The 51,297-nt window shown below is 38.5% G+C and overlaps 3 protein-coding genes across 3 annotated transcripts; 1 reads left to right on the forward strand and 2 right to left on the reverse strand.

The window, feature by feature from the left end:
• Positions 1 to 845: 845 nt before the first annotated feature.
• On the reverse strand, positions 846 to 28,335 carry DUS2 (dihydrouridine synthase 2). Its single transcript, XM_032998564.2, has 16 exons — positions 28,227 to 28,335; positions 27,674 to 27,813; positions 24,591 to 24,636; positions 22,985 to 23,076; positions 21,992 to 22,035; positions 21,131 to 21,191; positions 18,059 to 18,106; positions 14,685 to 14,750; positions 11,277 to 11,347; positions 10,753 to 10,839; positions 8,262 to 8,430; positions 7,194 to 7,315; positions 4,560 to 4,703; positions 3,285 to 3,372; positions 2,582 to 2,655; positions 846 to 1,348 (listed from the first exon to the last, which is right to left on the reverse strand). The coding sequence occupies exons 1-16, from the start codon at positions 28,333 to 28,335 to the stop codon at positions 1,111 to 1,113; spliced, it is 1,599 nt and encodes a 532-aa protein (XP_032854455.1). The 3' UTR covers positions 846 to 1,110.
• DDX28 (DEAD-box helicase 28) lies at positions 28,334 to 30,651 on the forward strand. The gene has a single exon (XM_042797540.1). The coding sequence runs from the start codon at positions 28,334 to 28,336 to the stop codon at positions 29,966 to 29,968; it is 1,635 nt and encodes a 544-aa protein (XP_042653474.1). The 3' UTR covers positions 29,969 to 30,651.
• A 2,944-nt stretch (positions 30,652 to 33,595) lies between these two features.
• On the reverse strand, positions 33,596 to 50,961 carry LOC104362521 (galanin receptor type 1). Its single transcript, XM_009968835.3, has 3 exons — positions 50,242 to 50,961; positions 48,562 to 48,627; positions 33,596 to 33,968 (listed from the first exon to the last, which is right to left on the reverse strand). Exons 1-3 carry the CDS (start codon positions 50,947 to 50,949, stop codon positions 33,651 to 33,653), a joined length of 1,092 nt encoding a protein of 363 aa, XP_009967137.3. The 5' UTR covers positions 50,950 to 50,961; the 3' UTR covers positions 33,596 to 33,650.
• Positions 50,962 to 51,297: the final 336 nt, after the last annotated feature.

Consider the following 51,297-nt stretch of genomic DNA (forward strand, 5'->3'; position numbering starts at 1 on the left):
AGATCCCTCACCTTGTTGAGGGAAACTAAATCACTGTTTCAACAAACTGTTAATAACTGAAGTCTTTGAATTCTCTTAATCCATTAAGACATTCTTCTGGGGATTCATAACGCTAACTTAAATCAATCTCAGCTGGACTGCCATGAAATCAGACTGTGCATGTATCCTCTCTTGGCATATAGCATGTACTTATAGTTTACTTTAACAGGAAGTTAGGATTATGGCAAAGTATGAAGAGAACATACGTGTTTGATTAAGACCGGTACCAGTATCACCAACAGCTAAATACTGAGGCAAACTAGGTCACATTTCAAGAACACACACATAAGGTCATATTTGGATGCTCATTTTTGCAAGTAATACACATGTAGACGTTTACTAGAACTTCCAAGTTCAAAAGAGCAAAACAGTTCTAAGGGCCTTCATTCAGCAAATTCATGGCTACCAGGCTTGGCTCCAGTTCCTTACTGTAAAGGCACAACTGTAATACCTAAGACTAGGAAACAATGGTTAATTCTACGGTCATATTTCCAGAGGGTAAAATGTAGTAGAAATTATAAAAGAAGAATGTTATTTTCATGCTTAGTGTTATAAATTCTGTGTCCTTCTATCTGCAAAAAAATTTTTCTTGATATGGGTATAAATAAAGCTTGCAAGACATGCATGAAACATTTGACAAAACCATGTCCATTTAGGTAATAATATTTTCCTATGTTAATTTTTTAATTACCTACATAGTTCCATAATGAATCCATTGGCTTATGGATGATGTATGCATACATCTCTTACCAGTACACCATAGACTGCTTAAAAATAAAAAACAAGTAATAAAACCAATGACAAAATTGCTTTCAAAAAATCTGATATTTTTAAAAAATTTATTATTTGGGATAATCTTTTCAATGTTCTTTTAAATTCAAGTTGCTAATTCATCCTGTCTGAAAGGCACCATAGGGACAGTGAGTGGTGAACAGTAAACATCTCATTGGCACTTTTCACAACTGGGGAATAGATCTGTCTGCAAGAGAATCCAAATGCAATGTGAACAGCAAGATATACAAATAGGAGATAATTTGTAGCTGCATAGGTGTGAAACCTCTAATTTCCATACTATCGTGGCATCTTCGGCACATTTATGTCAGAACTTTCTTCAATAAAATTAGCTTTTTTATGGGAAGGCTCAGCAAAATCTTCTCCATGGTCTCTGTTATTCAAGCGCTGCTGGTCCTCTCTCTTGCGTTTGTTAATCAGGTGATTTTCTCCCTCACACAGCTTTCCCTCTGGGACACCCAATGTTCTCAGACAGACAATAGCTGCAGCCTGTTCTGCTAGTTTCTTTGACTTGTCCCTGAAGAGCAAGCAGACAGAGCACAGGTAAAAGGGGAAAGTGAAGTCTCTACACTGCCAAGAGACAATCAATTTCCTGTCTCTGATGCAACATCATGAAGTAAACAGCGTTTGTAGTCATTTCACAGCCGACAACAATAGGTCAGTTCCAGAAATTATTTTAATCTTGCTAGGCGTCAACACTGATGCGTCACTCTTGATGTAATATTCCTAGAAAAACTGTTTCTGTCAGGTCTTGTGTCCCTGCCTTCATTTCAAAGGTCTGAAGTCAACGTGTTTGGCCCAAGCGGTTGCAACCCTCAGAAAGTTAACTTTTACAAATATGATCACTAAACAAAACTAAGTTTTGAAGGCTCACTTTTCTTGAAAGACACTCAGGCCTAAACATAATCTTTGGTACGCGTACAAGTTCGTTGACACTGACAAAAGCAGGAACTGTGCCTTAATAATAAAAATCCTGTCATTGCTGAGAGGGACTGCAGATTATGCATTTGTAAAATTCAGTATTTGAAAACATTTTCTTCTCAAAGTTTCTTATCAGCTGATCTTAGCTTCCTAAAGTCGCTTAACAGGAATGCTGCAAACACCAGTAACTGTCGTGCATTTGTCCTTTTTAAAGTGTTTAATGCTGAGCTCTAGCTTTGCAGTTAAATCAAGATCAACTTAGGTGCAAATGCCTGAAGTCAACTCCAGTATTAATAGATGATTGTATAAAATACTGTCATGAAACTTTAGAGCAGCCCTGGATGTAACTGTTGATTAACTGTGATCTCTGAGAAGCCACTAAACTGTCCTCTGCTTCACTGTATATAGACACTTAATCCTGACTGGTTATTGAGAACGGATCTGCTGTAGTGGCTGAAGACATGACCAACATGACCTCCTCCAATGTTCCCCTCTGCCTCCCTTACTCGGTTTCTGAACTATTCACAGATACAGTTGAACAGGGTCACCTATTTGCTCCCCTTCAAATACAATTTATGGACTAACGCACTAAGTGAATTAAAATCTGTAACTGTTTACTTGATTATGCTAAAGCTTACTTCCTCGTCACATTCAAATCCCAGAAATTATTAATCCCTTCCCCTCACAGAGGTAGATTTAGAAAGTAGCTTTTAGTTGACTTTGACCGAAGTCAACTGGAATGAACTGAAGTACCCTTTCATGGCAAGTTTTAAGCAACATGTCAGAAACAAATACAATAGAGCTGCAAAAAATATTAACGACAGCTTACCACAGAGTTGATCTGTATTTTTGCTCAGCTACTGTCACTACTGAACAGAATAATCTATCCAGTGGTCTTTGAACCTGGAGAAAAAAAAATTAAAAGGGAGGAGGATGTCAAAAAACAGTCATAGCATTTATGGAACAAATAACAAGGTCAAGGTTCCTTGTTTTTCTTTTCTTTACAACAAAATCAACCACTTCAGAATTACTGTAATTCACACCAGAAATTTAACCTTGCATATTCAAGGTTAAAAAAATAAGAAGAAATTGTCCAAACCGCAAATATTTTTGCCTTACAAGAAAATTAATCAAATAATGTCCCCATCTAATCAAGCAGATGCTCCTGTCCAGTATTGCTCCTACCTATAACAGTGTTCAACAACAAAGAAAATATTCTCAATCCAAATTGTTTACCTCACCGAAGAAGTAAAAGGAAGTCAGTCATGGACTCCTATGTAATGAACTGTAGTTACAGTAACTTCTTTCACACATGAATCAAAAGAAGACTGAAGGTCTAACTTCAAATTTTTTATTTTCTAATAAAATAACCTGTTAATTTCATACATGTGTATTACCATTTCCAAAGCTGCTTACTCAAGAGTTTTGCCAGACTGGGAAGCAGAATTTCTCACTACCTTGAATCCTAAAATACTTAATTTCATAGGTAAAGACAGAGGAAGAAGTTTGAAAGGGTTTCTTAACTGACTCACAGTTTCATAAACAGGCTGAGGGTGCTTTTCTTTCCTACACCATTCCAGAAGATACATTTTTGGAGTAATCTGTGGTGGATATTCTCGCCTAGACAGAAAAATTTGTGGTCAACAACTGTGCACAGAGTTTTATTTTAGAACAGAGAGTGCTGCTTATTATATTACTTCTACCAGTTACTCTTTGTGTTTTCATTTCACAGCTCTAATTATGAGAAAAATGTTGCTTTCTTAATGGATAATTCAAGCAGTAAGTCTGACATAACATTTAAAATTAAATCTAAACTTTTCTATTAATTCTTCCCAAACAGTCACATCCTGTAGTAATATAACTAGAGAAAAAATACATACCACAACGGAGATTCTAACTAAATATATGATACAGAATAGAATTAGAGTTTGGCACTGCTTACTATAAGATTAAACACTAGAAGAAAGAAAAGAAGATGCTTCTATTATAAAACAGTAGAGTTATCAAAAGAGGGTAGGAAAGGTAGGCATTGATTCAGTTACTGACACAGAATTACAGCCCCCTGTACTTGGCAGAAAAAAGAAATACTGTAAAAGCACTGTATTCAATCCTCATGGCATCTGCTAATATATCCTGTAAGTACTAAAACATTATGACTGGATTTGAGAAGCATTTTATATCACATTCTTCTTGAACTGTTTGTTTAACTTAACAGCAAATATAACAAAAACAGCAAAAACATGGAAAGTAACAGCAATTCTACAGGTTTCACAGATGATAATCAAAGGTTACTTACTCAAAGTAATATCGTACATAACTGCATTAATAAGTTTTTCAAGGAAATGCTTTGTGAGTGGAACACATTTTAAAAACTGCAGATGAGCATATATTAACTGCTTAGAAAATAATATTATGAAATTTGTGCAGGACTTTTTTATATAAAACTACTGTGTTTTACTTGTTCTTCACTAAAGAACTGAACTCTGTATCTTTGTATACTCACATTCTTCTAGATACCAATATTTGAATAAAAAAAAACCCCACATCACTCAGCACTTGTAATAAGTTAACAGAGAGAATCAAGCAGTCTCAAGAAGCCTGGAAGTAAAGAACATCTTACAACATCCAAATAGCACAGGAAGACTGGTGATGCTAGTGATTATGTAAAGATGTACACAAATTGCTTCATAAAAATTCACTCAGTAAGTGCTGTTATGCAAATTATTATTTTCAAAAAAACTGTAAGGCACTATCAAATTCAGTTTTTTATTTACAGATGCAAGATAGTGAAAAACTTGCATGCTTACTTGTCAAATCTAACAGCCATTTTTATTACATCTGGATCTTCCATTTGGTCATCTTCATCTTGTGTCTCAGTTTCTAAAGATGTTTTCTTTGCTTCAAAAACAGCTGTTGTTTCTTCATAGAAGTCAGCCATTTCAAAGACTTCACTATTCAAACAGAATTCCGCTGTATTAGAGATCAGCTTATAACTTCTTGTATCACATTATGATAAAGTGAATATAAAAATCAGTTGTGTTAAAATAGACTATATATGTTCAGAGAATCACATGAAAGCTCAATTAATAACTTGCAGGTAGATGAATCAGCAAAGAATACCTCAGAGTGATTCCTGGTGCATCAGCTCTACAAGGGCAATGAGAGAAAAGCAGGAAATAGATTCTTCTTCTAATTTTAGTATTTTATAGTTTATTGCTTAAAATATTTTAACATCCAAATACCTCAAAATCTCAGATTTTCTGAATTCAGAGTATTACTCACAAGCCCAAAAACAAGGCAGGAAACAACTAGGATTTGACTCAAAGGCAAGAGCCTCAATCCTTTTTAATTACAGATCCACAGCAGGCTGCATCTACTTTGAAAAACTGAGACTATTCATTTTCTGCAGATGTTAACAATAATAAAACCTGCAGCATAAGAAAACTTTTACCTTCTAACTGTTATGAGAATGCTCGCTGGTATGAGGCTGTTCAATGACAGAATGAATTCTAGCCACAAAGCCATCTCCAATTCTCTAAGTGGAAAAGCAATATAGCTAAATAATGCTAACAGATGTTTCTAAAAAGACAACATACTATATCTTGTTATGTAAATTTTTTAGTCTGAAATGCAGCAGCCTGCTCTATTGCATTCAGTACTGAGGTTAAAACCTTGACTGGCTGTAACATGCCATCACCACCAGGAGACAGCAGTATCAAGTAACATGTTTGTCTAAAGATGCATAGGTGCATTTTAAATAACTGGATGTTCTTCAGTTACCTGGACATTAAACCACCTGTTTAGAACAGTGGTTAAAAGACTGAGTCTGCTGATAGAAAGGAGTTTTATGAATTTTCAGGTGGCTCTCTATCCTTCTCTCATGCTTGAGTACAAGCCAATTTTGAAATCGGTATTCCATCACATACAAAAACTGATTATGTTCAATTCTGGAAGCCCCTCAAGAATTGTTAGGCATAGCACATACACCCAAAACTTTTGCACCAGATGCCTATCCAGTGTTTATGGGTATAAACTGTGACTCCTCTAGTTACCTGTTTAAAGGCTTAACTCTTACTTTACAATTTCTTTACTTTACACGCCATGCATTACTAGTTATTCAGTAGAGAACACCACCACCCTTTCAGCTGCAATTTACTTGAGGTTCTAAAAGATTGATTCAGTTTCAATCTATCTCTCTCCCAACCAAATTGGAAAACTGTAAGTAAATAGGTAGTAATTTACTATCTTAAAAATTGTTCAACTATTTGCATTGAAAAATTGAAAAGTAACTTGCAAAGTTGAAATATTGTTCACTGATTCCACTGCTTCTTCACAGATAATGAAAGCTCGTTCCTTTCATATATAAAATACAAACTCCCTTCACTGTATTGTAATGTTATAATCATGGACAGCAGTGTTTACAAAGAGTCAAAATTGGTAAATTGCAACAAACTGGCAAAAGGATTGCAGGCATTTCCATTCATTTTGAACATGAACAGGGTTTGCTAGAAAACAGTAACTCCAGTTGCAAAATAATTCAAGCTTTCATCATTTCTATGCTTTTTCATACACATTAAGAAAACAGTTTCGGACTGTTTATTTTATTAAGGAAAAAAAAAAAAATTCTCTTCCCCTCCATTCCATCAGAAGGATAATTACAGCACCCAACATGGACATGACACATGCAAGCTCAGACCTTTATTTTGTTCAGTTTGGGATGGGTCCAAACCTGATTTCCCCTCCATTCTGTGTGAATTCTTTAATTACATGTCTATTTTATGGTTTCTCTAAAACATTTAATTCTTCCTTTTCTGTCTCCCACTTAGAGACATTTCGTCCAGACTGTTTCAGATGTCCAGGATGAAGAGATTCATTAAAGCTACCGTATTTCCTCAAAAAAGTTGTCATTGTTCATTAGGATAGTTCGGGTATGAAAAGCAGCACAGAAGACATACATTTAAGTATCATATAGGCAACCTTTGTATATTGTTTTGAGTTTCTCTCTAAGTGTTCATTTGAAACAAACACATCAAATACTCTATTAACATTAAAAACCCCCTGTGCAAAAGGGAAGCTAAAATAAATATCTGTCTCTGGAAAAAGACAAGCTCTACACTACTAACCTCCAGATTAACAGTAGAGAACACTGAAAGTTTTCTTAATTAGTTAATGCAAACATTGGATAAATGCCTGTCACTCAGTGAAGCACCACTCAAATTAGTATGTTGAATATATAGACAGTTTTAGGGGTAAAGCTTTAACACCTGACCATGGGGGAAACCTGGAAAAGTTTACTGTATCTCACATCTCATTAACTTTTTCTTTTTTTTTCCCCCCTGCAACTTCTTCTGAAGGTATGAAATGCCAGGCAGTGCTACAGACAGAAGTGGTTTGCAAGTCCGACAGAGAGTACAATTCCTATTTCTGAAGTACATGCTTACCAGATCTCCTGTGTGGACTGTGCGGCATGCAGCTTCTTACCCTGAGTGGTTTCCAACTGTTCTCTTAACATCTGACACAAACAGTATTTTGTGTTGGTGTAGTGATTATCATATCTTACTGCCTGAAGGAGAGAGACAAAGTATATAAAAAACACACCAAATTTATCTTTAATGCTCATGTCTCTTGATGAATTTCAAAACCGGTTTTGAAATGCAAACCAAAATGCACAATTTCCTCAATAACATGTCCAAGACTACTCATGACTGAGTATAATCTGATTATTTTGTCATGCTTTCATGAACAGAAGTTCAACTTATTCATATACTTTGGAAAAAAGAGTTGACTAGTTTACATAACCAACTAGCAATGGAGCTACATTTTAGTAACTAGTTAACGGCAGCTCAAACTTTAAAAAAAAAAATTTTTTTTGAATTGATTACATGATCAAAGACACAAATTTCTGATTACTTTCCTATTACGTCATTAAAATTGTGTATTTTGAATAATAGATAAAACTTTATATAATAGATGACTCAGCTAATGCAGCTATGGTACTATAATACAGCATTACTTCATCGGCAAATCATTCCCTTTGCTTCCCTGCTGTTAAAAATTCTTGACAGTATTTGCGACAAGCAATTAATATCTACAAAGGAATCTAGCAGCAACTGAGTACTTAACAGTCCTTTATTTTTCTGTTCCATATTATTTGCACAACTGTAACATCAAGAGAGTTGGCCTACATATCATCGGCTTTACAAATTCTTAGACATTTTTAAATAGCCTTGTAAGCCTCATAGATGTTCCCAAAAAACTAGGGCTAAAAAGTACACTACATCATAAAAGAAAGATCAGGAAGAACTGTCTTCTGAATACAGATTTCTGAACATTTTAGTCTAAACAAAATAAAACAGAGGAAGCAGTGGTTGACTTGCAAGACTCATGTCATACTCGGTATGTTAAGATGAGCCTAAATCTTTGAAATTAAGGGGAGTTAAGATACCATAGTAAGATTTGGATTAACAATTCTAAACATTGTTAACTACAAATAAGATCTTCCAACATACATATTTGATGTAATTTTGCATGACGTCCTTTAAGGGGAAAAAACCCTCTTTTCTGAATATAGATGGGTTCCACATGGCAGCACGAGCTATCATTACTGATGAGGCAGCTGTTGCTTTCTGAAAGGTCTCAATGTCCACGTAGTCTTTGATGAAGTCATGAGATCCTCCACTAAAAATTAACATCACTGTTATAATCATGGAAGTTTTATTTGCTATTACTTGTACTTTAACACAGCCTTGTATTTTCAATGTGATATTACATTACTAATGGTGGAAGAGTCTATTTAGGATATTATCTCAAATCTAAGACAACAAATGAGTGTGAGAGTTTTATTAGCAACGGCTCATTAAAACACAGATTATATACAGTATTTTTCATTATCTGCGTACTTCTCCTAACAATAGAAGACTGCTTTTATGAAGAAAGAATATAGTCTATTTTTTACACAAACTATGTGCTTTCACTTAAGGGATAAGGCTCACAAAGAATCGCTTCCATGGTGTTTGAAAAATTATACTCCGTAATTGCCACTTCTGTAACCTTTGACTGCATACTAATTGTGCTGGCACAACTGATACTGGAAACAAGTATGGACAGCATCATTCCATTTGCACTCTGGAACTAACATATGGAGAGTAACCACAAGCAGCACTTTTGGATCAGTCACGGAGCACTTTAAAGTTCAAAGAAGGTTGCACTACTTCTATTGTACTGCCTCTGCTTTCAAGTCAGCAAGTCAGATGTGTTAGTAAGCAAAAAGAATATTTAAAACACCTTTTCTTTCTCTTAAAGTTTCCCTTCACAACATCTTTTATATGTAAAATAAAAGCTGGACTTTGGACTATAAAGACTAAAATCTTTATCCCTTAAAAAGTAGAAACATTGTCTAATTCAAAACAAAAACTAGAGAATGATAAATTACTTCAAAAGCAGACATTTATACTGTAAAGACAGAACAAGCAAACTTTCTGCACTAATGAAAAATTATTCCATGAACACAGTACCATTCTAGAAATCAGAATATCAATTCAAATTTTCTTGCCCTTTTTTTAGCACCAGTCTATTTACATTCATTCATTCCTCTATATTTCCTGACCAAGCTTGAGGTACAAGTGGTTAAAATTCTCAAAATACTAGCCAAATAAGTTACAGCAGGGATCAAGTATCATGGATCAAACATATTAAATAAGCAGGATTCTAAGTTGCACTTTTACATTTCTTTATGAGGGAAAAGTTTCACTAAGTGGATTTAAAACAACGATCATATCCTTTTTAGAGAAACCATAAAAAAAAAAAAAATAGAATTAAGGTTAGTTCAGCATGTTGGGAAGAACTAAATTGATATAGAGATTAACTAGAAGCAATTTATCAACAATAAACCTCTGATATCTTTATATCTTAATTGTACACTACATCATAGAAATTATTCATACAGAGCTGACATTTCTGTGACATTAATAAAATCTAAGAAAAAATGTTAGCCTCACCTTTTACCTGGGCAAACAAAGGATTCATGGCAATGCACAATGTGAATTTTACTTGTGTTTTTATTTCTATATTGTTTAAAAAATTATTCTGAAAACTGGAAAGGGGGTGAACCACTGATAATTGGATCAACAAAGATTATCAGCGTGGAATATTTCCTTTGTTGAGTACAGAAACATGCCTTCTAATAACAAAAACTGTGACTTTCCATGTATTTTCTACATATAAACATGAACAGGGAAACAGTTCTCATGTTCCTGATCCAAGTATATGGTTTGCAGACACACAGCTTTTCCATGAAAGCTCAAGATCAGTGATGAGAGAACTTCATCTAAGGACACTGCTTCTCTGGCCAAGGATATTCCACTGCCAATTATGATGAGGTAAAACAAGATTTTGGTCACAAAGATTAGATACAATTCAGGACAGTTTGATAATTTTCATTACCTCTGCTTCCAAAATTGCTCTTAAAATTTACCTGTTTGTAGCTAAACTTTTCCAAGTTCCTTATTTTACCATCACAGAGTTACTGAAGGATCTGTCAATGCAAGCAGACAGATTCAGTGGCATCATGTCCATACGGTTACTAAGGAAGTCTTATGGAAGATGAGAGGCCACAGACCATAACACTGTTTTTGAGCAGTGGGAGAGGAGATCTCTAATGTGCAAGTGTCCAAGATACACAGTGGTTGGGTTCTAACCAGTCACTGCACAGGGCTTAAAAGCACAGAGAATTTGGATGCACTCAAAAACAACTTGAATAGGAAAAAATTGTGACACACAGAAGCAATGTTTTTTGAAAAACACACTGAATTTTTAAACTAAAACCTGAGGTATGGTAATATTCCATAAGGCCAACTTTTGTCACTGCTACCTCTATCAGATTTGAACTTTGGTAACAGGTAACACTCTGTTCCCCCTACTTGAAGGATCTTTTTCCTGCACTTCCAAATCTTAAATTAGGTACAGGGATCTGGCAATAACGAGCTAATTGGTACAACTTACTTAGCTATTACTGGAATAGAGACTGCTTCAGATATGGCTTTGATCACATCACAGTGGACAGGGTGCTGAGGCCTCTCCTCCTTCTTCCTTTCCAACAAACAAGAAAAGAGACAAGACCAAGGATTTCCTATGAGATTTGCAGATATCTAAATCACAGCAGACATGACTCAAGGATTATTGGGACATACTTATTTCTGCTTATTTACTGTCTATATTCAATGTAATGTGTCCCCCCCCCTTTTTTTTTTTTTTCTTAATCACAGAGAACTTTCTTATCAAATACATTTTAAAACACAAAAGTTTAGACAAAGACAAAAATTTTAGAAAAACAGCAGCAAGCAGTTCAATTCCCTAATTATCAGCCTGATCTTCTACAACGCGGATTTAGTTAACAGTTGAAATAAGAACCACATATACACATATCACATACAGAGTATACTCTAGTCATATCTTACTGTGCTATATTCATCAGCAAACTTAAAAAAAAAAAAAAAAAATCTAAGTCTGTCTTGCCTGAAATTTACCTTCCATGGACTGCAATGGCAGCAATACCAGTTTTTTCTATTCTCTTTACCAGATTCACAGTATCCTCTACCTGAGCAATAAGAGAGAACGACATTATTTTAGTTCAAAGGAAAAGGAACAACTACCATGTGACCATTGTACAAACTATGTACAATGTACAAATTTTGGAAATCTTCTCTTTTATTAGGCAGGATTTGATTCCTGTATTTCAACAGTAACTCTGAAAAGGCATAACCATTTAACATATACTTCCATTAAAGAACTACATATAACGGCAAAAATAAGAATCCATTTTCAATACTTCATTGAAACTATAGATTACAAACTTTCTCCAACCAATACTCTGCAGTACAAGAATATTTTCCAACAGGTTTTCAGACTGTCATTTGAAAATGACACAAAACACTTGATTAACAAGTCCTCTCTAACAACTACTCTATACATTGTAATTAAAATTCATCTTAGTAAGAGGATGCTGTCTGAAATCAACATAACATGCAATCACATCTATAAATATTCCATTCAGCTGTGTCTTAAAAAAGTTAACTAGTATCTAAAAAGTTCTAATGATATTCATATATGACCAGTGAATCAAAAGATACAGGAAATAAAGGGGAAGCTCCCAGTATATCTTCAAAGAGGTAAGATGATTTTAAAAGACAGAAAGAAATTTGGCAGACTGCTGGATTAGCCTGTATTAGGCAGCTTTGGGGAAAGGGAAAAAGAAAAAGATAAGGCCAATTTTATTTTCAAAAGCTGGAGAATGATCTGTGGCTCATCACAAAAATAGCACGTTCAGTCTTTGAAAAATGCAACATCTACCAGCTGGCATGGACAGAGACAGAAGCTCACCTGACATTCTGATGGATGACATGTTATGCAAAAGCAAATTGAAACAAAAAGGAAGAGGCTCTAGGATAGATGTAGAAAATAAAAAGGAGAGGTGCCAATTCTTTGATTTAATACTTCAGAAACAAATGATCTTTGAGTTACTGATTCTTTTCACACAGACTTCATTTGATCATTTAATCATTTTAAGTGCATGTGTAAATGACTTCTCAACAATAACTAGCTCAGTCACAGTTCATCCATCTATAGAAATATCTATTCAGGTCATACACAATCACGGTATCTAGGCAGGTAATTATACACACAATTGCAAAATAATCAGTCATTAAAAGAGAAAGCACATCACCTCTCCTGGAGGTTTAAAAATATGTAGAGAATTCAACTGATTAAAAAAAAAAAAAAAATCCAGTAAAGAAGCTGCATCAGGTGTAAAAGAAGAATCTATGTATTTTCACTATGCTCTTAATAGTTAATTTCTGGAAAAATACTGAGAAAGCAAAATATAACAGTTTTAGCAATGTAACAGTCTTACCAGAGTTTCTTTGAAAGGAATGATTGTACCTGAGAATGTATCCAGAAAAAAAGCCAATTCTAATTGAAATGAAGATGTTGCTTCTGAGAAGGAAGATTATGAACCTCTTTGTATAAGCTAAAAATTTCAGTACTTTAATCTATCAAAGAGTTTCCAAAAATGCTGCAGAAGTTGTTTTTATTTTGGGTATCACTGGTAGTATTTACTGCTGTCACTGCACGTACACTAAATCACAAGTCAAGTAACGCAAAACATCCCTGCAGTGTAGAATACGAGTAGTTTATAGAGCACAGGCAGCTTCTTTTGTAAACACAATTTCATTTCATTAATTAGTGGAATATTCATTGTTAACATGACTGTTGAAAGCTGGAAAAGTAGCATTAGGGCTTGGTCTTCCCCTCTTGAAGTTTTAACTTCAAGTAGACTGTCAAGAAATTCACAGTTCATCGCACTGTGCTTATGTACACATGATATTACTTTCAGTCAATTCCACATTCAGCAGTCTTCTAAAGTAAGCGTGCAATTTTTATTTTCATTTAGTGCTTACCCACCAGCAAAAGCTTTGGGAGTAACTCAGCGGGTTACAATAACAGGACTAAAACACTTTTTCAATAGAAGTATCCACATTTGGAGTTCAAAAGAATAAAAGCATGTGCAGACATCTAATGTTTAGTTCTTGACTTTTTAAATTAGAGAGGAGAATAAGTTTGGCGTCTGGTGTGAGCAGCCAAGAAGGCAATCTAGTTGGAAAGGAAAATTACTGAACGGAAGAAAGTATTTCTGAAAACTAGAGAGAAAATGCTTGCCAGCCTGAAAACCGTTTAGCACAAGAACTAGGTCTGTAAACCAGAAGGATCCCTGATAAGAGCAGCTGGGTACTTAGAAACCAGAGACATCCTGAGATACCATCAATAACTGCAAAACCAAGGAACCGTATCAGCAACCTATCATCTGAAAAGGTAAAAAAATGTCTGAAAAAAGGGGAAAACATCCTGAGAAAGATAGAGTCTGTAACTGCCACTGGCTGCTCTAACTACAAGAACAGGAGAACAGTCTGGGAAAAACAAAAATTGGTCTGAAAGAATAGAAAACAATCATCTATCAGCTGCCTGGGTAAAAAATAGGAATTAACAGCATGTACTGACTGCTCAGGGGGTGGTGTCCTACACCCTCTTGTGTCTCTATAACATAAAAATGACTTTATTTTTATCCAAAATGGAGCTTCTCTCTCTCCAAGAAGTTCCCGTGTTGCACATACTTTTCCTACACAGGTTGAACACTCCACATTAACTTTCTATGACATCTTGGACTCTTGTGAGATATGCCTGGCTGACTCCAAACTCCATGACACTAAATCTCCCTCTGGGACTACTTTTGGGGTTGGTTCAATTTATCTTCCTACTTCTGGGATGGTTTGGCACCCTTCTGAGATTTGTCTAGTGCACCTGATACCAGCTTTGGAACTATACATACATATACACGTGCATGTAAGTAATCTATCATAAGTATATCTGCTATTACATTATTGGTAAGTTTGCTTCACTACTGATAAATCTGTAATAACTTGTAATAGTGTATATTTAGTTGGTTGTTGGTGGGTGTTATTGATTGTTGCTATAGTTGATTGCTGCCATACTAGTCGTTGCTGTTATACTACTGATTGTTGCTACTAATAATTAGTAATAGCTTGAAATAAATATCTATATCTTGCTTTATTTATCATAGGTATATTTGCTATGCTGATTTTTGTAGTATTTGTGGTAATCTGTAATACAGTTGAGAAATTTAGCTTCTGTGTCCTTGTGTATCATGGAATACAACAAATCTGCAATCACGATCTCTACATACGTACAGGTCAGATAACCCCTTAGGTTGTGACAGCATCCCAAACAGAAATTATAATTCCAAGTGCTGTTTCATGATAACAGCTCTAAAATGCCAATGTATTACAACACCACATTTTAACTGATTTTAAATCACAGAAACAAACAACTCCAGACTTCAGCATAACCATTTATGTTCTTACCGAAGGCAGAATGCGGATTTTGCATGTCACTGGTTTACAAATTCCTTTAACAAGGGTAGTCAATATCTGAAAAAAAGGAAAAAAAAAAAGACAAAAACATGATTACAACAGTGACATTAATAAAGCTCTCCTCCTTTCACTCTTGAGGATACAAGGAAATTAGAGCAACGTAACACCAGTTACTGTTCCTCCATAAAGAATCTTACATGCTAGGCAGACCGCGGCTGCCCCCTCCCTGGAAGGGTTCAAGGCCAGGTTGGACGGGGCTGGGAGCACCCTGGGCTGGGGGAAGGGGGCCCTGCCCGGGGCAAGGGGGTGGGTCTGGATGGTCTTTAAGGTCCTTCCAACCCAAACCATTCTATGATTCTGTGATACTTTTTTGATTTTAACTGGATTTTTACCCAGCAATTAACTGCTGCTGGAGTTTAAACACAGATTTTAATATGAGGTGACCAGAAAACTCTCATAATTTTAAAATAAAGTGCCAAACTTTTTCATTTTCATGCAACTGTTTTCACAGTCTTCTTATATTTGAGTTACAAGCCCCTTATGAAAACTAAACGTAAGTATTCCCTAAAAAGTGTGTGTGGGGGGGGGTTAAAGAGAAGAAAGCCTTCAAAATGGAAAAAATATCAGAGGGAAACAGTAAACAACATCATTGAATCTTCTAAAAGAAAACAAAAATTGTAAACTGAATTCCACACTTAATACAAAGCACATTTCAGTCATCAAAACCAACTCACAGTAAGCAGACAAACAAGCAGTTGTTAGTTTAAACATTTAAGAACTAAGCTATGGAAATAACCTCCTTTCCACAGGCTGAATTTAAGTCCAACAGACCATACTTAAAAGTGTCACGGAATGGCCTACACATGTTTAAATTTCTGTATGACTACACAGTAAGTGGTACCAGAAATCCAATAGCTCTTAATAAGGGAGTGGATCTCTGATCCTGACTGACCAGCTGATCCTGACTGTTATTAGAGAAATACCCATTTTTAAACGTTTTCTGAGATATTATCATGCATGTTACTGAGTATACTCTCCTTGTATAAAATGGATGGAACTGCAGGTAAATTTATTTCAGAGTTGTATGCACTATGAAACTTGAATTTTGTTTAATGTTCCTGCACTTACTAAGTTCCCAATACAGAAAAGAGCCGTTATACCTAGCACTCAAGTTCTTACACTTAGAACAGCTGGCAAGTAAATGTGTCACCTTGCACTGTCTACTCAAATCTTTCCTTGGTAGTGTTCTCTCAAATAAAACCATAAAATCCAAGAAAATGATCCATAAAACTCCTCTTTCCAGTATTTTTAATTTGTATTATTTTTTGCACACAAATCAAACTAAAATGACATCATTTCCCAAACATCATCGCTACCATATTTTTCCTACAATACCATCAGCAGCAAATCTTGTAAATTTCCAGTGAGAGCCTCATTAAGGATTCCAATGTGAGAACCAAATCCTACACTGCTTAATCACATGGAAAGTTTAATTTGGAGCTGTAATTTCAGATGTCTTTTGCAGATTATGAGTTTAATTATTCTTTTGCAGTTGGGTAAGAGTAATATTCATGCCAGAGATTTTTCTGCCTATTAACATCTTACATGGAAAAGAACAATTCCAGATTTTTGAACATCAAGTTTCCTGCTCTTCTGAAGATTAAAACAAAATGTAATGGTTGTAGAGGGGAAGGGAAACTGTTAGCAATCATATATACAAGTGCCACTCACTCCTATGAGAAATATTTTTGACAGCTAAGTATTTTCTTTTCAAATCGCATTCCAATTTTTTTTCTTTCAGCCTTCATAAATTACAATTTAGTTCTGGATGATATCACCCACCTTACCTAATTCATGAAACACCATAGAGGCCTCAAAAAATTGGGTTCTGGTTTCAGTTCTGTTGCCTGTATTGTTAGTAGGCAGATAACAACACTTACCTGACTCTGCTTTCCTTTTTGAAAAATTAAGACTGATACCAACCTTCTCTAAAAATGTTTTGAGATCAAGACTGTGTCACTTGTACTTTAGCTTTTCCCATCAGCTAACAAACGAGAGAGCAATAGGTCCAGTCTATTCCATTTAAACTCTTGCTTTGGCACAATTAATAACGCTTCCCATTGTTGAATGGTCACATTTTATACAGCTTAGCTAACTTTGTGGCTCCTGACACCAAGAGATCCTTACATTAGGCAAAATGCTAACACTCCATCATGACTGTAACTTTAGTGACATACCCTTCTGATAGCATGGCCTCAGAGAATGAAATACATGAGCTACCCAATGGATCAGGTTGTTGAAACTATCTAAGTCCTACCAGCCTATAAAGCTGGATGGTGTTACCACAATAAGAGGCAGGACTTACAAAAGACTGACTCAAGATCCATTTTAGATAGAAGAAAAAGGCATGAACTGCAGGAATCAGAAAGAGACTGGCTATCATTCAGGAGTCATGCATATGCATGAAGAGAGTCTGGTCTCTTCAAAATACTGACCTACAGCAAAGAACTCTTAAAACAAAACACACTCAAATGCCACATGGAAAAAGGAAGAGCAATGCTTTTGTTGGTTTTGTTTTTTTCAGATCTGTATACTTTTGATAGTACAAAAAATAAACTACTTGGAAATATTTGCCACTCTGTGCCATGATGCAATTACTACGAAGGGGTGAATTGTAAACTAGATTTGTCCTCAATAACTCTGAAGGAGAACACGGTGAGTGACTAAAAGCCATGAGGAAGCAAGACAAAGTTCACAGTCAACTCATCTGAACTATGAAGAATGACCTCTTTAAGCAGAAAAAAAAACGGAACTATATGCTAAAGAATGTTCCTGGAAATCCAGAGCAGTGTCTGGACTCTGTTTAATCTCAGGAAGTTTAGAAGTCCTTTGCAAAAAAACCCGAAAATATATCTAAAAAACATATGTAATATCTGTAATACATAGAGATAGATGTATATATATATTCATATAGGCTCATACAGGGTTTTATACATATAAAAGACTATATATACACACATAAATATATACGTACACATGTATGAGGCTTTTTCATACTGGTTCACATAGGGTTTTATACAGATTTATATATACATGCATGTAAAACTCCTCCCTCCGCAAATACAGCGCCACATTGCAAACATTGTTAAACTGAAAAGGAAGGAAGCTGCAATTTTGTAGGCCAGACAATGATGCGGAGAACTAAATCAGGATTATTTACTCATAACCTTAATTTCAGTATTCAAAACTGATTATTCCACTCTAGCATTTACTAATTTGCCTTCTATCCATCCATTGCTGCTTCCGCTAGAACACAGTACATAACACTTTCCAAGGCAGTTCAAAACCCACAAGGTGATACTTACAGACTCAATTTTGTCAGGATCAGATAGTAGTGCTGCTCCCATGCCTCCCTGGGAAAAATATACAGAAACTGTTACACACTGGGCAAACACATTTTTCAACTCAATTATTTTGCCTAATACCAAAAGTACAATTAAAAAAAGAGGGAGAAAAAAAAAGGGGAGGAGAAAATGGCAAAATCTAAAATGCAGGAGCGTTAGTTAACACTTTGGTGAAACATTTCCTAGAATTTTATCAGAATAATTCAGCAGTAATTCAGGGCACCAACTTGCTCCCATTACTTCATGGGACAGATAGGATTTCAAAAGGCTATTTTTAGCAACTGTAATCATCTGGTTTCTACTCATTCAGTGACAGCTCTACAGATTTATTGTTTTAACCAGAGGCCTTCATGTCAGTAGTTTCTGTCTACGCACTACATTTAGAAAAACAAGCTGAGACAAATTAAGTGACTTAGACACAAATTCTGAACACTTTAGCAATTTAATGTTTTAGCTGTTCTTTCTGCCCTATTTCATCTGCATACATAGATCTAGAGGCCAAGAGGCAGACATAAGAAATAAATTCAAAATTGAATGAACTTTTCTGACCCAAAACTACTGTCAGATAATAACCATGCACTGTCATTTGAAATTTTTATCTTTCATCCTAGTGTAGTGTAGGGTGGATGTTTTGGTGTTTTGTTCTTAATTATGATTCAGTGGAAGGCTGAAAGTCTTCCATGTAATTAGATATAATACAGAATAAAGTAATAAAGGCTCAAGAAAATATTATTGGAAATATCATCAGAAATATAATATGTATGTATATATTCATGTGTGTGCATATGAATTTAATCACATGTTCTCAGCATGACTACAGTTCCTTGGTAATACCACTTTATCTCAGAAGTCATCTGGCAGAAAAACAGAGGTTCAGAAACAACAGTATCTAAATAGATACAAAGACTGCAGAACAGGGAAAATTAAAATTTGAGTTCAAAAGGAAGTGCCATATTTATTTTCACCATACCTCACTTAATTTGTCATTTTCATAAGTTATCATCGAAACAAAAAAGTTAATTGGATTAAAACAGAAAAACCCTAGAAATGTATGTGAGTAAAATAATTCACAAATTGGATGGAATAGATTAGAAGAATTTAACTAATTAGTTGTCACAGTCCAAGCCAACCTACAAAACTAAGAAGTAATGAAACAGATAATCCCCCTATAAATTGATCTATCCTATGCCTTTCTTGCACCATCGCCTGCTACATTCAACACTGACCATTGCCAGATTCAGGATGAAACACTCTGAACTGTTAAAGTGAAGACACCAGATACCTGAAAGGTGTCCAACATTCTTACGCGCCCCACATGCTCCAAAGCAAAAGCAACCTTCGTGATGGAAAAATGTCAGCCCTCTCATATACTCTGCATACAGTCATGAGGGACCTTTGCTTCTCCTGTTCCACAACTCCATGACATATTCTGTCCTTCTATTTCTCTAGGGTGATGTGATCTAAAGTAAACCCTTTTTAAGTACTTCTATCAAAATATATATTTCATTAATAGAAAATAAATCCATTTAGACAAAGCATTCTTTTCTCTTGGCTGAAAAAATATATCATCCTCCTTTCTCGGCTATGTGGAGTTGAGTCTGTACAATTTCATGGCATCATGCAAGGTACAGTCATGCTTGGCAGTGTTAACTTTGGCCTTTAGTATTCCTTGTTTTAACAACATTGCTTTCAAGCATCAGATAACACATTTCAATCAGCCACTGCCACAGAATTATTTTTTTGAACTGTGAAGCAGGGGGGACAAGGAGGTATGCAGAGTTTTACTTAGTCCATAGGCAACTTGGTTTCAGAAAAGAAGATATGGAAGCTCCATAAAAGCTTAGGCTGATACTAGGAATTGGGGCAGATCTCAAGTTACCATTTATATTTTTGCTCTTGCTTTAGTGAAAGGGCAGTAAAAATCTTCCAGATGTAAAGATGGATAACAGAATTAGGAAATGAAACTCCTGCCTATGTGGATATATTGTTTTTTTCTACTTAAAGGATGAAGCATTACAGTTTCACAGGACAGAGAACTGACTTCAAATGCTAAAAAAGCCAATACTACAAAGACTAAAGGATAGAATGTTTAAATGAGGCAGCTTGGCTTCTTCCCTGGAATTAAATTTTAAGTCCAAGTTGAATTTCTTTTTCCTTTGGAAAAAGTGCAAAATTTCTCGTATCTGTTCTGCATGAACATCTGACATAAAAATGGAGCTCCATTGTCTATTTCGTTGATACTTTATCTACACACTGTCTCGACAGTGCTAACAACCAGCTTGACTACTCTGTTTTAGCCACAGATTATAGAGCACTAGCTTAGAATCACATGTGCTTAACTAAAACAATAAAATAAAATCAAGTTTAACTGATACATCCTCCTCTCAAAACTGCCCAATAATTGAACTCATCATTGCTAAATTGCAAACGTTTACTTGCTCAGACAACAAACTGTGATGACTATTTTTATCAAGGCTAAGCAGAACGCATTTCACTCATCCAACAAATTAGTGACCTGAAGAAAACAAAAAAAAGAAAAACCACCCCCCTTGGTTTTATCCTGTCTTACAGAATTTACTTTTAAATGCAACATACAACATAGACTGTCAGAGTTCTAAATAGCTTTAGTGTTAACGTTGTGCAATAATAGCATTTAACAACCTCACTACATTTTTCTCAATAGTCCGTGGTTGTCTTGACAGAAAATACAATCAACACTTGCTCAGTGGTACACATCCACACTAACCTGAGTTTACAGACTTCATACATACTTACCCACTCAAGGATATGGTATGTTTAATTACTTGACCAAACCTATTCTTACTGAAAATTTTGAATAGACTGTATTATTTTACTGTATTAGGGCCATGACATCTTCAAGACTTATTTATTGCAAAAAAATATACTCAAGTTTATCTGCGTGAAAATTTTACTGTTTGCATTTGTCCAACCCAGAAAACCAGAATATGCATTCTGCAGTCCACACCTCTAAGAAATAAAAAGCTTATTTAAGAGTAATCTAAGTCCACTTGCCTTAGTAGAATATTCTTTTGGGCATCCCATGTTGATATCAATAGCGGCTACATCATGTTCTCTTAAATAGAAGAAACAAAGAATTAACTTTTTTTTGGCATATTAGAACAAGAATCAAGAAATCAACATCTTTCCAGAAAACTTGTTCCATCATCATTAAGGCTTAAATAAGAATTTAAGGTTAAGTTTTCATTTGACCTTCTCAATTTTTAGCTTCTCACTTATATGAAGTTACGTATTTATTTTGAGTGTAGTCTGAAGATCAGTCTACCCACAGGATTCAATGACCAGTGTTGTGCAGAAGCTGCAAATACTCATCTTAAATATGTTTACATATGATTAAGGATATCCACCACTAAACTCACCACTGTTACTAAAGGAAGTCCTACTGAAACTTCCATCTATTTAAAATGGAGGCTTAAAAACATCTTTTAAAAAAGTTTGAGACACTTCTCATTTCTGCACAATACTTTATTGGAGGCTTCCAAACACAAACAGTAAGAGTAATTTTTAGGCATACTGGTCTTACCTGCAGCTGTGCAATACGCAGGGAAATTTCATATTGGAGATATCAAGGACACACTTACTGCACTAACAAGAAGCCATCAATCCCAGTATAGAATTTAGACAGCTGCTACTTTGAGCAAGAATTCTTTTAAATAGAAGCTGCAGTTACACCGTTACACCACTGGCATTTTGAGATGCTACACTTTACTGTGCAGCTCCTACAGAACTTCTCCTGATCCTATCAAAACCTACCTTGATCATCTCAATCAAAAAAACTTCTTCTACAATAATTCCTCTGCACAAAATATCCCAAACAAATCCACGGTGGGAAGGGTATGAGAGAAGATGACTTACACAAGCTTAGCTACTGCCAGGGCTCTTTCAGCATCTGCTGAACCCTGTGGGTAAAACAAGAGTACTCACAATTACAGAATATCATCAAATTAATTAAAAAAAAGTGCTCACTTGCACATGTGTATAACTATATTTTCTCTAAACATTTAGTATAAAGTGACAGAGACCCATTCACGGCACAACAGATAGCTAAAACATTTAGCTAAAGCGTGTACTATAGTCAGCCACAGAATGAGAACAGATGATGCAAAAAGGGATCTGGGAAGGCCTGTCCACCCTTTTACCCTATAGCAGTATCAGATGTCCTTAGCTCATCAACATTATTTATTTACCATGTTCTTAAGAAGGTCCACTAATAACAATTCTACAGCCTCTACAAGCAACCTATGCCAGGGCTATCACTACCACCAAAAAAAGGTCTTTTTCAATACCCAATGCATCCCACACTTCTCCCTCCCTCCAACCCCCATCATCTCTTGTGCTACACAGAGTAGCCTCAAAGAGCAATTTACTACCTTTTTCTCTCCAGCAGCCTTTAATCCATTTGTGCAACATTAACATACGCATTAATCCTCTCTTATCTACACTAAACAATGTCATTTCTTTCAGTCTTCCCAATGAGACTGTTTACTGGACAGTGCAAGATTTAAACATATGATCAAATCATTTATTTTTGGTATCTATACATTCAGAAATCTATCAAAGATACCTGTTACAAAAACAAACTGCTGTCATAAAGCACAGAATTCATCTTAATCACCTCTTCTGAAAACAGTTGTAAGGAGAGCTTATAATGAGGCATCTTGATCACATGTGTACGAACACATTAGAAATTCTGCAACACATTTGATGTGAAACTTTACTTCCACCTGAAGCATCAAGAAATTGATAGTCTGTGATACAGAGAGCTGCTTTAGACTTAAATTAATGTTACTGGCACTACCTTGTTTAACTACTTTGTTATTAGAAGAGTACCTGTGGTTGAATTCTTACCATTTGAAAGACAACACGCTGCCTCTCCCTTTCACATGTTCTGAAAACAACTCTTTCATTAGGTGCAACAAAGTCCACTGTTTCAAGTACTTCTATATGAAATAAGAGGCAGATAAAACACACAAAAACGATATACAAATGTAATCCTAAAGGAAGTCATATGACGGTGCATATTACTGTATGTAAATGAAATGCTATCAAATAAGTCTTCCTTGAAGAGCAGAACAAATGGCACCCTACTTCCCCTATGTCCTTGCAGTACATTCCTTGCACATTGGTATCTCCCTCCCACAGCACTCCCTAATCATCCCCCACCTGTTTCCTGGGCAAGCATCAGTACTAGAACAAATCCAATGATCAGTCAGCTAGATCCAACCTAACAGTACCAAATGTGGGAAGGAGCAGGAAGGGAAGAGTAGGTGTATAGTGGACTTCTGTTCCCCAATAGGGACACTAAAAACAACTGTTCCTCATGCCACTCAGCTGGGGAGGTCTTAAAGATACCTTTTTAAGACCTTACCTGTGAAAATCATGTTAGGCCAAATTAAGCTGATGGACCTCAAATTAATAAAACAATTATAAACAGTGAGTCCTTGTATGTCTTGCTTCCTTATTGCAGTAGACTAAAAGGTCTACATATTACAATGTCACAAGCAGCTAACGTTTATAAAGACTCATGATTGAAAACTGTCTCTACTGCAGTCCAAATGAATTTGTTTCTTGGACATTATCAAACTTTTCTTGAAAATTAAAAGATTCTCTAACTAATATCAGTACTTTTGCTCACAAAGTTAGATCTTATATTAGTACATACACATGAAAAATTTCTGAAAAAAACCCAAACCACCAAGAGCTTTTTACCGTTTATTATTTATTATGATAGCATATGGCAGCAACAGAGAGGCTGAAACCAAGATGTACAAAATTGAGGAAGGTTATCTGTTAATTACAGTTTTATTATTTGTCTTTTTAACCCACATAAAACTAAAAGCTTTAACATTTTAAACAACACACTGGAACTTTAATGTCCTCTCTATTCCAGCTACTGGTTTCTTCCACCTGCTGCCAGGAAGCGTAAGGCTGAAACATTAGTAATGGATATCCACCACTAAACCCATTTTTCTTAACAAAAAGAGAAAGGCATAATGCCAGGCACTAAAATTATGAAGCCTTTCACTTTAGAAGGCCTACACCTGTACACCCAGTAACCTGTCTTTTGTCAAAGAATTTAACAGAAAATTCATTCAACCCTTGCAATAAAGTCCATGGTGGAGTAAGACCTTGTGTTAGGGCCCTAAAAAGAAAAAAAACCTGTCAGTTAGTAATACATTAGCCCTGTCCTCCAAAAACATTTAAGGTTTTCCTGAGGTACACTGACTAAACTATTGAAATTCCTTAAGAAGGGAAACTAAAAGTCTGAAACCGTAGACCAGCAAAGAGGGATAGGGTAACACTTGAAAAGCTTAAGTCCCTAGACACGGTTTCATGAGATTATATATACTGATGCCCCAGTATAATCATTATGAAGTTATTTCTGAGAAATAATTATCTTTTAACTAGAAAAAAGAATGCTTACACATAATAACCAAAGAAATGTTATACTTGCCATTTATAACCCTTTTACACTGCAACATCTTTATGTCAATCAGCTCCTGAAAAGAATAAATAAAAATATCTCAGTAAATTGAGTTTAAAATGACCTAACTCTAAACAGTTGCCCATTTTATTGAAAAATAGCTACATAGAAATACTAAATAAAGAGAATACAAATTAAAATAGTTTAACTATACATGCTCAACTGAAGTTTCCAAATATGAATTAAACATATAAATTTAAGAACATGATATGTTTACATAGTTCTAGAAAAATCATTTTGTTTACATACCTATCTAGCAACCCATAAACAAAGCAGAACAACTACAACTACTACAAGAATAGAAAGAGGAAATAGTTTATGCTATAACAACAGACCACCTCAAGAACTATTGTAGATTTGTACTAGCCAAACACACAGGTAAACAAAACAGCAATATTAAACTTTAAAACCTCTTTATCCTAATCCCAAATTTTAACAGTTTTCTACATTTATTAAAAAACAAAACAAAACTTTGTGCTGACCTTTACCAGAGAACTTAATACGCAATCACAATTCCTCCAATATTCGTGTCTTCTGTTAGAAGCCTAGAACTTCAATCTACATATATTAGCTTAACTGCAAATTTACACAACCCAATTTATTAAGGACACCAGTTGAGTCCTTTCCTCATATGTATCTTATCACCTTGATTACAGGTGAGCTTTAAGACAACCTGACTATCTTTAATTGACAATGGGTTACAGCTTGAGCCAATATAACTTGTTAGTTGCTGAAATAAATATGCAGCTGTTAAAGTGTTACATAAATGGAGAAAAAACCCCCATTCTGCTATAGTGTTAGTTACTTACAGAAGTTTAGTGTGCTGTAGAATCTTTGTTTTAAACAAATAAGATGAGGTTTAGGACCTGGTAATTTACAAGCAAGGAATAAGTAAGTAATAAGTTGAACTAACATCAATTTGTCTACTCTACACCATAGATTTCATGTGTAATACTTCTAATTTATGATTTTAATGATTATTCTTTATTGGGTACTGTTCACATTAAGTTCTGAAACAACTTTGGGTTCCAAAATGCTGAGGAGACTCAGGGGGAAAAGATTGGAAAACAAAAGAATAAATCAGAAAATTAAGTTTTACCATACAGAAATGCCATCACAAAATGCAGTTTTCTGTGCTGTTCTGCTGCCAAACAACTAAGGTTTGCCTAAAACAACTATTTTATAATATATGATTAGCTTTTAAGAAAAGCTACACAGCATAGTTATTCTGATAACCTGTAATAAGGTAGATATCTAACTGCAAATGCGAATTCACATTCAAAGGCATCTGAACTTTCAACAGCCATAAAAAAAACAGAAAAGACAATATAGGAGACCTTATTTTTGAGGGGAGATGAGGAAAACCGTAACAGGTTTTCAGCTACAGAAATAACTTCCACACTTTAAATTTTGTTACATATTGCAACTTGTTAAGTAAGTTTGAGGGTCCTTTTTTTTGAAGTACTGTTTCTCTAGAATTGTGACAAAAGGTATGTGTGAAAAAGAAACTGCTTTAGCTATAGAGTTTATAGTGTTGGATTAAATAATTTCTCATACTCTGTGACTTCAGCAGTAAGTAAAGCAATACCTTTATATGTGCAGTTTGTTGTGGATTTTGGTTGCGTTGGTTTTTGCCTTTTTTTTTTTTTTTTTTTTTTTAAGAAAAAGCACAAGAAACAATTTCTACGTTATTCGCTTCCACTAATTTCTTACATAACAGCCTTGTCAAATTTGTAGTAAATAAAATCCAGTAGCTGTTTGGTAACAAGGTCCTTTTCTATGACAAAGAAATGTAAGAGATACTGGAAAAGTACAAAGGCTGTCTGAAGCCTGATTCATTTTCAGTGTTTGACTTGTAGATTTGGTAACTCTGATTTCTTTATACGTGATCCACAGTTAGCTTCCTAGAGAATAAAAAAACATATATTTTCACTTAATCCCTTGTAAAGCAGAGAGGTCAATTCATACACCAGGAAACTGTTAATTATTTTTTATTAAAAAAAAAAGAAATCCTCACCTTCCTACTCCTAATTCTAAGATAGACAGCAGTAACTATTCTACTGAATTCTGAGATATCTTCTAAATCATTCAGCAATAACTTTTCTTTCACATGGAGCTGATCCACCTAATTAAGTATCATTTCTAATTCTACAACCTAGAGACAAAATGTGAGCTATGGCCAAGATAAAAATAGTGTATTGTCTCCCTGAGAACAAATCTTTCCTTTTTCCTTCTCCAGAAAGGGTAGTGAGCTAAGTCATGAGAGAACTGCTGTGAAGATTCCTGGAGAAGATCCTAAGCAACTGATTCTGACAGTTTGTTTCAGTCTGTTCTATGGGTACAGACCAAACTTTTGCCAGGGAAGCCAGTCTTTAAGCCATGTTTATTCTACATTTAACTCTTGACTTTTTTTTAAATCTCTGCTGAATCATATAACTTGTACCAGTGCCTACATTTGTGAAGAGGTAATAATAGCACTGAAGGGGAGAAGAGGAATAGTGATGAGCTGCAACAGTAAGGATAGTGAAGATGAAGTACCAAGGCAGTCCAACCATAATATCTGCAACAAACTGGAGTCTCAACTTCAAGCAGCTTTAAGAAAAGTGGTTAAGCAACAAGGACAGCAGTGCTGTGCGGGGTACATAGGGATGCTCTGGGTTAGCACGACAGAACTCACTGGGTGAGAGGGTAGGTCAGTCTAACATTTCCTTCAGTGTTATGACTCTACTCAAAAAAACCCCAAAACAACACCAACCGAAAAAACAGAACACAGTTGAATGTGCAGAAACTGTTATGGTGTCTTGTCTAAATGAACTTAAATTACTAAATGGTCTTATAATATGGGTTTGCCATAACTTGAGGAGCGCTCAAAGGGAAAGGCCTTACGCCCTAGAGATTCTTCCTTCCCTATTTTTCTAATGAAAAATATATGTAAGAGAAAGTTGTACCCAAAAAAAAAGAAAAAAGAAAAAAAAAAACACCAAAGTAAATTTGTACTTCTAATATTAAAGATGTTATCAGTTAACACTGCCTCATCTGCTCGTCCTTCATACCTCACAGTACACGATATCAGCGCCATAGTCCAGAGCCAGAAGACGCATCGGCAGTGTTCCCACTCGCACCATGGGCGCCAGGATCTTTTTTCCTCTAAAACACAGAGGTGTGTTCACCGTCATTCCCGTGGCCGTATCGCCTGCAAAAGAAGCCGAGTGGGATCGGCCATGGAACGTAAGCTCCCACTCGCCAACACCCGGCACTTGCCTTTGGCGGGGGGGGGGGTGTGTGTGTGTGTGTGTGACCCTGTCAAACCCGCCGGGGTGGCCGCAGCAGCTCGCAGGCCGCTCCCGGCTCCACCGCGGTTTGCTCAGCTCCCGCGGCGCTGCGGAGAGCTCCGAGAGAGCCCCGGGGGTGCTCCCCGCCGAAACGGCTCCTTCCCCCGAGTGAGGGGCGCCGGGCCGCCTCGGCCAGAGCCCCCTCAGAGCCGTGGCTGCTCCCGCGGGGCGGGGTGTGTGTGTGTCAGTTCTCAGCCCTCAGCTGGAAAGACCAACGGGAAGGGGCCGCCGCCGCCTGAGGTACCGGCCGCGCCCACCCACCCGTGGCACTCACCCTCCTCGCGTGTCTCCGCCGCAGCTCTGGTGGGCGGGGGGACCCGGGGGAAGCGTCTCTTCACGGCGTCATCAGGCAGCGCCACTGCCGCCACGTGAGAGGCCGCCATGGCGCTGAGCGGCGGCGGGGCGGTGGGCGCTCTCCTGCCGCGGCGGATGGCGGGCACCCGGGCGGCGGCGGCGGGAGCGCGGCCCCCCGAGAACGTGGTGCGCGTCCCCTGGGCCCTGCGGATGCGGCTGCAGCGGGGCGCGCAGCGCCGGCGGCGTGGGCAAGGGGAGGCGGCGGCGGCGGCGGCGGCGGCGCGGTCTGGGCGGCTGCTGCTGCGGAGCCGGCGGCCGGAGCTGAGCCAGCCCCGCTGGCAGACCGTGGGGCGCTGGGACCAGCCGCAGCTGGTGTCGGCGGGCTGGAAGCACAGGAAGGCGTGCGGGGACTACTTCCATCTGGAGCCCTCGCAGGAGGTGGCTCCCGCCTTGAAGCAGTCGTCGCTGCCTGAGGCGGAGCGGGGCCTTTCTTTCACCGAGATGGGGCTGCAGCCGGCGCTGCTGGCCGGCCTGGAGGCGCTCTCCATCGGCCGCCCCACGGCGGTGCAGCGCCTCGCCATCCCCGCGCTGCGCCGCGGCCGCAGCGCCCTTTGCGCCGCCGAGACCGGCAGCGGCAAGACGCTGGCCTACCTGCTGCCGCTGCTGGACGGGCTGCTGGCCCGCCCCGAGGGCCCGGAGGCGGCGGAGGGGCCGGCCTCCCCCCGCGGGCTGGTGGTGGTGCCGTCGCGGGAGCTGGCGGTGCAGGTGGGCGCCGTGGCGGCGGCGCTGGGCCGGCCGGCGGGGCTGGAGGTGCGCGAGCTGACGGGCGGCGGCGCGGCGGGCGGGCTGCGGAGGCAGCTGCGGGCGCGGCCGCCCGGGGCCGCCGTGCTGCTGGGCACCCCCGGGGCGCTGCGGCAGGCGCTCCGGCGACGGTTCCTGGTCCTGGAGCGGCTGCGCTGGATGGTGCTGGACGAGGCGGACAGCCTGATGGACGACTCCTTCGTGGAGCCGCTGGAGGAGATCCTGGCACACGCGCCCCTGCCCGTGGGAGCTCCCGGGCCGACCGGCCCCGGCGAGGCAAGGATCCAGGTGGTGGTGGTCGGAGCCACCTTCCCCGCGGGGCTGAGCGAGATGCTGGGGAAGTTTACCGACGTGGACCAGTTTGTCACTATCACCACCCAGAGCCTGCACCGCCTGCCGCCCCATGTCCAGCAGAAGTTCGTCCGCCTCAAAGGCTGCGACAAGCTGCCCGAACTGCTGCAGCTGCTCAAGGAGCGCCCGGTGTCCAGTGGGGCTGTTCTCATCTTCTGCAACAGTGCCAGCACTGTCAACTGGCTGGGCTATATCCTGGATGACCACAAAATCAAGCACCTGAGGTTGCAGGGACAGATGTCAGCAGCCGCTCGAGCTGGCATCTTCGCCTCCTTTCAGAAGGGTGATGTGCCTGTCCTTGTATGCACTGACCTTGCCTCGCGGGGGCTGGACACCAGCAGCGTGCAGCTGGTGGTCAACTATGACTTCCCAAATGCCCTGCAGGACTACCTGCACCGCGTGGGGCGAGTTGGACGGGTTGGAAGCAAGGCACCTGGAGTGGTGGTTAGTTTTGTCACCCATCGGTGGGATGTGGACCTGGTGCAGAAAATAGAGACTGCGGCCCGGAAGAGGACAGGTCTCCCAGGCATGGACTCCTCTATTAGTAAGCCTCCACCTAAAGGAGGTTGATTCAAGTTGCCAAGCAGTAATGAAGGGCCTGGTAGGGACTAAGCTTCAAGTCATTAAGGCAGAGGGAACGAGCTTCTGTGTGTAAGCTAGACTGAAAGAGAATTGAGTTTCAGAACCATGTGATCAGGTTAACTTTGTGTGCTGTTCTGGAAGCTGCAACAGTCATTTCCATAGGCATCACAACTCACAGCTTTCCAAAAGGAAGCTGGTGAGTGAGTAATAAAATGCCTTTGGAGAAGACCAAAGGAGGAGCTCATCAGTTGATTTTTGTTTCATTTTGCTGAGACTTTTAGCTTAAGTTCAATTCAGAATAAAAGTATGCCTGTGTGATGCACAGTTCTGTTGCAGTTCATTGCTTCCTACCACCGGGAGCTAAACATTCATTATTAAAAATTACTACGGTGGCAGAAAAAAAAAAAAAGAAACTATTCCTAACTTGGACATAACTTTCACCAATTTTAGGTACATCTAGAAAGACTGGAGGATACATAAACTTTGATTTTCTTGTTCAGTCAGAGAATTCTAGACCAGATGTCTTTAAGGTTTGGTGGGAATGAGAAAGCACAATAAAGCTTGAGGCTTTTTCAAGGTCTTAATTTGTCATGTTATAGTTACATTTCACTGAGAAAGGGGATTGTGCTGCTTCATGTTCTATTAATAATAAATTAAAAAAAAGACCTTAAGTGTTTTCTGCTCATTTTTTTCTGTACGCTGTAGTGGCATGTCCAGTCTCTGAACTGATTGTAAAAACAAAAAACAACAACACACCAAAAAATGTCTCCTATTAAAGCAAAGAAGTGTGTTGACTCTAAGGTTCTAATGACTCCCAGGTAACAGTGAGTACAAGATTTCTTTTGAATGTCTTGCCATTGTTCTTTTCTGCTTTCAAGTGAGCCTGAGGTTATTTTGTATCTAGCTGCTAGTTTGTATCCATGGTAAATAATCACACAAAAATAGCATTTTAGCTCTGATTTCTGTTGCAGTGATATATCACAGCCTTGTTTTTTTAGTGGTTGTTTTTTTCCCATGGTATCCACTGTAGCCTATGCTAAAACTCAGTATGTAGAAATAGTAAGCTGTTAAATGAAAAAATCACAGCATAGTATTTAAATCATTGGTTTCAGAGGAAATAAGGCACTGGAGGTTCTTTTAGTATACTGGAAGTAAAAAATTAAACAGAGAACTTGAATAGATAATCACTTAAGGATAAGGCTATATAACCTTATCCTAGAAATTGTACACGTATTCTGTTCACTTTGCACAGTTAAGAGGTTCTTGGGGGAAGTTAGAAGCTATGGTAAAAATTATTTAATACAATAGAAACCTTTCAGCTTTATAGAAATGTAGTGAAAGAGTGATCCACTCAAGAGACTGGAAACCTTTATATTTTGGACCCATTTATTGCATGGACTACTTGCCTCTCATCTGTAGTTCAATTAACTGCAAATCAGGCGATTTATGTGTCCACAAGCAGAACCTTGCTGTTCCTGCATGGGAGCAGGGTAAATCCTTAAACATAAATCTAGGGACCATCCAGTATTATAATTTCTAAAGACCCTATTTCCATTTGTTAATAGGCATCTTGTGTTGTATCAGGTCTTCTGAACTGCTGAGGAAGAGCTTGCTTTAGCTGTAGACACACAGACTAATTTAAAGGAGGTAAATTGTATTCAAGGAATTCCAAGTAAGAAATTTTAATATTTGCTTGCCTGCTTTGCGTAAGCAATTTCAGGCTGACTATCTCAAGTGTCATAGAATTTGAATCTGATCTTTTTCAAAGCTGTAGCACTTCACTGTATTAGCATAAATATCAAGTTATTAGCTGGTTCATAGAGCAGAGCATCTTTCTTTCTCGAGGCAGCTGGTGATGGTGATTGCGCTTCCCAGTTCTACATACAGAGTTGCACTGTTAAATTTCTGAGGAAGATTGTTGCTTGGGATCTCGGATATTCAACTTTAAGTATTTGCCTTCTCATACAGCTGTTACACTGGACTAAATCAATCATTTGTTTGGGCTAAAATTTTATAACTGTTGCACATGTAGTGTACTGTAATACTTAATTCTATTATCTCCAGTTTCTAGCTAAATAATGCAACCGAAGTTAACCCCAGTTAAATGATGTCACATAAACAATCACTTCAGGCACAAGATCCATGGTTTGACTATGTGGCAATGGTTGTTTATAATTAATGCATCTGCATAATTTGTATCTGTAACTAAGTGGCATTGGTGATAAGAGACTAGGTTTTTTCTTGAGTTAAAATATGTAGAAGGAAAATGGGGGGAAGGTTGACTTCTGATAAATTATCCAGATTACAAAAGGGGGTGTGGGCATAATTGACACTTAATGTATCATTCTATTTTATGGGCACTACAAGGACATTCAGATACATTAAAAATGAATGATTGGTGTATTACACATTACAGAAGTTAATTGTGTATGTTCTTATGGCTATACAAGGTTATATTTGGATATTTTTGCTATGGTTTTTAGATGTGTAATAGGTAGTTTCACTTCTCTAACTCACTTTTAAAAACTCAGTAATGTAGTCCATGAATCTGGAATCATGATACAATGAATCCCCTGACAGGTCAGTCTGGACTGCAGCACACAATATTATCAAATTAGACACCACAGTGAAATAATAAAGTTCTTTCAGCTATATGCTTCTTAATTTTGAAGTAATATGCACTTTGTATGTTTACAAACAATAACCCTGAACTTGGTACAAATGTTCTAAACTAATTGTTGCTAGGACACTGTTGGTGAAAACAGTTTATTAAAACAAAACAAAACAGTACAAAACACCCAGAAAACCCTTTTGGCCTTTATATACTGAAGTGGCCAGTAAAAAGCCTTGGGTAGATATACTCAGAGAACACTATATTTACCAATAAAGCTTTTTGTAAACATTGCTTTCAAACAAAACCACAGTTCTTTTAAGCATACATTGAGAAACACCACTTTCATACTGCTGCTCACAGAGACAGTTACTGGAGCCAGTGGTTAACAGCAGTAATTGTATTCAAATCCTGGGATATATAAACTGATACAGAGCCACCAGATGAAGACATCCACATCACCGACATGCCATGTGAAAGGTTTTACTACCCAATTGGTAAATACTATAGTAAAGCCTTTATGGAAATTTAGAGATCCTATCACAGCTAGCAAGCTAAAAGTATATATAGCTCGCATGTTGTCAAACTTGTTTAAGAAACAAAGACATATTCAAAGACTTTTTAGTTTGACTTTTCCCAAACTGCTTTTCAGTGCTCTCTAAACATCACATCACTCGTTGTTCACATCCTAATGACTGTCTACACACATAATTAACTGCTCTTTTCTTGTCTGTCCATATTCTACCTTCTGTGTAACTCTTATTTTAGACTTTATGGGCATAACTACAACTGCACATGAATTCTATCTTACGGGCACTACAAGGACGTTCAGATACTTCTGTTGCACATAGCCCAGTGCCTAGCAAGGTAACCCTAGGACAAGCTGTGTCAAGTGTCCTAACAGCCAGATGTGAAAATGCCTTCTGCCACTCAGGTAATCTGACAAAGTCCACGTTTTTGCAGGCTGCACCACTCCCTGAAATGCACTTGTATACCTGTTCTCCCCAGTCAGCACCCTTTACTCTCTTCTTCCTCCTGAAATGTATTTGTGAGCCCAATTCACACGTTAGTTGTCGAGTGCGTGGTAGAGAAGTTCTCCATGCGTATTCTGACCAGTTTCTCAGTGGGAATTGGCTGCAGGAAGAACTTGCAGGTGAAGACTTGCCGGCAGGCCTTGCGGAAGTTTTCTGAGAGGAAAGCGTAAATGATGGGGTTGATGCAAGAGTTGCCATAGGCTAAGCAGTGAGAGATGATGCGGAAGGTGAAGGAGATGTTGTTCAGGGGAAACTGCCCAAATTCTGCCCACATTGTGATGATGTGGTGTGGCAGCCAGCAGAGCAGGAACACGGTGACTACAAGAAGCACTGTCTGTGCTGTCTGGAAAAGACAAAATTGTGTATTAAATGGTCGCAGTGATTAAGTGAGTCTGTGGCATGGCTGACTGCCTTCATCTGTCAGCAGTGGAGGCAGCATAACACAGGCAACACTGGCAAGTACCAGGTGGGAAAATTATGACAATGTGAATAAGGATGCTGAAAAACAACCCTCCTCCCTGGAAAACAAGGATTACCTGGTTTTGGCTCAAGCAAATAACTCCATAGGCACTGGAGATAATGCTCATAAAACCTTGAACAGTACAGAGGCTGCAACAGCAATGCAAACATGGAAAAGTCAAAATCATATCCTCTAACATTTGTAGGCTGAGGAATGTTAAGATCATTCAAAATAACAGCAAGTGAAGACAGTCTGGCTGCAAGGAAACATGCCATTGAGAGGAGTAACAAAGATTGACCTGAGGAGAAAGATGTTTTCCAGTAGCTTCCCTTTTACAGGAGAAACCAAGATAAACAATGCATGGAGGAATTTTTTTTTTTTTTTTTTTTTTTTTTAATAAGCAGTGCTCCTTGCTTAGAAATATTCCTAGCTAAACAATTGCCTGAGGGAGCCTCGCTGTGCCTGTGGGACCCCAGTTTATGATCTGGATGGGTTAGAGGTGTGCCCCTTTAGCACTCACTCTCTAGTTAGGTTGGCACTGGCCATTGTCACAAGCCGCCATTTATAAGCTTGACCTGAGGTAAAATTCTCCTGAGATTTTCAAAATCACCATCCAAAATGAAGGTTAACATCAGACAAGTTGTTGAGTGCAGTTGTGGTAGCCCCACAGCTGAGGCTGGGGAAGAGGAACGAGGGCTGAGGTGGTGCCTTGGGAGGGCCGAGGAACAGGGTGGGGCAGCGTGAGGGGGTGGCTGGGTGCTGCCATCTTGGGAAGGGTGCAGGGAAGGGCAGACCAAAGGTAGGTGGTATTAGCTGCTTGAGTTATTTGGGTGTGAGATTTAGCAGGTTGTTTCTTTGGGTTTTGCTTCTTTTAGTGAGGGGGAAAGGGTAGCTTGGGGCTCAGTCTGTGAGGAAGTTGGGCAGGGAGAGGACTGAAGGTGAAGACTGGGGCACCTGTGTTTCGAGACTGTGAGTCCAGGCTGTTTGCCATACCTGAAGCGGACATCCTTGCCAATATAAGCAAAGTTTCTTGCCCTATAGATATTGTTGTGAAGTTCAAGGAACATCAATGTCATATAGTTAAGGATGTGTGCTATAACAAAAGCACTCTTTTAAATAATTTTGGTTTATTTATTTTTTAATTTTCCTGGAAGGCTTTGAAGAGGATGAAGAATGACTTCTATTTACTGCATGCTACAGTACATAAAATTAACTATAAGTTACTTCAGCTTCCTGTCTGTAGGACCCTGAGGCCTGTGGGAGTGGGACCTCACTTCTCAAGTTTAAGAAGGTAGAGGGTGTTGCTTTTCTCTCACTTTCTACTTCTACCACATTCAGAGATTACCTAGCAAGGCTCAGAGGTTACTGACTTGGGGCACTTGAGTGACTTTCCTAAGGTTTTTGTAAGGATAATTCCACCTGACCTCAGGAGTTTTCAAAAATACTAATGGTAATGGAAGATGAGCATTTTAAAAAAACATTTAATCCCTCCTTTTTGAAGTACTGTAGCAAATGCACAACAGGTGACTTCCTTCCTCTCTCCCCACTTGATTCTCAGTGAAATGTGTGCTTTTCAACTTTAGTATTTAGTGTTTCTCAATTGTATTTTGTCATTTTAGTGATTATAAAAATTTGAAAATATGCAGATATTCTTCTCCTAAGGAGAATTGTAAAAGTAGCAGAAAGCAATGGAGAAAATGAAAACTTAGACTTCATTCAGCTTGAGGGTTACAGCCTTAGTAGTCTAGGTCAATTCTCCTGTCAGTAATTCCCTTGCATAATTTCAAGTGAATAGCATATAATTACTTTCCTTTAAGAGGGATAACTTCTTAGTGAACAAAAACTCATTTAATCAGTGGTTATAATGGCTGCATCTGGCAGTTGTTTTGTCTGCTAGAGAAGATCTTCAGGTTTTCATATCTCATTTTAAAGCATTCTATCACTATACCTGTTATGCTAAAATGTATAAATCGAAGCTATAAAAACTCAGGCTTACATACATCTAACACCAAAACATCTAAGCTGGAATGATCATTTAGGAGAAGGGAAATGTTTTTCTCAGCCCCCCTACAATACAGCAAATACAACAACTGCTGCAGAACCTCTGTATGTTTTCTGACTTTTCTGCAGCACTGCACAGTTGTCATGACCTGCCAAATTAAGCATGTCTCCCAGGCAATATTTCAGTGATGACTTGGGTGGCTGGGTAGAGCTGGTCTTGGGAAGGAGATTTTTTGGAATCCCATTGAACTGGGAGGGCATTTTGTGTGTCATTTGCTTCTCTCTGTACCCCCTGTGGCTGTGTGTTTTCAGTGAAATGGAAATCATGGCATGTTCTAGTAAGTCTGCCCCTCTATGGCATTGCTGGGAATGTAATATGAGGAAAACAAGGAAATTATGAGTAGCAGAACTAATGAAATCAGGTTTCCTAAGAATTTATGTCTTAGCTGGATTCTCTGGTGCCCTCAAAGACAGTAGTGGTACAATCGAAATAGTTTTCCTCAGAGTATTTGCAGTCTTTCTCTTGTCAGTGGCTCTCCACATACTTAATAAAGTTTCACCTGTCCAGAGTCTATTTTATTGATGTTTTTTTCTGTCTTCTTGCATCAATGACTTAAGTATCACGTTCATGAATGCATACTGGTTAACAGAAGGCTTCTGTATTGCAGAGCAACTACCAAGATCATGGTCTGGAGAGAAATGACAGCATGCTCCAGGGAAGAGTGGAGTGACATACTTCATAGCAGAAATAATATAAGGTGATGAGATCTTGGTACATAACATCTGGGGTTGTAATAACTGATTGCAGTCACATACATAAGAACAGTGGGAGACACAGCTAAAATATCTATAAACAGGTCTTATGTTTGTAACCTGTCTTGTTCAAAGGGGTTGGGGATACGGGGTGAAACTGGAGGAAATCTATTTGTCTTTCAGGTTCTTCTGTTTCACTTTAACTGCCCTATAATGCTCTTGAAGTTTCCTAAGATCATTTAGAACTTTAAACACTTTTTGATTTTGATTTTTTTTTTTTAATTTTGATTTTTTTAAAAAAATGTCAAAATACTTCAAAAGCCACTTGCAGCTCTAAGAAGCTTCTATGCTTTTATGTCCAGATATATCTGTGCATTAAATATCTGGCTAAGTCTTACTTTATCTAGACAAGTGAAGTTGGATCAAGACCTCCATATTATGCTGACCTTCCTAAGTAGCTGTATTAAAACCTGCTGAACATGAGGGCACAGTAGAATTCTAATCATGGTTTGTAACAGTATGATTTTTAATCTGATCTTATATCTGAGTGAGTCTCACTAAAATGTTTAAAGTACATTCTGCTTGCTAGGACAATAGTAATGTGGGGAAAGGCTAAAAGATGCTTTACATGGCAGCTGCTTATTCTTTTACTTGTTTAAACCTGCAGAAAAATCAACTGTGTGATATAGAAGAGTCTTCTCTATGTTGGACAGGCACCATCTTTGCTCTGTTTAGATAGTGCCTGCAGCAATGATCTCCTGCAATAAAAATATGATTACTGCAGTGGAAAAATGTGATTGGATGTGAGCTAAAAGTACCACCTTCACTTGTTTTAGCTACATTAACAAGTCAGTTAAATCTGTTAACCTCTCTAGGAAGATATTGTTGCATCAGATCAAGATTTCTGCACAGATAAGAGAAAATATTTGCCTACAATGCAAGTGGAAAAAAATAAAAAGGGATTTCTGTCAAATAGGTCTTTTGAGTAAGTTTGTATTAATTTTGAAAGGCAATAACCTATAGGTTTATTCTGTACCCGGTGCTTTCTTGTTTCACCTACTAGAATGCTGTCTGACATATGAGGAGACTAAGCATGTTCCCATGTGAGTGAACAACCTCGGCTCTCAAATGTTCTCAAGCTGGTCACACTGGGAAACAGGTGCTGTCCTTAAAAATATACTGTTATTCTTAGGAGTTGATGGAACTGAAAGATACAGATGTAGTGGTCTTGTGGGGTCTAGCTTGACCATGTGGTATGGTGGGTACTAAAGAAATTATTGATAAACGGGTCTCATCCTGAGCTTTCACCAGCAATAATGGTGTTACTTTGTTATCCTTTATCAATGTTTAGTAGCTTAGGCTTGTTACAGAGATAACCTTTCATAGCATCCTCCTGGTTAAATTTGGGGGCTACAAGAACTGAAATATTCTTTTGAATAAGGGGTGTATACCTAGATTCTTTTTTCCTTTTATTGTGAAATAACAAACTGCAAATTTAACATAGGCCTGGGTGTTAAAAAATGGGTTTTCAGGTGCTATGTACTATCACAAAGCTGTTTCTGAGGTCCAGCTATTTTGGATTTTGCAGGTGGAAAACTAGACAATATTATAGCCAATAGACAATATTATAAACACAATTCATGGCTAGATAATATTATAGACACAATTCATGACTCAAGAAACATATTTTGGAAATGGAACTTGTGTCTGTTTTTTCAAGTTAGGGAATATCTGGTTAAGATAGAGGAAACTGAAATAAAACATTATGTTTGGCTTTTAATACGTTAACTTTGTTGTAGCTAAAATTAATGTTAATATAGACTCTGACTAGCTGCAGAGGACTGATCCCAATAGCTTGTGTACCATTTCAATTTCAGGTGACTATAATAGTTTGCATAGTTAATGGATTACTGTTGGCCTTGCTGTGCCCAGTTAATGATAGCCTTCTGGTTCATCTCCAAAGGTTAACTGGATCAATAATAGACATGTGCAATGGCCACTACTGGATTATCTAACTATTAGTACTTCTAGAAGTCTTTCAAGCACCTCCACAAAATCACAGTGCATTATTTGTTGTACAAAGTAAGTGTGCTTTTAAGCTATACAATGAATCAACAGCATGGTGGGAAAGAGAGACTAGGAAATTCACAAATACTTTTGTTTGTCAAATAAATAAACTTCTCTCTTACTTCAACCACCCCTCTGCCTTATTGTTTCTGCCATGAACATATTGTCTAGAATTTCCTTGCTTATTCTTTTGTTATCTTTATAGGTAATCTCACTCATTTATGCTTTCCTGCTTTTCTTTGTTTTCCCTTTGACTATTTTTTTAGCCCTGGACAAGCTATTTCTTGCATTTAGCCTCCCCTGTCCTTCAAAAAGCAACTGGAAATGTATTTAAGAACCATTTTGGGGGGAGATGTGTCTTTCTGGAGGATGATTAAGTCTTTAGCATTGTGTTGGTTTTGGCTGCGATAATTCTCTTCACAGTAGATAGCATAGGTCTGTGTTTTGGATCTGTGCTGAAAACAGCATTGATAACACAGGGGTGTTTTTGTTACTGCTGAGCAGTGCTTACACAGAGTCAAGGCCTTTTCTGCTCCTCACCCCACCCGAGGGGCTGGGAGGGGACACAGCTGGGACAGCCGACCCCAACTGTCTGAGGGACATGCCATACACATGATGGAGCCCAGCTGTCCTGGAGATGGCTGAGCCCCTGCCTGCCCATGGGGAGTGGTGAATGAATTCCCTGTTTTGCTTTGCTTGTGTGTGCAGCTTTTGCTTTACTTACTAAGTTGTGTTTATCTCAACCCATGAGTTTTCTCACTTTTACTCCTCCGATTCTCTCCCCCTTCCCACTAGTGGCGAGTGAGCAAGTGGCTGTATGGTGCTTAGTTGCCAGCTGGGGTTAAACCATGACAAGCACTTAATTGTGTTTGGAGCTGTTGTCCTTGATAAACTTCTAATGAAGCTGCCTCAACTTGTCAAGGGCAAAATTAAGATTGCCCTGTAATGAGTCAAATACTTTAAGTATTCTGTGGACTTACCTACTTTTGGCAGAACTACCTGATACGTTAGATTAATAACCATTCCTGAGATGAAAATATATGGTGGACAGAACAGTCTGAAGGCAGAGAGCTTGTGACTTTCACAATCTAGTCATAGTTTGAGACAGCTAGCTGAACATATTTTTTCAGAGCTGATCAGACCATCCATTTGTATTGTCACACAGAAATGGGAATGAACTTTCAGTGAGGTTTTTATTAAACAGTACATTCATCCTGCATTAAAAACTGGGCTTCATTAGTGAGACAACTGCTGTTTGCTGAATATGGTGGAAGTATTTTTCTCTTTTTGCTTCCATGAATCTGAAAGAAGCAGCATGAAGACACCTATGTCTTATCAGCAAATAACAACTGACCCTTATTTTATTACTGGTCTGTGAGAGGATGTGGGATATGATGAATTTGTTTGGCACTTCGGGTCATCTTTCCCCTTGTTCCCCCAAACTAGTTTCAATTAATAATGTTCTGCTGTGACTCCAAATGCAGACTTACTCTAGCTACTACTGCTTCTTCTCACCATACCGTACTTCCTCAGCCTTTGTGTGTGGGCTCAGACTTTTCTCTTGACTTCCAATACAAAGCGTATGTGATGATGTCACTTACTGATAATTTTTTCTCTCATCTCTAACTTGCATCTCCTTTGCCCTAAAGCTTGAGAGACAATTGGTGCATGTTTTGATTTCCCCAGAGTTGATCTGGGCAAGCTACAGAATTTCAGACTTGGCTATAGTTGTACTTTTACTGTAGTGAATGATTGGCAAAAAAGTAGTGACCCATGGTACCCTAGGCTTTTGCTTTTAGATACTGCAGGTACACTGTGTCAGTGCCCAGGAAAGACATGTGGCTTAGCACAGTCTATCACTGTGCTGCTGGAAGTACTTGCCAACTTCTGGGGAAAACAGCTTCTGTGGCTTTAAATTCTGGGATACTTGGTTTTCTGAAGATAGAAATCAGTCAAGAGCATCCCTTTGCTCCAAGTTCCTCTTTAAGCCAATGTGCAAAGTGAAAAATATTGTTTTTTTCTCTCCTGGTGCCAGGTTCTTCACTCATTTGTTCACAAATCTAATTCCCCCTGATGGATTTGCAAACATTCTTTTCCTTTCTACCCCAAAATTTCTAACAGAAAAGTTACATCAAAGCACGATTTGATTTCCAGAAACATGCTTATAGGTTAGTGATAAACACACGATGTGTCAAACAGCTGTTTCAAAAAGCACCGTACCTATTCTTAACTAACTTAAATGTTGGATAACATCATCCTCTGCTTCAGAGAAAATGCGTCTGCTAATTACTTCCGAAGCACTTCTCACTGCCCTTTGGTCTTTTTTATTACACTTGAGTGTCATACTACTCTTCAGTGGTCTGAATATCACACTGAAGGTGTTCTTTTTCATTGCTCTGTATTATCTTTCTTGCAATCAGAGATGGCAGTTGGCTGTCAAGAAGAGGAGGGATTGAAGCAAATAGATTTTCAGTTGTTACCAGTTCATTTTGGTGACTTGCATTGTGCGCTAAGAGGTGGACTCTTCATTTCCCAGCAGCTTGCTTGCGCTGTTTTAGCTGGTCATCTGCACATCTCTCATTCTGTGATTATGTCAATAATCTCCTCTGATGCCCTTAATACTTACTCATTTTGTATTCATAAATGCCTATGAGCATTATGATATTCCTATTATCCACTAACTGGTAATGATGCTCTCTATTCCTGCTGCTCTAGGCTCTTGTTAGCAAAACAACTTGCAGGATTTCTCTTCTGATTAATATTCTTTTGCTGGATGGATCCCAGGATCTCCAATCCTCCTTTGCTGTACTTACTGTTGTTCAAGTGCCAAGGCCTTGAACATAGCGTTCATTAAGTCTATATGAAAGCCTTCCATTTGTGTGAATGGAAGCCAAATAAATAGTTCAGCATATAGGAAAGCAGTTACAGTGTAACTTTTGTCTGTCTCTCTTGACCAAGGTGTTCAGGAATAATTGTCTACCTTGAAGGAATTCTTTATTTTTTCCCTCAAGCTGTTGTATAACCTCCAAAATACAGTGCTCCAGGAAGTGTCCCAAATCAATTTTGAATGTATTTATGTTTACTTAGCTCTGTGAGCAAGGAACGGCTAATTTACATGTAGGTAAATGTAAGGTGGTGAATATATGAGCTGAGGAAGAAAACAATCAGCTTCACAGAGACAGATGTTCTTTGAACTGACCATTACAATTTTGGAGCAAGATCATAGGCTTATGATAGTTTCATGAGCAGCTTCGTTCTTAAATAGTGGTTAAAGAGGAGAAATTTTATAAAAGTAATAAAATAAGGCAAATAAAATTTTAGGAATTATTAGGAAAGGAGTAGAGAACAAAACAAGAGACACTGCCCTCCCACCAGGTAAGCATGGTTCACCTTTCTATTGTAGCTAAACAAGAGAAAAGAATAGTACTAATTTGTTAGCTTTAAATGGCTCAATTCGTCTGTTAATTGGAGCTTTGGGCTTCAAGGTTCCACAACTCCTACTGTCCTTTCAAGGGATCTTGCAAAATAGCTGTGAAATTCATGTTCCCAGAAATGTTCTTAAACTTGAAAAAGCATTTTGGATTGTTCAGTTTGCAAGTCTTGTTATTTGTTCTTTAAAGATGTACAGGATAAAACTGAGTAAACATTAAGGAACCCTGGTGTGCTCCAGAGGCCAGTAAAACACCACAGGGCCATTTCATGATCAGAATAGACCTTGGTTTGCATTAATTTCCATTGTTAAATCCTCTTATTTACTGCAAATGTATGTTCAGAGTTCCTAGGGCTGGGCTCTTATGAAACACTTCTCAACCCTGTCAGACAGGGAATTGTTAACTTACCTTGGAGACAAATTACAGACTTGTTATGCTCTGCATAATGCAGGAAGGAAGTAACAGAACTGAAATATACTTTATGTGTGATCGAGGGGTGCGCAGGATTTCTTAGTATGTGATCTTGCTGGCTGACTTCAAGAAATGATCATCCCAAACTGCTAAGGGGAATCCTGCAGTATCACATCATCTCAATTTTAAGGTTGGCAAACTTGTGCAGCTAGTATGGCATTAAATGGGGAAACAGACAGTCATGTATCTCTTCTGCAAGCACAGTCTTAGTTCATCATGCAGGATTTCAGCCTAAGCTTGCAAAAGTCCTAAACTTTTTCCTTGATCTAATGCACAGAATGAAATCCACACTGGAACCCCGGGTATAGCTTGTGGCAATGTTGTCTGGGAGACAACAGCAGGGTATTCAGATCCTGCTGAAGCAAAGCCTGGCATTTAAGACTTATTTAGAGAAGATGCTTCATATACCACTGTGCACTGGGAACTTTTTGACAAGGCTTCCCTGAGGGGAAATGGGGTGAAATTGCCGGTTTGTTTTAGGTGTATGTGTCAGAGCTCCTCTTAGTTGTGCAGATAGCTATGAAACTTAGAAACATTTCAGCTTTTAACAGGGTTTTGTTTCCGTACTCAGATAGCAGTCAGTAGGCACGCTTGTCTGCGTGTGCAGCACTGCTCAGTCCCCAGGCTGCCGGCACGCCTCAGCTTGGCGCAGACAGTGCACACCAGGTAATTCTGTGTGGGAGGCTGAGCATGGCGTTGCGCGGGCAGGCACTGGGAAACCACGCTGTGTCAGAAAAAGGCAGGAAGAAGTGGTGGAGAAAACAAGCAAGAGAGTTCTTAGAATAGCAAATTTCTAGTACTGTAGATCATTAAGCTTTCTTTCTGTGGGTTTGATTTATTTATAAAAAAGCTTTAAAAATTTGTTGTGTTTCTTTTTTTTTTTTTTTTTTTTAAAGGGCATTGGTACAGATTACTGTTACAATATGATCTTTGAAGGGAGAGGTTGAGCTACAGTACCAGGTATCTGGGCTCCAGTAATATACTTTAAGTGCTCAGATTCAGTTAAATCCAATATTATTTCGTTTTCTTTGCTACAGCAATACAACTAGGGAAGTCAGGCATATATTTGCACAATATTATGACTGTTAATTTGGCCATGCTATCATCGTCTCTTTAGAAACAGCCCTAGGTCTGCATCTAGCAGTCTCTCTCACTTGTTCTGTCAATGTTGGCCTTATCAAGGTTCACACATTGTTTCCAGATTCACAGGATGTACTAATAGCAGATAAAATACCAGCTTCTCTATGACCTTTCAGGTGTCTTGAATTTGGATTTGTCTCTGTAATACTTCTTTACTGCTTGTGTTTCTGTGTTCCATGGCTCAAACTATGTGAATCAGAATGATGTCTCCTCTGCCTGTTATCAGTGTTTACAGCATTTGGGGATGAAGGGAATGATATTATAGCAGAGTCCAACAAGATGAATGAAAGTTACAGATCCAGAAATAAGTTATGACACATTAAAAAAAATCTTACCTGCTATTACTGGTTGTTTTAGAAGCAGCCTATAATGGAGAGTAATGACAATGTGTTTTCAGCCAGCATGTGGAATGATGCTTATGAGAAATCCCTTCCCTAAGCTTTGTGGCATTTGCTTTGTTTCTTAACTATGTTTTATCTTGAAGTGTCCTATCTTGAGGGATCTGTCTAGCACAAAGCAGAAGAGATCTTATGGTTTCTAAAATTCTGATTGGCAAAACAAACTGTTTGCAGTGGTAATGCAGGCAACCATTTCACTGGAAATAATCTTGTTCAACAAGGACTGTGAGTCTGCAATTTGATTCTTTTGAGACCTTTAGTCACGTATGTAGCCCAGATGAACATAGTGAGGTCTGAACAAATAGTTCTGTGTACAATTTGCTACTTACCTGTTAAAAAGAAACCAAAACCAAACAAACCAAACCCCAAAAAAACCCAAGCCCACAAATGAAACAGACAAAAAAAAGCAAACAGGAAAAAAATCAAACAGACCAAACCCTAAATCCCTTCTCAGGGGTGCAAGGAGGAAAATAGCTGAAATATCCTGCTTTATTGAAATTATAGGAATGAAGTAGGAACTGGGTGGTCATAGTTCCAGACTTTACTCTTTTTTACCAGTATGACACTTTTTTTTCCATATCAGTGTGGTCAGGATACACACTGTGAAATAACAGATGTGAATCAGGTAATTTCACTACCTCTTGTTGGAAGACTTTGCTGTGGTGTTACACTTTCTTTTGAGAGGTCCAGGCAACCAAGGTTTAGCCACTGAAGTCACACACATATTTCAGAACAAGCTAGATGTTCTGTATATGCTAAATTAACCTTTCAAACGTGGAGCAAGATTTATTTGTCAAACATCTTTGATCAAAATAATCAAAAGCTGTTCACTTAATCTCTAATGAAGTTTATGATTGAAAACCAAACAAAACTAATAATAGACCAATTCAATACACATGAAGGAAGTTAATTTAACAGAACTGACACGCACATACAAATTTCCTGTTAAGTTTTAATGTGAAGTGTTCTTAAGAAGATATGCTTTAAATGATTGACACTCAATATGTTTCAGGTATACTTTGAAAGCATATGCAGGAATTGAGTGTGTCTGCAACCTACCCAAGAAAGACTCCTTATGAAGTGCTAAGAGAAGTGGTTGAAACAAAAATACTTGAAAAAGGTACACTAAAGCTGCTGTTTGGCCTGCAGAAAGGCTAGATGAGATATTTGTACACAGAAAGTGCCAGGAGACAAATAGTGGACGATAATGTGTGGGTATAGAGGAATATATTTCATTTTTCTTTCATCTGAAAGGATCACCTATTTAATTAGACCTAACTGTGCCAAATGGAACAAGAATTGCTACCAGGCGTTTCAGAGTTATGGCCAGGGAAATACTTAAGGAGAGGGAGGAAGAAGTGCCATACCATTAACTTGTTTGAACAAGTGAAGTCAAAAGTATTTTTTAAATATTGGTCCTCTCAACCATATGTAATCAGGAAACCCAATGCTGAAGAAACTGTAGAGCAGTTTTTCATCCAACTCTATAGGTCAAATCTGAAAACTGTGCAAATGGATACATTTGAAAAAATGAGTGTCATAAATGAAATTCTGTCACTTGCTGCTTTATGGGAAAATGGCAGTAGTAATTTTTGACTGCTGGTAGCATTCTCTTCAAAAATAGTAAAGAAATGGGTAGTATGCCATTCATATATAGGTAAGGAAAGACAGGAGGGGAATTTAAACCAACCAAACTGTTTAGGGATTTGTTGGTGATTTTGAGACCTAAAGCAACTTCTCAGACTTATGAAATAATGAAATTTCTATGCAAAATGACAGTGCTTCTTAGCACTTTATTTGCAGTATTTTACATAAACGAAACTGTCAACAGCTTTTGGTTGCCTTTTCTCATGGTAGTTGTTAGCCACACAAGACACTCTGCTTCCTGCTTGTAGTCTGCACTGTCTGCCCAGAAATAATACTCTTTGTTCTCAAATTTTAATTCACAGTATATCTGTGGCAGCATCAGCATTCATCAGAAAGTCAGTAGGCAAAATAAGATGCGGTGTTCTTTAATGTAGTCTGTTTCATCTAGGTCTGGTGGTGTTCCTGCAGCAGGCAGCTAATTCTTGAGTAATTTATTGCCTTAGAAAATGTGATTAAAAGAATGTTTATCAAAACCTACTTGAAATTATATGAGCTGAACTAATAACATTAATCTCAATAAGGTTCCGGAACAAGCAGTAGAACAAAGTGGTATTTGTGAGACTTAATGCTTACTTTGTGAACTCAGGAAGTGAACACAGAAAATATGATCAAAATCACTCTAAGTGGGAAGTAACTCCTGTCAAGGAAATATTGTGTGTGGTGTGTTATAACTCCTGTAGTCATCTTTTATTGTGAGACAATATTGCAAATACCAGTTGAGTTATATCCTTACAGGCAGTGTAGGTGGAAGATCAATTATTTACTGATACTCCTAAGTATATTACTAACAAAACTGAGTGTATGTTAGTGAATGTAATGAACCAGTGGAATATAAATCTAATCCATAGTTAAATCTGGTTAGTATTCATAGGCATAAAGGACTGGCAAAATCTTTGTAACAGCTCTAAATCAACTAGAAGCAGCACAGACCATTAAAACATTAGCACAATATTGCAGGGAGTACACCTGAAAGATAGGATTATTTATGTATTAAAAACACTTCAGTTTTGTTTGAGATGCTACCATAGCTACTAAAGTGCACAGTTTACTTCCAAAAGTACCTCTGCTCTTTCCTAAATAGGTTGATCATGGAGACATCTGTGTTGATGAGAACTGTACGTTCTTCTGTGATGCCTTAGCTGCATACAGAATGTTAACCTACTAAGATTGGTTTCCTTCTGAGATAAGGAACACAAGGCTGTGTTATGTTTAGGGATATACCTTTTTGTCTTCATTACAGTAAACCTCTTTGGCAAAAGAGAAATCAATAGAGGTACCAGTTCAAGTCATTATGAGGAATAGCTGCAGCATGCTGAAAATCTAGTACCTCGAATTTATCATCTTGTGAGTGATCTAGATTTAGAGGGGGCTTCTGTAATGCTAGTGAATAAATCACTGGACACAACACAACTTGTTATGCCCAGAAGTGGATCCGTATTTCATAATATCTGTAGTTTGTTGCAGCTGTGGTACTGGTGTCACTGGTGTCTTTTTTTTTTTTCCTGCTGGACTCCTATCCAATTTTTGACTTCTACGTCTTGCACATTTTTAAATCAAATGGCCATGTTTGGTGTAATGATCCACATTTTTATCATAGATAGAATCATGGCAATGTCTTGTAGGGCTGTTCTAACATGTCAGGTAGCCACTGAAGCTGGCCAGTGCATTGGCTGAGAGCAAATCAAAGCATTCCTTAGTCATCTCCACTGGCTGTCACATCTGCTTGGACACTGCTCCCTTGGGTTGTGCAGTTGCTGTGCTGCTGGCACAGACTGTGACCTGACTCTCCCACCAGCAGCTAATGATAGTACTCCATTGCTTCCTGTCTTTGACTAGCCAGATAGCTTACAGTTTCACTTATCACTGTGCACTCAACAATTATAACATTTTTGACTGAAATAGTATTTTCTGCTTTTACATCAGGTAAATCTGATGTTGCATCACTGAAGTTGGTGAGATTTGCTACATGAAAACTTCTATTAATTATAGCTTAATGACTCTAAGAATCTTAATTAAAAAAATATATCCTTAATATTTTCCCCAGTAAATACTTGCAGTTCTGCTTATTTCATGCATCTTGTGCCAGGGATCACCACCTTCTTCAGCTTGCAAAGGGATCAAACCAGGATCTGAATCCACCACCCACTTAGGTACAGACCTTAAGAAAGATCTGAAATGCAAACTGCAGCAAAACCAAAGTACCTCAGTTTCAGAGTTCTTCATGTATGAGGTGTACTCAAAACACCTAGATATTTTTATAGTCAGAGTATCTTATTGGCTGCCAGTGTAAAAAGATATGATTTGTGGGATTCTATTATAGCATAATACACCAAAAGGCAGTCCAGCAGGCATGTATACAGAGATCAATACAGCATTTCAATAATGGCATCATTATGTACCGTGTCTGTAAAGATATAACAAACTGTCAACATGAATTCTGAACCTGAGTTGGCACGTGACTGACACTTCAGTATGCAGATGGAGCTTTAGAAGGCTATTGGTTATTTTAGAAACCTGACATACATATTATATTATAGTCAGTGTGCAGATTAAACCAAGGATATTTACCTTCTTCTTCGATCTCTCAGACTTCTTGGAAATGTTCTTTACTTTCGTATGGAGATGATATAAAACCTTGGAGGAAAAAAAGGAGCAATATATTGAATGGGAAATTGATATGTGTATGGTAGTATTTTAGCTTCTCATACAAGCACCAAAAATAAAAATAATTGTTTTAGCATGACTTCAATCTAAGTCGAATTTGATGCTTTGGGACTTTTGATTCTAAGCCCTCCACCGGTCTTTCTACTTCAAGAAACAAGGTTTGGAAAAAGCATTAAACGTGCTATACTTCCAGAAGGTGTAGTTCAGCATATATTAAGAGCTCAGCTGGCACTGTGCTGAAATCCACAGGAGTCTTTCAATGGATTTTGAAATTTAGACTGTGCCTCAGACTATATACGTTTATTCTCTAGGCTGATTATATACACAGGCAGAGAGCAGGCTGCCAATACTGTACCCTGGTGTGACTGTCCAGCTGCTTCTGACCACAACATTAAAAAATGGGCCAGTTGGATTGGATGCTTCTTTCAGAGAGTCATAAGAAATGTTAGAATGCTGTAGGGAAATTCTCAGTTAACAACATCTAGATCAAGCTTTTGAAACCTGATTATAGCATGGCAGTAAGCTGGCACTGTTAGTACTTTGGCCTTGGGAACTAACAGACTAAATTTTCTAAAGCAATTAATGAACAAAAAAATGCCTCTAATAAATGCATTTTACCTTGCAGTTGCTGCTGTGCTCACTTAGGGCAGTGAGGGGACAAAGAGCTGGACCTACAGTGACAGGAGTTGAGACCTCTTAGTGTTTTTTTCCTCTTGTGACAAGCAAGGCCTGAGGTTTAGAGATTTTTAGCTTCAATCTAAGTGCGTTGTCCTGTCCTTAGCACTGATGATAGCAGAATGGATTAGGATTGCAAGTAATATATTTTTTGATTAAATATACATGAACTTAAATTCCAGGAAAACATTTTTTTTACCAAAAGGGTGGACCTGCAACTGGCTAGTGACAAGGAAGTCCAGTGCCCGGCAGTCCTGTGGCTCTCCACAATAGGGCATTAGTTCAAAATGCACAGAACACATATTCTGCATACTCATACAACTCATAGACTTACTATCAGTCTTAAAAATGCTAAGGATCAGTAAGGAGAAACCAAATATTTGAGCGGTAGTAATCCACAAGAAAGGGGTTTCATGCTGAATAAAACTCTGATCCTAGTATCTCTTTTTGCAAGACAGTGTTTCAGTTTTTTGTCAAAAAAAAAAAAAAAGAGGGAGAAAGGAAAGAAAGGAATCGGGATGATGTCTTTATCTAATACTGCTTCTGTATATTCTCTGCATAGTTTTTCCCTCCATGCTTACTTCCTCTTGCCAGGGACAAACATTTATTATCAAGAAAGAACAAACTGAAAAATAGGAAAAATGGCAAGAGTCTTTAGGGGATTTGGGTGAAAGTCTGGGTGTCAACTTAGCAGTTGTAATCAATTTTTCTGAGCTGGTGTAATTTCATTCACTGTTTTTCTTCCCTCCCCCTGCCTCAGAGAAGTATTATATACCAGGAAAGAATATGGAAAGGATTGGATCTATTACTTGTTGGCTGGGTAGCTTGAGTGTATACATCCAAAGCCACCAAGAGTCTGGGAGTGATCTTTCCCTCCATTTAAACATTACTCGCATCCCTCTCACCCACCTTGGCATAGCAGCAGGTGATGAGCACCAGGGGCAGGAGGTATCCCACCAGCAGGATGGTAATCTTGTACATCTGCTTGGCTGTTGAATGATTTGCCCAGTGCTCCCAGCAGAAAGAGCTGTTGGGTGCTTGCTGATGACCACTCATGAGGGTCTGGTGCTGAGCCACAGGGATGGCAATGAGTAGAGACAGCAGCCAAATGACACCCACACCTAGGGCAGCATTGCGCTTGCTGCGGATGCAGCGTGAATGCTTGGCATGGACCACAGCAATGTATCTGTCCACAGACGTAGCCACCAGAGTAAAGATGCTGACCAGCATTGTTGCCATGGCCAAGTAGTGAACCCACTTGCAAAAGAAGGCACCAAAGATCCACTCTGGCAGCGAGTAGATGGTGGCCTGGAAGGGGACGCAGAAGAGCAGAAAGGAGAAGTCTGCAATGCTCAAGTTCAGAATGAAGATGTTGGTAGTGCTGCGTGATGGGCGTTCCCCAGGCCGGAGACGCCCCAAAACAACCAACACCAGCGTGTTTCCCACCATTCCCAGGAGGAAAATCAACCCAAAAAGCACCGGTACGATCACTACCTCTGGGCCACCCCTTGTTGCTCCCAACCAGCATGTTGGGGTCCCTGTTTGGTTAGTCTCAAGGCTGCACTTGCTGGTGTTGGCTCCAAGGGGAAGCACAAAGTTGTCTTCCTGCTCCTCCATGGATCCAGGCTTCTTGGAAGGCAGGGAGCAGTCGCTGTAGCCCTGACTGCTACTAGGCAGGTCTGTCTATGATTGTTAGTGGTGGCCAGAGGCTGAATGCTTGAGTTTTCCAACTCTCAGTGTCCTTCCTCTGGGGAGCAATTTTCTTCAGATGATTCTTCCAAGCTCTGTCTGTCTGCAGATTCTTCCAGGAACTGGCAAAAAGGGGGCTGAGGAATTTGTCTCATCCAAGAGGCAGGTTTGGCAGCTGATGCTGGAGAAGCTCATGTGGGAGAGAAAAAGTCCGTGACAGAAGGGCTGAGGATGAGGCTGCCCTGGGAGATTGGAGCAGAGGCAAAGCGGCTGCAG

The sequence above is a fragment of the Tyto alba genome, unplaced genomic scaffold (assembly GCF_018691265.1).
Source record: "Tyto alba isolate M040663 unplaced genomic scaffold, T.alba_DEE_v4.0 Super-Scaffold_26, whole genome shotgun sequence".
NCBI classification, from domain to species: Eukaryota; Metazoa; Chordata; class Aves; order Strigiformes; family Tytonidae; genus Tyto; species Tyto alba.

What these genes read in the sequence shown, in the direction of transcription:
- LOC104362521 (XM_009968835.3), bottom strand. Translation starts at nt 50,949, where the DNA reads ATGGAGGAGCAGGAAGACAACTTTGTGCTTCCCCTTGGAGCCAACACC. An exon ending in TCACCTGCTGCTATGCCAAG is followed by an intron (nt 48,628 to 50,241) that starts GTGGGTGAGAGG and finishes TTTTCCTCCAAG; the next exon opens with GTTTTATATCATCTCCATAC. An exon ending in CTGAGAGATCGAAGAAGAAG is followed by an intron (nt 33,969 to 48,561) that starts GTAAATATCCTT and finishes TGTCTTTTCCAG; the next exon opens with ACAGCACAGACAGTGCTTCT.
- DDX28 (XM_042797540.1), top strand. Translation starts at nt 28,334, where the DNA reads ATGGCGCTGAGCGGCGGCGGGGCGGTGGGCGCTCTCCTGCCGCGGCGG.
- DUS2 (XM_032998564.2), bottom strand. Translation starts at nt 28,335, where the DNA reads ATGGCGGCCTCTCACGTGGCGGCAGTGGCGCTGCCTGATGACGCCGTG. An exon ending in GTGTAAAAGGGTTATAAATG is followed by an intron (nt 23,077 to 24,590) that starts GCAAGTATAACA and finishes TATTTCATATAG; the next exon opens with AAGTACTTGAAACAGTGGAC. An exon ending in AAATCCGCATTCTGCCTTCG is followed by an intron (nt 11,348 to 14,684) that starts GTAAGAACATAA and finishes CTTATTGCTCAG; the next exon opens with GTAGAGGATACTGTGAATCT.